General features: G+C 44.1%; 4 protein-coding genes and 2 non-coding genes across 8 annotated transcripts in view; 2 read left to right on the top strand and 4 right to left on the bottom strand.

Annotated features, from left to right (window-relative positions):
* Positions 1-7970, bottom strand: part of ZC2HC1C (zinc finger C2HC-type containing 1C) — a 10383-nt gene extending 2413 nt beyond the window's left edge. The window contains exon 1 of the mRNA XM_049770394.1: positions 6645-7970. Within this exon, the coding sequence (XP_049626351.1) occupies positions 6645-7970 (1326 nt within the window). The remainder of the gene's footprint in view (positions 1-6644) is intronic.
* Positions 7971-9892: 1922 nt separating this feature from the next.
* Positions 9893-19547, top strand: ACYP1 (acylphosphatase 1). 2 transcript variants are annotated; one of them, XM_049770512.1, is made up of 3 exons: positions 9893-10175; positions 14296-14387; positions 19136-19547. In XM_049770512.1, exons 1-3 carry the CDS (start codon positions 10016-10018, stop codon positions 19349-19351), a joined length of 468 nt encoding a protein of 155 aa, XP_049626469.1. In that variant the 5' UTR covers positions 9893-10015; the 3' UTR covers positions 19352-19547. The 2 variants fall into 2 exon arrangements, with proteins under 2 accessions (XP_049626469.1, XP_049626470.1); XM_049770513.1 differs by lacking the exon at positions 9893-10175 and adding an exon at positions 13367-13443.
* Positions 11121-11227, bottom strand: LOC126005775 (U6 spliceosomal RNA). Its single transcript, XR_007494810.1, has one exon. It is a non-coding gene; the product is annotated as a U6 spliceosomal RNA (small nuclear RNA).
* Positions 19548-24630: 5083 nt separating the features above from the next.
* MLH3 (mutL homolog 3) lies at positions 24631-57915 on the top strand. The gene is made up of 12 exons (XM_049770534.1): positions 24631-27956; positions 34578-34676; positions 35353-35438; positions 36081-36185; positions 37658-37730; positions 43066-43137; positions 45449-45557; positions 46552-46711; positions 53044-53067; positions 53171-53249; positions 56228-56379; positions 57338-57915. Exons 1-12 carry the CDS (start codon positions 24695-24697, stop codon positions 57452-57454), a joined length of 4338 nt encoding a protein of 1445 aa, XP_049626491.1. The 5' UTR covers positions 24631-24694; the 3' UTR covers positions 57455-57915.
* Positions 43703-43809, bottom strand: LOC126005709 (U6 spliceosomal RNA). Its single transcript, XR_007494748.1, has one exon. It is a non-coding gene; the product is annotated as a U6 spliceosomal RNA (small nuclear RNA).
* Positions 57916-70277: 12362 nt separating the features above from the next.
* The window catches only part of EIF2B2 (eukaryotic translation initiation factor 2B subunit beta), an 11427-nt gene continuing 11259 nt past the window's right edge, over positions 70278-70445 (bottom strand). For both annotated transcript variants that reach the window (XM_049770455.1, XM_049770456.1), the window contains one exon: positions 70278-70445. This exon is cut by the window's right edge and continues 736 nt beyond it. The gene's annotated coding sequence lies outside the window, so the exon portion shown is untranslated.

The following is a 70445-nucleotide window of genomic DNA, read 5'->3' as shown; positions in this document are numbered from 1 at the left end:
TCTGCACAAGGTCCCCTGAACACTGCCAAAGTGTGACAGCCCCCAACACCCCCAATCTTCCCCCCATAAAAAGATTAGTATTCTAAAAATGCCACAGTCTGACATGAGCAGAAAGCCTTTATTCACCTTGTGCCCTCACCAGTTAATGTCATGTAATTTTTTATTTTTATTTTTTATTTTTTTTATTTATTTATTTATTTGGTTTTTGGGTCACACCCGGCAGCGCTCAGGGACTACTCCTGGCTCTATGCTCAGAAATTGCTCCTGACAGGCTCAGGGGACTATATGGGATGCCAGGAGTCAAACCACTCACTGCCCATCCTGGTTCGGCTGCTTACAAGGCTAAACAACCTACCACTGTGCTATCTCTTCAGCCTCTCAGAAAAGGGATGTTTTTATGTGAAGGCAGGGACATTGGTTGTTGGTAAGGATGTCCCTTCTTTGCCTTTTTTTTTTTTTTGCCTTTTTTTTTTAAACAGCTGCTGAAATGGGGTGGGGGGTGGCACTATGGGATGCTGGGGATCTAATACTGCAGCCCTTGAGACAGACATCTATATCCTCGGCCCTTTTGGTGTTGTCTTGCAGTGGTCCTCAAACTATGGCCCGCAGGCCACATATTGTATTTGTATCTGTTTTGTTTCTTCATTGCAAAATAAGATATATGCAGTGTGCATAAGAATTCGTTCATAAGTTTTGTTTTTACTATAGTCAGACCCTCCAATGGTCTGAGGGACAGTGAACTGGCCCCCTGTTTAAAAAGTTTGAGGACCCCTGTAAGGGACAGAGGAAAGTAAACTAAACTTGCAGGTAGAAGATTTAGCTTCTTTTTTTTTTGCTTTGTTTTGTTTTGTTTTGTTTTTGGATCACACCCGGTAGTGCTTAGGGGTTACTCCTGGCTCCACGCTCAGAAATCGCTCCTGGCAGGCTCGGGGGACCATGTGGGATGCCCAGATTTGAACCACCATCCTTCTGCATGCAAGACAGACGCACTACCTTCATGCTATCTTTCCGGCCCCAAAAAAGATTAGTATTCTAAAATGTCAATCTAGGAAGCCTAACACCTGATCAATTGATGTTCAAAACATGAGAAGAAAATTAAAGAAACAATACTGGGGCTGGAGAGAAAGAACAGAGGTGCATGCTTTGAATGCAGTTATGACCACAAAACTGGTTGAGCCCAAGCACCACCAGGTGTGGCCATGAGCACAGAACCCCCAAAAATAGTAGAGCAAAGAAGCCTACAATTAAAGGTCACTATTGAAGTGGTAATTGAAATGGCCTACCAAGCATTATTCCAAAACAGTAATTAAAAACTTTTAGAATAGAGCAAGAATCCTGTAAGCTTTCAGAGAAAAGGGAAAATAACGGGGGTGAGAGAAACAAAGGTTTCAAATGATGGGGCAGGAACCACAAGGCACCAGATTTCCCAGCAATAATACAGGGTAGGTGTCCCAGGAAGGGAGTGAAAGAAGCCTTCAAGGTACCAACAGAACATGTATTTCCACCTTGAATTCCATATTCTGGCCAAAGCAACATTAAATAAAATAGAGACATTTTCATTCATTCCAACACCAAAATTATGCCTTTCCTTCATTATTGTAAGTAAACCTTAGCAAAACCAAGAGTACACCAAGATGAAAGATACTAGAAAGAGTCCATGGCAGGAGAGAATCAGAGAGAAATCTCAAGGTAACAGGGTCTACCTCATGAGGCCTAGAGAGCCGAAGTCCTGAGTAGGAAGAAAATGAATGGTGGGCAAGAGGTTTCCAGATTTAAAATACAACAATAAAAAAAATGCCAAACCGATATTATCTGAGAGATGTTTGAGCATTTACAAAAATATTAATAGGTATCTGACAGGTTAGTGAAAAACTTAAGAGACAGGTATTAGGAAACCAAGCAAATAAAAACTTGAGTTGATTACTAACTCCAGGTGTATGTGGCAGGGGCAGTTTGTGCAGTCACTGATGAACAAAACTTACCTGGTCATTATAATGCAAAAGTCAATTGCTGGTTTAACCCAAGATAGTTCAACACAGGGAAGGAGAGGAGGAGAAAAGGGGGTATAAAAGAGCTTAACCCAGTGTCTATAAGAGGAAATCAACAGAGGCCAGAGGGATAGTATAGCAGGTAAGGAATTTATTTGCCTCAGCCAACCTGGGTTTGATCCCTCATATAATTTCCCAAGCCAGGAGTGATTCCTGAGTGCAGAACCAGGAGGAACACCTGAACATTGCAAGATGTGGCTTAAAAACAAGAGGAAGTCAACAGATAATACACAAAACTGCTCAATCAGACAATCTACTATTGAAAATAAGGTCACCCAGATGAAAGGGGTCCCTCTATCAGAAGGAAAGGCTGCCTCTGGGGATGAAATCCAGAAAGGGTCAAGAATGAGACAGGCTTTTTCACTGATTACTACGTGACTTCTAAAATGTATTCCAATATTTGCTAAAATTCATTTTAATAAAAAGAAAAAAAGACACAAAGAACTACTCGGTTATCTGACATCCTTAATGATGAAAATAAGGAAGAGATGCTATCAAAGGAAATGGATGGCGCCATCAGGAAAATCTTACTCAGACAAGAAAGCAAGAGAATGAGTGTTAAGATATGGTATCTGGAACCTTAAAAAAATTTAAAGACAATTCCTTAACTATAGACACTTCACCAAAAACTTCATCAGAAAAATATTTTATATTGAAATTTCATTCCAATCACAAAAGCACAAAGTTGTGTCTATGCTCAAATGCTAAATGTCCAGTAGAGAGGCCAGAAGTAGGAGTTTGCCCCAGTGGTGTGAAATGAAGATTGAAGAGGACTAGGAAAGGATCACCTGCTGTGAGGCCAGAGGACAGAGGAATGGCTTTAGCCCAGGCTGCTTCAGAGTAAATGGAGAGAGGCTACTTCCCAGCCCTGATCCTCTTTCCCTTGACACTCTCAATGTAACACTTTCTCCCAAACATGTTTTGGGGAGGCAAGGGATTTTAATCTTGAAGCCCAGCTCTTTAACTTTACCATTACTGTATTTGAGAATTTCAGAAACACAAGATTTGGGGCCGGAGCAGTGGCACAAGCGGTAGGGCATTTGCCTTGCACTTGCTAACCTAGAACGGACCATGGTTTGATCCCCTGGCATTCCATATGGTCCCCCAAGCCAGGAGTGATTTCTGAGTGCATAGCCAGGAGTAACCCCTGAGTATCACCAGGTGTGGCCCAAAAAGCCAAAAAGCCAAAAAAAAAAAAAAAAAAAAAAAAAAAAGGTTCTTCAGATTCTTCTAGGTTTTGCCCAGAATCAAACTGCCCCAGAGGGTTAATGAGTTGGCTAGAAAAAAAAAAAAAAAAAAAAAAAAACAGAAAAGATCAGGAACTGGTGATGACATCATTACCTATAAGAACATAATGTTGAAAACTGGATTTCAAAGAAAGCATCTCTGGACTTTGGTTCCAAACAGAACAGTGTTTTTTCCTGAAAAAGGCTACTCAGAGCCATAACATAAATCTAGTTTTTAAAGGCTCCAGTAAATTCACAACATCAACAGTAAAGTGCTAACAGAAAAGGGGTGGGGTGTTAGCCAGCACAGAGAGGGCAAAAATAAAATGAAAACAGAATGACACTTGCTTTGCTAAGTATATAACTGGATTGTGCTTTGGAATCGCATGGTCTATGCAATGGTCCTCAAACTACGGCCCACGGGCCACATATTGTATTTATTCCCATTTTGTTTCTTCACTTCTAAATAAGATATATGCAGTGTGCATAGAAATTTGTTCATAATTTTTGTTTTTACTATAATCTGGCCCTCCAACAGTCTGAAGGACAGTGAACTGGCCCCCTGTTTAAAAAGTTTGAGGACCCCTGGTAGGTTTTCAAAGTTCACTTCCTGACCACTTTTTCACTACTATCCCCTTTCATATATTAATTTCTATGTTTCTTTAAATTCTTAATTACTGGGAATCACAGAGTTGTTGTTGTTGTCGTCGTGGTGTTTTACATGCACTAAAACTAATAAAATTAATTTGTAAGCATATGTCTCTTTGAATAGTAATCAGCATGCAAACCAAGAGGCCCGCCCTAGAGAAGGTTGTGGACTAATTTATGAGCAATCTTCTCCAGATCTAAATTGTCTAAATGTGTCTGTGTCATGCTCCTGAACTTGCAGTCCTTACTTTTTACAACCTAGTTTTACTGTAGCCAAAGACGTTTTGAAAAAACAAAAAAAGATCTTTGCCTTTAAGGAACTTATACTCTAAGTGTGTGTGTGTGTGTGTGTGTGTGTGTGTGTGTGTGTGTGTGTGTGTGTGTGTGTGTGTGTTGCAATCCAAATTTCATGGTAGTTCATGTATATTAAAACAAAGCCAGTCTTGGGGCCGGAGAGATAGCATGGAGGTAAGGCATTTGCCTTTCATGCAGGAGGTCATCGGTTCGAATCCCGGCGCCCCATATGGTCCCCCGTGCCTGCCAGGAGCAATTTCTGAGCCTGGAGCCAGGAATAACCCCTGAGCACTGCCGGGTGTGACCCAAAAAAACCACCAAAAAAAAAAAAAAAAAAAGCCAGTCTTAAGAAATAGGTCCCATTATAAAAATGGTCATATGCTAATCTGGGGATGTGGCCAAGTAATTACAAATTAAAAGAAAAAGAAATTCTCTCTCTCTCCTCTCTCTCCTCCCCTTCTCCTCTCTCTCTCCCCCTCTATATCCCTCCCCCCCCCTCTCTCTCTTGGTTTTTGGGCCACACCCGGTGATACTCAGGGATTACTCCTGGCTATGCACTCAGAAATCACTCCTGGCTTGGAGGACCATATGGGATGCCAGGGATAGAAACCAGGTCCATTCTGGGCAACCACATGCAAGGCAAACGCCCTACCACTGTGCTACCGCTCCAGTCCCAGGAATTCTCTTGGATGGTGATATGCTTCATGTTTTTCTTTTTTTTTATGTTTTTTTTTTTTTTGGCCCACACCCAGTGATGCTCAGGGGTTTCTCCTGGCTATGCGCTCAGAAGTCACTCCTGGCTTGGGGAAACATATGGGATTCGGGGGGATCTAACCGCGGTCTGTCCTAGGCTAGCACTGGCAGGCAGACACCTTACCTCTAGCACTACCATGCAGCCCCCCCCTTTTTTTTTTTTTGGTTTTTGGGTCACACCCGGCAGCTCTCAGGGGTTACTCCTGGCTTTGTGCTCAGAAATCACTCCTGGGACCATATGGGATGCCAGGATTTGAACCACCATCCTTCTGCATGAAAGGCAAACGCCCAACCTCAATGCTATCTCTCCAGCAGCTTCATGTTTTCTTTATGTTTTTCATGGCTTTTCTACGGTACACTCATTACATATATAGGCAAAAGGACATTTGGGGGGTTCTGAGTTGATGTTACCAGTGATGGAAGCCAGGACTTCACACATATGAACCATGCACTCTACCTACCAATGAGCCACAATACCAGCTTCAAAGATTTTTTTTTTTTGACCTACCTCAGTGGTACTGAGGACTTACTCCTGGATCTGTGCGCAGGGATCACTCCTGGCAATAATTAGGAACTGAACCAGGGTCAGCTTTAAGGAAGTGCCTAAACTTCTACACAATTTTTCTGGCCCACAGAATTATTTTTTGTTCAGCTCAATTTTGAAAATCATTCTAACTCAGACAATTAAAGTTGTGATCTCAGGCTAGGGAGATAGCACAAAGGGCCAATACTGCTTGGAAGACCCACAAAATAAAATAGTAATCTCAAGCAAGCTACTTCTGAGTCCCAATGTTTAAGCTATTAACTAAATCCTGGACTGAAGTGATAGCACAGTGGATAGGGCATTTGCCTTGCATGTGGCTGACCTGGGCTCAATCCCTGTCATCTTATATGGTCCCTTAAGCATTACCAGGAATAACACAAGCACCACCAGATATACCCCCTGAAAAAATCCAAAAACTAAATCCTCACAGAGTTGTGGTGAAGACCATAGGGAACATTCACAACACCACAGAGTGTAGTCACCAGTAAATATTCGTTCTAAAAAAATTGTACTTGGGGCCGGGCGGTGGCGCTGGAGGTAAGGTGCCTGCGCTAGCCTAGGACGGATCACGGTTCGATTCCCCCGCGTCCCATATGGTCCCCCAAGAAGCCAGGAGCAACTTCTGAGCGCATAGCCAGGAGTAACCCCTGAGCATCACAGGGTGTGGCCCAAAAACCAAAAAAAAAAAAAATTGTACTTAATTTTTGGGCCACACAGTAGTGCTCAGGACTGCCTCCTTGTTCTGTGCTTACTCCTGGTAGGTTTGGAAGACCATAGCTGATGCCAGGAATCAAACTCTGGTCACAGATATGCAAGACAAACCACCTTCCCTCTGTACTATCTTTCCAGTCCTCATTCTCAAATTTTGTATTTTTTTATTTTCTGGTTTTTGGGTCACACCTGGCGGTGCTCAGGGTTACTCCTGGCTCTGCACTCAGAAATCACTCCTGGCAGGCAGGGGACCGTATGAGATGCCGGGATTTGAGCCATTGTCTTACCTGGATTGGCTGCTTGCAAGGCCCTACTATCTCTCTGGCCCCCTCATTCTTAATTTCTTTTAGACGTCTTTCTAAAATTAAAAATGTGGCCCTTTCAACTTCCTCACAATCAAGTCTAAGCAGCACTTGTTACCTTGATGAAAGCTTCGGTTCCCTTCCAGTTCAAGTACTGCTCTAGTTCGGTGCCCTTGGCCCGTGCCCTGGAGGAGTCAAACACTTTCCTCTTGGAAGCCTGCATCCTGCTGCAGATGTTCGAGTGCCTCTCGAGCCGGGACAGGAGAAACCTGCGTCTACAGTGGCTGCATTCACCCAGCTCTGGTTCTTCAGTGCAGCAGCCCAAGCTGGAAAAGTCTGATGCCCTGGAAGGGCTGGAGTTGCAGCAGGACCCCTGCCTACCACCACCTGACGTTTCTGAAGACTGAGAGTACATGGCATCCATCAGTGGCCCTGAGACATGGTCCTGGATTTTGTAATTGCTTGCCACCAGTCTGTCCCTTTTATGCCTTTGGAGTTTATCATCAGAAAACTGGAATGCACTAGAATTTTCTTGAGACTGTTGCCAACTTTCATCTTCTCTCCTATATCTACTACTCATCTCTTCAGGCCCAGATACTGGAGTGAAGACAGGCCTACGTAGGGTGGTTCTGTTACTTTTAACCGTCCTCTTGGGGAGTGACATTCTCCACTTTTCTCTTTTCTCCTTTTCCTTGGCCTGCTCCCTTTCCTTCTGGATCCTTCTGAGTTCTTCCACTGTCTTCTTTAGCTTTTCCTTCAGAAGATTCTCTTTTTTTCGGATTTCCTCCTGTAAGCTTGCCCCTACAGCTTCCAATCTTTGCATCTGCATCCGATCAGCTCTCTGGCGGTATGCCGGGATGCTCTCAACGAGAATGGGGTCAAAGACAGGTGAAGTTACCTGGTCCCGTAAACTAACTTTGCTGTAGGAAAACCTTTTTGGTTCCAGAGATCTCAAAGAGTCGTTTTGATCCCTCAAATTGTACATCTCTCCTGTACCGTGAGATTTCCAATGGTACATGGGTTTCAGTGGATAGGCCCGGTCCACCCCAACTCGCTTCCTTGTAAAGGAGATGAAGTCCTGGTTATTGGCTTTGGGGTAAAAGGGATGATGAACTGAGGAGTAGAGTAAGTCCTTGGCTTGGCCTTGCAGATTGTTTCCTGAATCTTCCTGGCTGATTCCAGCAACATGGGGATGGGAGCAGTGCCGAATTCTCAAGCTGCCGTTGTCCCTTGTGAGATGTGTATAGACATTATCCCAGACAACTGCTCTGTTGCTCAAAAGTTTATGCCATGAACAGTCCTTCAGGTAGTCCACTGATGGCCTCTGGGAAGAACCACCATGTTCAAAGGGGTCCTGCTGGGTTGTGCAGAGCCGGGGGCCTTCCCTTTGTTTATTTGGGAGCATAATACCCAGACACAGAAGTTCCAGCTGGGGATCAGCCATTCAGGGACAGCCTAAGAGGGATTTCAAACATATTTGTGAGGAGTCTGAATTTCACCCCAAAGTGAATCCTGACTGCTCTTTCCCCATCCCCATTTCCCCTATCCTTTCTGTAATCATTGGGTAGGTGCCAGACACACCTGAAAGACACAGATGAGGAATGAATATGCCCAGATGTCCCCCCATAAGCCTGTCAATTCCATTGACCAATCCCTCCTGTCACACAGTCACAGCAAAAAATGGTTTTTTGCTTTTTTTGTTTTGTTTTGTTTTATTTTTATTTATTTATTTATTTTTTATTTTTGGGTCACACCCGGCGGTGCTCAGGGGTTACTCCTGGCTGTCTGCTCAGAAATAGCTCCTGGCAGGCACGGGGGACCATATGGGACACCGGGATTCGAACCAACCACCTTAGGTCCTGGATTGGCTGCTTGCAAGGCAAACGCCGCTGTGCTATCTCTCCGGGCCCGTTTTGTTTTTTTAGTTTTTGGGCCACACTTGGTGACACTCAGGGGTTACTCCTGGCTAGGCAGTCAGAAATCGCTCCTGGCTTGGGGGAACCATATAGGGAGCCTGGGATCGAACCAGGTCCATCCTGGATCAGCCTGGTAAAAGGCAAACAGCCCTATCACTGAACTCTTGCTCAGGCCCCTCAATGATTGGGTTTAAGGTCTCTGAATCTTACTGGTTCCACTTTCTGTAAACCAAGAAGTTTGCTCGGTCATAATATTTTTATTTAGAAAGCATCAGACACTCAGGCTGCCCCAACTTTATTTGGGGGCCTGAGTGGTGTTCAGGGTTCACTTTTGACTCTATACTCAGGGATCACTCCTGGAGGTGCTGGGGGACCACATGATGATGGCAGGGATCAAACCTAGGTGCAAGGTAAGTTGCTTGCCCGCTGAACTTATTATTGTTCAGGCCCTTCCAACCCAGCTTTAAGAAAGAAAGATGGAAAAAAAAAAAGTTAGAGGGGCCAGAGAGATAGCATAACAGTAGGGCGTTTTCCTTGCACAGGGCCAACCCAGGAGTAGGTGGTTCGATTCTCAGCTCCCATATGCTCTCCCATATGTCTGCCAGGGACAATTTCTTTTTTTGTTTCCTTTTTTCTTTTCTTTTCTTTTCCTTTTCTTTTTTCTTTTTCTTTTTTTTTTTTTTTTTTTTTTTTTTTTTTTTTGGTTTTTAGGCCACACCCGGCGGTGCTCAGGGGTTGCTCCTGGCTGTCTGCTCAGAAATAGCTCCTGGCAGGCATGGGAGACCATATAGGACGCCGGGATTTGAACCAACCACCTTAGGTCCTAGATCGGCTGCTTGCTAGGCAAACGCCGCTGTGCTATCTCTCCGGGCCCCAGGGTCTGAGCACAGAGCCAGGAGTACCCCTGAGCACCGCCGGGTGTGAACCTCCCAACCCACCCAAAAAAGTTAGAAATCTGCACAAAGAGCTCTCCCAGGGCTCCCCTCTTGCTGGTGCCAATGAGATCAGAAGCAGCTCAACACCCTCTGCAGGCCGTACCTCGCCCCTGGGGTCCCCCCAAGGGTGCAGCAGGCGGAAGGCAGGTCTTTAGATCCACAACTCAGAAGTCACCTTCAGTTTCAGGGTGCCGCCCCTAAGGGGGACCCCGTTTTGGGGACAAGTCCTGATTCTCATGTCCACTGGGCTGTAGAAAGCCAAAGGTCCTGACTCCATGCCTTCCCGCCCTTCCTGGACCTGAGGCTCTGCCCCCCCCCCCTATCTAGCCCTGGAGCAACCCCGGGACCCCGCTTCTGGAAACTGACACCCAAGCCCAACTGACCGCCGCGCAGGCGCACTCAGCCTCTGTTGCTCCCGTTGCCTGGAGACCGAAGAGCGTTCGTCCCGCCTTGTCCTAGCGCGCAGGCGCACTCGGCATGAGGCTGGCCTGAGCTGTCAATCTGTCTCTTTCAGGCTTGGCCTAGTGGCCCGCCAACCCTGCCATTGCGTCCAGCCCTGCCCTGGAGGATCAGGGTTGGGGAGTGTGGGGGAAAACAAGAGCGGCTTCTTTGGGGTTCGGTCAGATCATCTGAGAACGATGCTCGCAGACTCTGAAGGGTGCCCCTTTCTGGCAATGGACGGAGCCCCCAGATGTGATCACCACTCCTGCAACTCCTTTCCACTGTCTGCCCATTTTTCTGCAGTGTGCATGCTGATAGCCTTTCAGTGCACCCTCAGCCACTTTGCACAGGCCCCAGGTATTGCTTTGAACCGTTTGTTACCCGTGCTTTTTCGCACCAGTAGTTTGGAGCTTGCTGTCAAATTTTAACATCTCCACTGGGCTTTTTATTTGCAATGCCGTGTCTTACCATGGTTGTTTTGTAGCCAAACTAATTATTTTGACATGTTGTTTTACTCTCATGGGGGTAACTGGCTGTCTCTTCTTACGGCTCAGGGATGACTCAGCTTAATAAAATGGTAATCAAGTTAACTACCAGATAGAAAATAATCAAGATAACCTAATTTCGACACTAAGTGGCATTCTATAACTTGTTAACATCAGAAAAGAGTTTGCCTTCATGCTCCAGTTAGTTCATTCGTTTACACTGTTCGGAACAGCTTACCTTATTTTCCGGCGTATAAGACGACTTTTGAAACCAAAAAAGTCAACCGAAAATCGGGGGTCGTCTTATATGCCGAGTATATCCCGAAAAATGTTTCAATATGCCGCTAAACGAAAATTGTCTGAATGTTGCCATAAAACGAATTTTTCCAACTTGATCCTGCACCAATCATTGCCAGGCTTCTCGGACCGCCTCTCTAACTCAGCCAATCCAAGCAGGCTTTTGATGCATGCAAATTAGACAATGTTCTGGACCCGAATCTACACTGTCAAAATTGTCAGATTGGCCAGAGTCAGAGAGGAAGTCTATGACAGTAGAACCTTTGAACCTTTGCTTGTTGTGATTGGCTCACTGTGGTACATACACGTGCAGCACAGGAACAGTTTGTCTGAAATAGTGAATATAGGCCTAAACCTATGTTTTAACTGCAAAATTAGGGGGTCATCTTATACGCCCAGTCGTCTTATTCGCCGGCAAATACGGTACTTGTTTCTCATCACTTCTTAAAGATTTCATGCACATGGGGAATACCTTAGTCCTGAGTGTTAGTGCTTCAGTGTGGCTTGTTATTATTATTTTTTTAATATGGAACGCTTCATGAATTTGCGTGTCATCCTTGTGCAGGGGCCATGCTAATCTTCTCTGTACCGTTCCAATTTTAGTATATGTGCTGCCGAAGTGATCACCTTGTTATAGTTTTTATATGTTATGAAGCAGTTCTGTTTATTTGCAGTTCTTTTATCCTTTGTTTTTCTCTACTCCTTGACTTCTGTTTATCAGCTCCAAACATTCATTCATCTCTAGCTTCCATTCATTGTAGCCTGGAGTCTGCCTATCACAAATCTAGAAATGCCCCACTACACTGTCAGAATTTCTACAAGTGTCTCCTCAGCTCCCTCTGACTTCCTTCCTTCCTTCCTTCCTTCCGTCCGTCCGTCCGTCCGTCCGTCTTGCTTCTTCTTTTTTTTTCTTTTTTTTTTTTTTTAATTTTTGATCCACATCTGGTGACACTCAGGGGTTACTCCTGGTTATGAGCTCAGAAATCACTCCTAGCTTGGGGGACCATATGGGAAGTCGGGGATTGAACTGAGGTCTGTCCTGGATCAACCGTGAGCAAGGCAAACACTCTACTGCTGCGTTATCGCTCTGGCCCCATTTTAGTAATTTTTAAATGTCTTTTTCATTTTTTGTCCTTTTTATTGAGGGGAATGGGCCACACCCAGTGGTGCTCAAGGGTTACTCCTGACTCTGCACTCAAAAATTATTCCTGACAGACTAGCAGTACCATATGGGATGCCAGGGATCAAACCTGGGTTGGCCTCAGGCAAGGCAAACATCCTCCCCCTTGTGCTATCACTGCAGCCCCCAATTTTAGTAATTTTAAGTTATATCTACCCAATTATTTTTAATTTTCCAGATTTTATTCTTTTTTCTTTTTAAAATTTATTTTTGTATTAAAATTAATTTTACCCATGTGTTTTAAATATGCTTTACTTTTCCCTGCAAACTAAACCTTATTTATCTTCACATGCTACCTTGCAAGTTAAGGTACCATTCATTTTACTCTTTGTGTTTGTTTATTTGGGGACCATACCTGGTAGTGTTCCTTAGGAATACTCCCAGCCCTGTGGTCAAGAATCATTCCTTGAGCTATTGGGGATGGGGTCATGAAGGCTAAGGTTCAAACCCAGAGCAGAGCATGTACTCAGCTCTTTGAGTATCTCTTTTGCCCCCTTCAAGAGTTGTTTTGGTTTGTACTTGGTTTGTTCTATTTTATTTGTTTGATTTAATTATTTGTTTTGGGATTACACTCAGCTATACTCAGGACTTACTCCTGGTTTTGTGCTCAGAGATCACTCCTGTAAGTACTGTAAGGCAATGAATTCAGGTCAGCCACATGCTAGGCAAGTGCCATACCCACTGTTCTATCTCTCCAGCCCCTTGAGTCCATAAACATAAAATAAAAAATAAAACTTTATTTTTGCATCTACATTTCCATATCTACCCCCTCATTGTTCGAGCTACTTGATAACAAGACAAAAGCTGAAATTTTCAGCTGAATCATTTGACTTCCTTTATTTTTCACTCCCTTGAAATTCATTAACTCCATTTTCTTTCAGGTCTTCCCTTTCTCCCCCCTTTCTTCTCTTTCATTTCATCTTTACTAAACACCTCTTCCTCCAAATTTAGATTTTTCTCCAAAGCCTTGTGTGTATTTCCAGACTATTTTTCTTAATGGTTTCAACCAAAGGCTAGACTTAGTTCTCACCTGTTCGAATGACAGGCAAATTCATGATCACTTCCCTGCAGTACCCTCCACCCCTTTCCCTCTCCTACTCAAAATCAGTCCTCTTCCATGCCTCCCTCTTCATCACTCCATCTTCTAAACGCTCAGCATGTGCTTTTTGCAAGGTCTCTCCCCTTTGCCCCCTTTGCCCCCTTTGCATTCTGCTCCCTTAGGTAGTTCTCACTCCCCTTTATATATTTGGGGGTGAAGGGATAGGCCACACTAGATGGTACATAGATAGAAGTTACATCTGCCACTGCAAGCTTTCAGTAAATTTTTATTGAGTGAGTGAACCTTCTTCAAGTTCTTCTTGGAGAGAAAACAAGACAAAACACTGTGTCAAGTGAGTGTGGGAGAAAGCTGGCCTGGGAGGTCAGAAACCTAAATTCTGGGCACATCCTTCACGCTTCCTCTCGCCTGCGCTGGTCCTAAAACCCGCCCTGTGGGCGGGCACTGGGTCAAGATCTGCGTTTTTATTGGCCCGAAGAGTGATGGGCGTGCGGGACAGCGAACGAGAAGCTGGCGTTCAGAGCGCGGCGGTTACGCTCGAGGGTAAACAGTTGAGCTGGTAGTGTCAGCGGCGACCTGGGGGTGCTGGAGCTGGGCAGCTGCACGGTGAGCCTGGGAGGCCTGTCCCCAAGGTGTTGGGATTCAGGGGTTCACCTACAGATGTTAAGGGGTATTCTAGGGCCCGTGGCAATGCCTGGGCCAGGTCCGGTTGGAAGGGCAAGGCCTGGGGAAGGAGCTGAACCTCCATCCAGATGAGGGATGTGGGAGTAACTGATTTGTGCAAGCCAGTACCCCTCATTCAATTCCCACCCCCAATAAAACTTTATGGGCAGTGGTGACCTGAAGATCCCTCTGTTGGGTGACTTCCTGTCACCTCCCCCCCGTTGCTTTCTCCCAAGGAGATCTTCAGGGCCTAAAGATTTTTTAAAATAATTTTTATTGTGACCAAAGTAAATAATACATTTTTCACAGTAATGTTTAAGGTACATAATGACAATGAATCAGGACCATTCCCACAACCAGGATTGTCCTCCCTCCACCCCTGTTCCCAGCATGTGTTCTATATCTCCTTCCTTTGCCCCCCCTGAGTGCTAGTGTAACTATTCCCCTCTGTGAATAGCTTGTTGTAGGGCCTGAAGATTTTGCAAATGCAGGTGGGACCATTTTTGCTCCCAAAGGGCCCTGGGAAAGGTTATGTAGGTAGTGGTGGGATTCAGGGAGTGGGTGTTTGTGTTTGGTTGGTTTGGGCTTTGGAGGCAGGCCTAGGGAGATCATGGATTGCCCCTGGATCCTTGCTTAGGGGTCACTCCTAGTGGCAGTGCTGAAGATGATGGGGTTGGGGATCAAACCAGCGTTGGCCATGTGCAAAACAGGCGCCTTCCTCCCTGTCCTGTGTCTTTGACCTCAGGGAAAAGTTGATGAGCTCTTTTCCTTTTCTGCTTTCCTGGTCTCTGACAGGTGTGAGCATGGCCGAGGGGGACACCCTGATATCAGTGGATTATGAAGTGTTTGGGAAGGTGCAAGGGGTGTTTTTCCGCAAGTACACTCAGGTATGTGGCCTTCAGCTTTGGTGACACACGAGGACCACAAGCCTGAACAGAGTGAATGAATAGGAGAGGCTGGTGCTTTGATGGCAAGGTGGTACAGAAGTGTGTGTGACAGGTTGGAGTGATAGTACAGTGGGTAGGGTGCTTGCCTTGCATGAAGCCAACCCTGATTTGATTTCTGGCAACCCGTATAGTCCCCAGAGCATCACTAGAAGTAATTTCTTTTTTTTTTCTTTTTTTGGGGGGAGGGGGCCACTTCATGTGATGCTCAGGGGTTACTTCTGGCTATGCGCTCAGAAATTGCTCCTGGCGGGCCCGGAGAGATAGCACAGCGGCGTTTGCCTTGCAAGCAGCTGATCCAGGACCAGAGGTGGTTGGTTCGAATCCCCGTGTCCCATATGGTCCCCCGTGCCTGCCAGGAGCTATTTCTGAGCAGACAGCCAGGAGTAACCCCTGAGCACTGCCAGGTGTGGCCCAAAAACCAAAAACCAAAAAAAAAAAAAAAGAAATTGTTCCTGGCTTGGGGGATGATATGGGACGCCGAAGGATCAAGCCACTGTCCATCCTAGGTTATCATGTGCAAGGCAAATGCCATATTGCTTGCTCCACTGCTCTGGCCTCACGCCAGGAGTAATTTCTTTCTTTTTTTTCTTTATTTTGTTTTTTGGGCCACACCCGTTTGATGCTCAGGGGTTACTCCTGGCTAAGCACTCAGAAATCGCCCCTGGCTTGGGGGACCATATGGGCTGCTGGGGGATCGAACACGGTCCTTTCTTGGCTAGCGCTTGCAAGGCAGACACCTTACCTCTAGCACCACCTCGCCGGCCCCATCCAGGAGTAATTTCTGAGTGCAGACCCAGGAGTCACCCCTGAGCATCTCCCAATGTAACCAGAATGACAGACAGACAAACAAACAATAATAAATATTGGGGACCAGAGAGATAGCATGGAGGTAGGGCGTTTGCCTTATATCCAGAAGGACAATGGTGGGCCCGGAGAGATAGCACAGCAGCGTTTGCCTTGCAAGCAGCCGATCCAGGACCAAAGGTGGTTGGTTCGAATCCCGGTGTCCCATATGGTCCCCGTGCCTGCCAGGAGCTATTTCTGAGCAGACAGCCAGGAGTAACCCCTGAGCAACGCAAGGTGTGGCCCAAAAACCAAAAAAAAAAAAAAAACCAGAAGGACAGTGGTTCAAATCCCGGCATCCCATATGGTATCTAGTGTCTGCCAGGGGCGATTTTTGAACCCAGAGCCAGGAGTAACCCCTGAGCGATGCTGGGTGTGACCCAAAAACCAAATAAATAAATAAAATAAAATAAATATGTGTGAGGTTTATAGTAGGAAGGCCCACGTTCTTCACTGTCTTTACTAGGGGCCACCTACATACTCAGATCCATGAGTTTCTCTTGTCCAGAGGAGGAAGAGGCCAGCTTGGGTTCTCCCTGCCATGGTGTCATCAGGTTTCAAGAGATGGCACAAAGTTAACACCTAGCATAAGGTGCTTTCTCTTTAGTCTGACTTTTCCTTTTCAATTCTGTAACTTCTTTTTTGTTTTTGTTTTTTGGGCCACACCCAACTGTACTCAGGGGTTACTCCTGACTCTGCACTCAGAAATCACTCCTAGCAGGCTTGGGGGACCATATGGAATGCCAGAAATCAAACCTGGGTCTGTCTCAGGTCTGCCACGTGCAAGACAAACGCCCTGCCGCTGTGCTATCTCTCCGGCCCTTAGTTTTCTGTAACTTCTTCAGTCTAACGTCATGTTCCTCTCACCCCATTTAAATATTTTCTATTTATTTTGGCATTGTGCATATGCCCACACACTGAGAATCAAACCCAGAGCCTCATATACAAGCAAGTACTCTGCCATTGACTTCCCTCCCTGGTTGATTTTGGCTTTGATGAAAAAGGACCTTTTTTAGGTGAAACTTTCCTAATGAAAAAAACTTATTCATTCACGGATAAATAATGGAAACAAACACTGAACATGGTACATGTTATTCAAGAGTAATAGAGAATAAAGGAATGAACATGCTAATGACAGCCTTTTTTTGTTTGTTTGTTTTATTTTTGGGCCCACCTGGCAGCACTCAGGGGTTACTTGTGGCTCTGCACTCAGAAATTGCTCCTGGCAGGCTTGGGGGACCACTTGGATTGCTGGAGATTGAACCTGAGTCTGTCCTGGGTCAGCTGTGTGGGAAGCAAACTCCTATCATTGTGCGATTGCTCCAGCCTCATAATGTCAGCCTCTACCTTAATGTCACTAATCTTCCTTCAGCATGCTCCTACTAGTGTAATCTCAATTTTATCTATCTTCTGTGTCTTATCAAAGTATCTTCAACCCCAAAGACAATGAGTGAAGACATAGAATTTGCCAAATGTCACATTCCTGGAACTGCAGTATTTAAAAGTGAAGCCTTAATCTTTGAAATATGTTCAGTATGAGGGCTTCTTTCCAGTTATTTGGAAATTTTATAATCATTTCTATATGTGAAACAGAATTACCTGTTGACAAAGAAATGAAAAGAATCAGTGAGGGCCTGGAGCAATAGCACAGCAAGTAGGGCATTTATTTGCCTTGCACGTGGCTGATCCAGGACCAACCCAGGTTCCATCTCCAGTATCCCATATAGTCCCCTGAGCTTGCCAGGAGCATTTTTCTGAGAGGAGAGAAGGAGCCAGGAGTACCCCCTGAGTGCCACCAGGTGTGCCTAAAACGCCCAAACCAAAAAATCATTGAATGCATTGGGTGTGGTTTATCTAATGAACTTACTCATGTGTTGGAGCCCAAGCATGGAAAAAAAATTAAAATTTAATTCAGTATTTGGAGCAGGGATATAGCTCAATAGTAGAGCACTTGCTTTCCATGTGTGAGGCCCTGTTTGATACCCAACACAAAAATAAAACAAGAGAACGAGAGAGAGAGAGAGAGAGAGAGGGAGAGAGAGAAACAAACCAAGAATTAGATATCAGTTAGCTGGGTATGTTTTCTTTATTTTTTGTAAATAGTTTCAAATATTAATTGAAACTTGAGGAAAAAGAACCAGATAGTGATACAACTCATTTTTCTTACCTGTGTCTTCCCTTTGTGTGTGTGTGTGTGTGTGTGTGTGTGTGTGTGTGTGTGTGTGTGCGCGCGCGCTACACCCAGGGGCACACGGGGGTTACCCTGGCTCTGTGCTAAGAAATCACTCCTGGCAGTCTTGTGGGATCATATGGGATGCCAGGGATCAAACCCAGGTCAATCTTATGCAAGGCAAATGTCCTGCCTGCTGTAACTATCTCTCCTATCCTTGTGCCTCAATTTTAAGAGAGAATAAAAGAATACAGAAAAATATGAATAGATTGGGGCCGGGTAGATATCATGGAGGTAGGGCATTTGCCTAGCATGCAGACAGACAGTGGTTTGAATCCTGACATCCCATATGGTTCCCCGAGCCTACCAGGAGCGATTTCTGAGTGTAGAGCCTGGAGTAACCCCTGAGCATTGCTGGGAGTGACCCAAAACTCAAAAAAAATTTTTGAATAGGTAAATTCTCCAGGAATATGGCATCTACTTTAGTAGAATCATTATTATAATTATTTCAATACATGCTTTAATCATTTTATTTTGCTACAATATTTTATCCAGATACTTAATTAAAATACATCTCTGCTAAAATAAGATCAATTTAGGACGTTTTTTTTTTTTAACTGTATTGATTGATTGGTTTTTGGGCATCTCATATGGTCCTCCACGCCTGCAGGAGCTATTTCTGAGTGCAAGAGACAGGAGTAATCCCTGAACACCACTAAGTATGACCCCACCCACAACTCCCAAAAAGAAGTTGAATGAAAAACCTACAAGCAATCTCATGAAATTTTGGTGTTGTAGATTGTGATTGATCATTGCTGATTTTTTGTTCTCTAACAGGATGACAGAAAATGAGCTGCTTTTTTTTTTTTTTTTCTTGTAGGCCACATCCAGTGGTGCTCAGGGGGTTATTCCTGCTTCTGGCTCTACACTGTTCTACACTCAGGAATTACTCCTGGCAGGCTCAGAGAACCATCTGGGATGCCAAGGATTGAAACCGGGTTGGCTGTGTACAAAGCAAACGCCTTCCCCGCTGTGCTATCTCTCTGGCCCCAGAAATTGAGCTTTTAATGCAGAATAAAGGCCTTGGGTTAGACTGTTTCTCTGCAACGAGAAATTGTAGAAATTATTCTCAATTACAATAAGAACACAGAATGAGTTGCCCAGGAAATTGTGAAATAACTCAGCTGATCTTTAAAAATATAATGGACACTAATTCATCTGGATTTATTTAGGTGTGGTCCTGATTAAAGACAAAAAGAAGGATCAGATAACTTCATGCTTTTTCTAGTTAATATATCCACTAGATATCTTGATAAAGAGATTATGACTGAGATCCAGTTTTCTAACAACAGTCATCTTTTAGGGAATTATTTTGAAAGTGCCTGATTTGGTCTTCAGACCTTCAAAGTACTTAGTCTAGTTGACAACACTGAAAAGTTCTGATGGCTAAGCTTTGTAGGGTAGATGAAGGAAATAGAGTTAAGTGGCCAGTGTTCATGTTAAGATCAGCAACATGATTCTCCGGGCTGTCTTAACTGTTCTGGACAATATCAAATTAGTTTCAGTGGCTTGATTCTGGGCCAAGATTCTGGTAACAGATGTAATCTTACTCTTTTTTTTTTTTATTTTAATTCAACCTCACAGGATTGTTCTTTTTTTCTTTTCTTACCCTTAGGCTGAGAGTAAAAAGCTAGGATTGGTAGGCTGGGTCCAGAACACCGACCAGGGCACAGTGCAAGGACAATTACAAGGTCCCACCTCCAAAGTGCGTCATATGCAGCAGTGGCTTCAGAAGAAAGGAAGTCCCAAATCCCACATTGAGAGAGCAAATTTCGACAACGAGAAAGTCATCTCAGAGTTGGATTACTCAGATTTCCAAATTGTGAAATAATGACCTAAATCAAAAATTTCTAGGAGAAACTCAGTGGTTTGGTTTTGTTGTTGTTAATAGAATAAATATTCTGTGTTCAGAATTTGAATTTGTCAGTAAGTTATTTTAATATCATATTTGAATGTTACTGTATGCCCTGTCATATAAGATTACATCTATACACAATTCTTATCAATAAAGCCACATTGGGACACTCTGGGAGAGTTACTTTATTTTGGGGGGGAATATCATTTGGGGCAAAATCATAATAATTACAAATCATCTGTGGGAAGAGAATTTTGAGGCAATTTAAAGAGGTCTTAAAGAAAGAGTTACTTGGAAGCATTTGAATAGCTTCCATGAGGTCTTCTTTAGGTTTGAAAGCCTAATAAAAACAAATAGTATAAATTCAGTTTGTTAGTCAAAGAATGTTTCAGTCATTATTGTTTAGTCCCCTAGAATTTCTGCTCTAGTTCTTTTTTCTCTGAGCAAGAAATTCATGAAGAGCAATGGTGGGCTAAATTATGGGCCCCCAAATTGTATGTCCTATACCTCTATCCCAGAACTATATTTGGAGACAGGCCTTGGGGAAGTAATTAAGGATAAATGAACCCCTTTATGTACACAGAGAAACTAAGAGGAGACAGGAAAAGAAGATAGCCAGCAACTGGGGAGGGGGAACCCTCAGGAGGGAGTAATCAATCATGTTGACATCCTCATCTCAGACTCAGAACCTCCATGACAGTGACAAAATGCACAAGTTGTTTAAGCCATCCTATAGTATTAAGGCAGCCCTAGCAAACTAATATGAGCAATAATCAGGATTTTTGTTTCATCAACCCTCCCTCAAGGTCTCCTTAACTCGGGTTGATCAGCCATTCAGCTGTCTGAAATGCTTCCTAGTTTGTTTCATTGGCAAGGAAACTAAGCAAAACCCAGGCACAAAATTCCCTGGCTTTGCACTCTCCTCCACTGGGGGAGAAAAAAGAAAAAAAGCCTATTGCAATGGTCTGGAGGGGTATATGGAGGTTCTGGGGTGTTTTGTTTTGTTTTGTTTGTTTTTTTGGTTTTTGGGCCACACCCGTTTGAGGCTCAGGGGTTACTCCTGGCTATGTGCTCAGAAATCGCCTCTGGCTTGTGGGGAACCATATGGGACACCGGTGGTCCATTCTATGCTAGCGCTTGCAAGGCAGACAGACACCTTACCTCTAGCGCCACCTTCCCGGTCCCAGAGTCCCCATTTCTGATGCACATTCTGTAATACGCAAAGCTCTGGGATTTCTCTCAAAGTGCCTATAACAGACCTTCTAAGGGCCGGACTCTATCTAGGACTATTGCAATAAACACACAAAATGCCTAGAGTAGAGAAAATTAACTCCCCGAGGACAGTAAACCAGTGACAAATAAAAAAAGAGAGGAGGCTGGAAGGTCCAGCTCAGGACTTGAAGCTCAGCACAAAGAGTGATGAGTGCAGTTAGGGAGATAACTACATTGAGAACTATCCTAACAATGAGAATGAATGAGGGAAGTAGAAAGCCTGTCTAGAGTACAGGCAGGGTGGGTGGGGAGGAGGGAGATTTGGGACACTGGTGATGAGAATGTTGCACTGGTGAAGGGGGGTGTTCTTTACATGATTGAAACCCAACTATAATCATAGTTGTAATCAAGGTGTTTAAATAAAGATATTAATAAAATAATTAAAAATAAAATATATAATTAGATTAAGTGGTAGTGCCTGCCCAAGAATCTAGCAGAAAGCAAAAGTGCTAGAAAGAACGTTTCACATCCCCTTTTATAGGAACAGACTGGAGAATTTGAGATAACCAGAAAGAAGAGAACCATTAAGAAGGGGGAGGCCCTGGGAAGCACCTGGCGCGCATGCGTGCTGGAAAGTCACCGGCGCACCCCTCTGGGCTTCTGACGTCTCCGGAATGCGCATGCGCATGCGCGTGCAGTCGCGTGCACTCGCGTGCACGAGTCTCTTGGTCCTGCGCGCGTGCCTGGCACCAAAGCGGTTAGTATGGGCGGTTGATATAAACGGCCTTTGGGGTGACTTGGGGTGCAAAACCCGCGACAGAAGGAGATCCCTCCCGATCTCGTCCAACCCTGCCAGGCCCGAGGCGACTGCTCCGGGCCTGCTGTCATGGCTTTGGGTGGCCTAGGGGTGCCAGCCGGAGGGGTACTGGGAAGAGGGGTGCAACCCAAGTTGGTGAGGTTAGGTCTTTGCTGCACCCACTTCCCTGAGACTTGGGTGGCAGCCGGGGACCCGGCCCAAGGGATGCTGGAAAGCCTGGGCGTAGAATCAGAGACTCAGTGGGTAGGAAATTTAGCAAGGAGATTTCTTTAAAAAAAAAAAAAAACTATTTATTATTTATTTATTTATTTATTTATTTATTTATTTATTTATTTAGGTTTGGGGTGTTCAGGGGTTACTCCTTGCTCTGTACTCAGAAATCTTTCCTGGCAGGCTTGGCTTGGGTGTTGGGATGTCAGGGATCAAACCTGGGTCCATCCCAGGTTGGCTCAGTGCAAGGCAAATGCCCTACTGCTGTGCTGTTCCTCAGGCTCAACACAGAGACTTCTTTTTTTTCTAAATATTTATCTATTATTTAGATTTTGGGGACACACCCAGCAGCGCTCAGGGGTTACTCCTGGCTCTGTGCTCAACACAGAGACTTTTTTTTGGCTGTTTTTTTTTTTTTTTGGGGGGGGGGGGTGTCATACTCGGCAGTGCTCAGGGGTTACTCCTGGCTCCATGCTCAGAAATTGCTCCTGGCAGGCACAGGGGACCATATGGGATGCTGGGATTCAGACCGATGACCTTCTGCATGAAAGGCAAATGCCTTACCTCCATGCTATCTCTCCGGCCCCAACAGACTTTTTTTTTTTTTCTAATTATTAACTTATTTGGGTTTCTGGGTCACACCCAGCAGCACTCAGGGGTTACTCCTGGCTCTATACTCAGAAATCTTTCCTGGCAGGCTTGGCTGAGGTGTGTGTGTGTGGGGGAAACCTGTGGGATGCCAGGGATCAAACCTGGGTCCCTCCCGGGTTGACTCAGTGCAAGGCAAATGACCTACTGCTATGCTATTTCTCAGGCCCAACACAGAGACTTCTTTTTTATAAATATTTATCTACTTATTTAGGTTTTTGGGACACACCCAGCAGTGCTCAGGGGTTACTCCTGGCTTTGTGCTCAGAAATCTTTCCTGGCAGGCTTGGCTTGGGGAGGACCCTGTGGGATGCCAGGGATCGAATCCGGGTCTGTCCTGGTTGGCCCAGTGCAAGACAAACACCCTACTGCTGTGCTATTTCATAGACCCAACACAAAGACTTCTTAAACTTGCCCATCTGCTTTGCTGCCAACTGCCAATAGCCATTGTCATAGCAATTATCAGGCCACCAGGTAGAGAGAGTGTGAGGCCTGGAATCGCACTGTAATCTTCATTTTGTTTCCTTGCAAGAAAAACCGAATTTGGGGCTGGAGCGATCAGACAAGCTGATAGTGCTCTTGCTTTGCACATGGATGATCTGGGCTTGATCCTCAGCATCCCATATAGTCTCCTGAGCACTCCCAAGAGTAATTCTTGAATGCAGAACTAGGAATAACTATTGGGTGTTGTCACAATCCCCCCTAAAAAGGAAAAACCAAATTTACACATCCCATCTTTATTGCCAAGGTAGACATCTTTAAAGATCAAAGGAATATTTCTGCCCCCAATAAGGACCATATGAAAACTTTTAATACATAGGGGCCAGAACGGTGTGCAAGCAGTAGGGCATTTGTCTTGCACACGATAACCTAGACCGCAGTTTGATTCCCCCGGCATCCCATATGGTTCCCCAAGCCAGGAGAGGTTTCTGAGTGCATAGCCAGGAGTAACCCCTGAGTGCACCAGGTGTGGCCCAAAAACCAAAAAAAAAAAAAAAAAAATTTTAAGTACGTGACCAAGATATGAAATGAAATGATAGGTTTATAAAGAAAGGTTTACAATGAAAATGATTTTCTCTTTACTATTCCCACCAGCTGTTCCCTGAGGCTTAACCACTGCCACCACCATAATAATAATAATAATAAATAACCCCGGCACGCCCATCTCCTTGCTACAAATTTTTTTTAATTGCCTCCCGTTCCCTCATCTTCCTTGTCACAGTGTTTTAACACTTCATTATATACTGAAAGTCACAAGTTATTGTGTAATATACAAATGTTATGAAACCAGCTTGGGCATTTTTTGAAAAAAAAAAAATCCTAATGTTTCTTAGCTGGATTTAGGTTAGCATCTGTTTTGGGTGAAGTGATTAGAATTTTTGAACGATATCTTTATGGGTCAACTTCAAGCATGATTAAAGTTCACTTTAGGACGCTAGGGATTTAGAAAGGAGCAATGAACATTAGGAAGTTGCTTTGGATCTTAAAGCTATTGCACCAAGCACCAGAGCCGTGTGATCTGATGAGAAAGATCAGTTGAAGCATTTATTTTATAGTATGACTTAGGAAAAAGACTACAAGCCAAGAGACACTTCAGAAGGCTCGTATGCCTGCTGGATGCCTGGATTCTGTACCCAGCACCACATGGTTCCCTTCTCTGAGCCACACCCTCTCCCTACCTCCTAAACAAAACAAAGATTTTTTACTTTTTTTTTTTTTTTTTTTGGTATTTGGGTCACACCCAGCAGTGCTCAGGGGGTTACTCCTGGCTCTATGCTCAAAAATTGCTCCTGGCAGGCTCAAGGGATCATACGGGATGCTGGGATTAGAACCACTGACCTCCTCCATGCAAGGCAAATGCCTTACCTCCATGCTATCTCTCTGGCCCCTAAACCTTCTTTTTGTTTGTTTTTTTGGGCCACACCCAGCCGTGCTTGTGATTCACTCCTGTCTCTGTTCTCAGGACCATTTTGGGTTTTTTTGGTTTAGGTTTAGGTTTGGGGGCCACAACTGACAGTGCTCAGGGCTTACTCCTGGCTCTGTGCTCAGAAATCGCTCCTGGCAGGCTCTGGGGACCATATGGGATGCTGGGAATCAAACTCGGATTCATACTGGGTCAGTCCTGTGCAAGGCAAACATCCTGCCTCTGTGCTTTCTCTCTGGCCCCCAAGGGGACCATTTTAGGTGCCAAGGATGAAACCCAGTTCAACCACATGCAAGGCCAACTCCCTACTCCGTGTACTATCTCTTTAGCCCTCAAGTGCTATTTCTTCACAATGCTTGAGAGAATGATGATGTAACTCTGAAGCTTTGGTAATACATGCGCTTTTGATTTTTCCTCACATAGGTGATTATTCCCAGGTAGAGGAGGAAGCCAGCGCCTGGTATCCTCTTGGTATCCTCCTGGTATCCTCAACAGCTCTCTGCCTGCCATGATCAAGTGCTTGTCAGCTGAAGTGCAGTCTAAGCTGCGCTCTGGGTTGGCCATATGCTCCCTGGGCCAGTGTGTCGAAGAGCTTGTCCTCAACAGTGTTGATGCTGAAGCGAGATGTGTGGCTGTCCGGGTGAATCTCGAAACCTTCCAAGTTCAAGTGATAGACAATGGCATGGGCTTGGGGAGTGATGATCTAGACAAGGTGGGATATCGGTATTTCACCAGTAAATGCAACTCCATACAGGACTTGGAGAACCCAAGGTTTTTTGGTTTCCGAGGAGAGGCCTTGGCAAGCATAGCTGACATGGCCAGTGCTGTGGAAATTTCTTCCAGGAAAAATGAGACAATGAAGACTTTCATCAAACTATTTCAGAATGGAAAAGCCCTGAAAGTTAGTGAAGCTGACTTGACCAGACCAAGTGCTGGAACCACAGTAATCATATATAATCTCTTTTACCAGTTGCCTGTAAGGAGGAAGTGCATGGATCCCAGACTGGAGTTTGAGAAGGTCAGACAGAGGATAGAGGCGCTCTCATTGATGCAGCCTTCCATTTCTTTTTCTTTGAGAAACGACATTACCGGGTCCATGGTTCTTCAACTCCCCAAAACCAAAGATATATGTTCCCGCTTCTGTCAAATTTACGGACTGAGTAAGTCTCAAAATTTAAGAGAAATCAATTTTAAATATAATGAATTTGAGCTTAGTGGTTATATTAGCTCGGAAGCACATTACAATAAGAATATGCAGTTTTTGTTTGTGAATAAAAGGTTGGTTTTAAGGACAAAGTTGCACAAGCTCATTGGCTTTTTATTAAGAAAAGAAAGTGTCATATGCAAGCCAAAGAGTGGCTCTGCCAGTAGGCAAGTGAATTCAAGCCCTCGGCAGCGATCTAACCCAGAACTCCACGGGATATATATCATCAATCTGCAGTGCCAATTCTGTGAGTATGATGTGTGCTTGGAGCCAGCAAAAACTCTGATTGAGTTTCAGGACTGGGACAGTCTTTTGATTTGCATCCAAGAGGGCATAAAAATGTTTCTAAAGAAAGAAAAGTTATTTATGGAATTGTCAGGTGAGGACATTAAGGAGTTCAGTGAAGAGAATGATTTTAGCTTATTTAGTGCTACACTTCAGAAGCATGTACCTTCGAATGAAAAGAGTAATCAGATCAGTTTCCAAGAGGCATGTAATGATATATTGGATTCCTATGAAATGTTTAATCTGCAATCCAAAGCTGTGAAGAGAAAAGCCCCTCTAGAAAATACAGATGCACAAAATTGTAAGGATTCGGAAACCCAAAGAAAAAACACAAGTGATTCATTTTCCTATGCTTGTGAAACAGAGATCCCAAGCCAGAGTCAAATGACAGAGCCATCATCACCAAGTGAGGATAGGTCTTGCTCAGAAAATTGTATCGTCAGCCAAACAACAGCTGAAGCTTCAGAACCAGGAAAAAATGAGGAAAATGAAAACACTCACTTTGAGCCTAACTCTTCAGAAAACCCATGTAGAGCCAGCTCAAAAATGTGTGTGAGCCCTTGGCAGAGAACATACCACTTTGAGGACAGTGGAGAAGATCTAGAAATACAGAAAGTCAACACTACTATTCATGACACGACTGTCAACATCCTGAAAACCAACAGAATTCAGAATCAACTAGAGAGACATAAAAAGGCTACGGACTTGGCATGCCAGCCGCTGCCTTTTGAGACATTATTGAGAGAATGTGGTACTCAGAGAGAGACAGAGAAAAGTAAGAAAGAAGCTGGTAATTATGGAAGAATAAATGTTTTTAGCTGTGGACAAGTTAAATTATCTTCTACTGGCTTCATAACTCACGTGGTGCAAAATGAACAACATAAACCAATGGAAACACAACTTTTCTTTAAAAACTCTGTTCTGTCTGAACCTGTGAGTGAGAGATTTGCAAGTAGAACACGTCATTCGGTGGCGACTTCAAACATCCCAGATTTAACCAGCACTTTTAGTCATGAATTTGCTCAGCTGCCCAATACACAGCTTTTCCAAGCAAATACAAGCTTTGGGCAAGAGAAAAAGACGAAATCAACATACACAGATTTTGCAGTTTCTCAAACAGGTAGCAAAAATACAAACACAGATGGCTTATTTCCTGACACATCCTCTTTCCCTTTGTGTAGAAATGTTTCAAATGGTAGTAAGAAAACAAGTACATTAACAGGTTCCTTTAAAACCATTAACCGTAAAAAACTGAGCTTGAATGCACAACTGGGATCTTTAGAGAAGTTTAAAAGGCAATATGGGAAGGTTAGAAATCATCTAAGTACTCAAGTGGAGCAAAATGATTTTGAGATCACTACCAATGTCAATCAAATCAATTCTGATGCCCCCCAGAGAGACAAAAATTACATAGATGCGTCTTGCACTCATGAACTCACTACTGTGAAACAGGGTGATTCAACTAGTTGTCAACAAGTGAGTAAGATTCCTGATTCAGACGAGTTTCTCTCTTCCAGGGAAAAAGACTATTGGAAACAACAAATGCCTTACTTAGGAGAAAGTCTTACAACTCCGCAGGAATTACCTCAGGATAACGGAAAAACTGTAGATGCTGAAAAGTCACCCAAATCACTAGCCTCCAAATTATCCAAGATGAAAAGTTCTGAAAGAGAGAATCCCACAATAAAGATGAGTCATTCGGAGGAGTTTGCACAATTGGATTCCAGTAGGAAAGACGGCGATTTGTGCGATGGGGTAACCCTGAGTTCTCAGTTACTTACAAATGAACTTGAAAGAAATGAGAGTCACATTGTGGAAATGTCAGACTCTGTCACGCAGGGTAATTCCTTTTGTAAAGTTAGTGAGCCACATGCTGACAGCAATCCATTAGAGAACTCTGTGATACCAGAACTTCCTTCAGTATCAACCTCTAATAACAATGATGCATTTAATAGCGCAGCTTCAGGAATAGTTTCACAACAGATCCCAGGTCCCAATTCTTCCAAAAGAATGTTTGTGAGTCACGTGGAAGACCTCACAGCTGACCACATTGGAACATGCATTCAGATGGAGCAGTCTATAGCAAGGACTTATTCAGAAACTGAGGACTCAAACACACGTTCTCTGGAATGGCAGCAGCATTTTGATCTGGTCTTGGGAAGAATGGTTTACATCAACAAAATGACAGGACTTAGCACGTTCGTCGAACCTACTGAGGATGTGCAGGCTGCTTGTACACAAGACCTGACCACCATGGCAGTCGATGTCAGGCTAGAGAATGGTGAGTACATACTCTTCATGAGCAGGAAATGGGGATTAATGGCCCAGGAGAAAACTAATCATTACTCAAGGGGATGAAATCAGCAAATAGGACATTTTGAGTTCAGTGTTAAAACATGATTTATGACTATTTTCCAAGTGTAATGACTACTTTTGTTATGGAGCCACACCTGGCTGTGGCTTGGGGATTCCTCCTGGCTCTGCACTGAGGGCTCACTCCTGGCAGTGCTCAAGAGACCCTATGTGGTGCCAAGGATCAAACTGGCATCAGCCATGTCCAAGGCAAGTGCCTTAACTCCTGCGTTATCTCTCTGGCCCTGATAATATTGAAATCTAGAAATACAAGAAAAACGGAGCCGGAGAGATAGCATGGCGGTAAGGCATTTGCCTCGAGTGCAGAAGGTCCGTGGTTCAAATCCGGGCATCCCCCGAGCCTGCCAAGGTCGATTTCTGAGTGTAGAGCCAGGAGTAACTATTGAGCGCTGCCGGGTGTGACCCAAAAACAAAAACAACAAAAAAAGAAATACAAGAAAAACTTGATACAGTTCAATGGATGTGTTGTGTATATGGGACGACACTTTTTATTTTTCTTTGTATTGCCAGAGGTTGAACCCAAGGTCTCACACAAACAAGGTATGAGTCTCATTGCTAAATATATCCTAGACAACACAATTAAATGTGCAAGGCAAACACCCTACCTCCATGCCATCTCTCCGCCCCTCCCCCCTGCAGTTTCTTTTGGGATCAGCAGTTTTATCTTTTTCTTTCTTTCTTTCTTTCTTTCTTTCCTTTCTTTCTTTCTTTCTTCTCTTTCTTTCCTTTCTTTTCTTTTCTTCTTTCTTACTTTCTTTCTTTCTCTCTATCTCTCTCTCTTTTTTTCTTTCTTTCTTCTTCTCTTTCTTTCTTTCTTTCTTTCTTTCTTTCTTTCTTTCTTTCTTTCTTTCTTCTTCTTTCTTTCCTTTCTTTCTTTCTTTCTTTCTTTCCTTTTTCCTTTCTTCTTTTCTTTCTTTCTTTTCTTTTTTTCTTTTTTGAGTCACATCTGGCATCGCTCAGGGGTTTCTCCTGTCTCTACACTCAGAAATCACTCCTGGCAGGCTCGGGGGTACCATATGGGATGCCGGGATTCAAATCACCGCCCTTCTGCATGCAAGGCAAACTGCCTACCTCCATGCTATCTCTCTGGCCCCAACACAATTAAATTTTAATGCAGATGTTACTATTAAAATTTAAGGAAATCGGGGCCAGAGAGATAGCATAGCAGTAGGGTATTTGCCTTGCATGCAGTCAATTTGAATCTCGGCATCCCATATGATCTCCTATGCCTGCCAATAGCGATTTCTGAGCGCAGAGCCAGGAGGAACCCCTGAGCACCACTGGGTGTGAACCAAAAACAAAAAAAATAAATAATTTTTTTTTTTTGAGAAAATTCACTGTGCTTTCCAAACCCACCTTCCCCTGTCTCCCAAACACATAACTCTCCTGGAAATTTGTTTTCAAAGGCACCTGGATAGCTGGTATTTTTCTGGAAGTTACTTTCTGTGATTACCAGATTAAGGACCAGAATAATCACAGGCTTCCCAGTAAAAGTAATGGCTCAGTATAGCACCGTATTTAAGAACTTTTTAATTCCGGGGCCGGGCGGTGGCGCTGGAGGTAAGGTGCCTGCCTTGCCTGCGCTAGCCTAGGACGGACCGCGGTTCGATCCCCCGGTGCCCCATATGGTCCCCCAAGAAGCCAGGAGCAACTTCTGAGCGCATAGCCAGGAGTAACCCCTGAGCGTCACAGGGTGTGGCCCAAAAACCAAAAAAAAAAAAGAACTTTTTAATTCCCAGAAAGTTAGGACTTGAGCTGATGCAGTAGTACAGCAGGTAGGGCACTTGCCTTGCACTTAGCCAACCTCCAGCATCTCATATGGTTTCTCAAAACCAACCAGAGTGGTTCTTGAGCACAGAGCCAGAAGTAAGCCCTGAATACTACTAGGAGTGGCCCCAAAATAAAACACAAACAAATAATAAATAAAACGCAGTAAGTTAGGGCTTCACCATTTATGTTTTGGGATATAAAGTAAGTATGAATTTAATTAATTATTAAATAGTATTAAATAATTAAATAATGAATTTAATAATAATAATTATGGTGCTTTATAATACAAATGCTAACTCACTGACGCTGAACATGGTATGAATAGCTGTTATTCAGAAAGACAGTAATGTGACTTTTAAAATCCTATCACACAGCTGTATTTATTTAATTTTTGGGGCTACACTCAGGGCTTACTCCTGGCTCTGTGCTCAGGAATCTCACCTTGAAGTGCTCATATGTGTTGTTGGGAACCTAAAGGGGGTTGGCCATGTGCAATGCAAGAGCTTTACTCACAGTTGTATCTCTCTGGCCTCCTCATACAGTCACTTTAGAGGCTGAGGAGGACCCAGTGCTCAGGTCTCACTCAACATTAGAAGTGACATTGTTTTGGCAGTGTGTTGAGAGCCAGATGTTGGGAGATGATGAAGCTGATTTCCATCTGGCTATTATCTCAGTTTTATATCAGAGGATAAACATTGAAATGTGTGTTCAGAGTAAAAGTCCTGAAGGCTGTAAAGGAACTTTAAGTTGTATGAATGTAATTGTAAATTAACTTACGATGTCTCTTTGGGATGACTGCCTCCGGCAGGAAACTCTGCTTATTTAAGGTTAAATAAATCATTGGGCTTTTTGTTTGGTTTTAGTTGTGGGACCACTCCCAGTGGTGCTCAGGGGTTACTCCAGGCTCAGTTATGGGGTCGCTCCTGTGCTGTGAGATCCTGGGGTGCAGGGATTGAATGCAGACCCATTGCACGCAAGCATGCACCCAGCTCATTGAGTGATGAAAACAAAACAAACATTTGTTTTTATAAAGGTGGTTTGTTTTTTTTTCCTGGCCAAAAAAAAAAAAAAATCACTATTCTTTTCCTGATTTGTTTTTTGTTATTTCTTTGGGTCATTGATTTTGGTTTTGTCACAGGGGGTCACACATACCTGGTGGTCTTTAGGAGCTAACCTTGGCTCAGTGTCCAAGGGACCAACCAGTGCTAGGGTTTAAACCTAGGCTTTCTGCAAACAAAGCATGAGTTCTAGCCCATGAGTTATCTCTCTGTACATTTTTAAAGTATCACATGGAAGAAGAAAATCTGCTTCTTTCAATATTGTTTTTGAGATAACCATTTACTCTTAAAGGCACACATGGTTTGGGAGGAGTGGGGAACTGGATATCACTAAGGACACACCCAGCAATGTTTATGAGGCCAGGCAGTGCTAGGGATCAAAACTGGGGCTCCGGCTTGCAAAGCTTAAGCTCCAGCCCTTTGAGTTAACACTCTGGGCCCACGTGCAATTTGTCTATGTTGTTTACATCTAATGTATAGTGAATGCTTACAGAAGTAATACTAAAGCACTGGCAACTCATTTTTCTGAAAGGCAATGCTTTTTATGTTAAGACTCCCCCCCCCAAAAAAAACCCCAGATTGCATTAAATTGAGATTTTTTTGCTAAAACAAAGGAAAGAAATCTTATCTACCACACAACATAAACATCTATTCTTGTTTATCTTTTAAAACCTTTAAACCTACTTGTTTTTTGGAGTAGTAAGTCTTATTGGGAACTTTCAAGGGTCACATCAACCCAGAATTTCATAATGAAAAATACTTGGACATAGAAACAAGTTTCATGCAAAGATAGCTCAGTAACAGCAACCACCTGGCACATTCTCTTCCTGGAAGTGACTGGTGTGTAGAGAGACACTAGAATGTCTTGAAACCATACAAGTTCCACCAGATGAATTATCAGGAGGTGAATGTAACTGCACAAAATAGAGGAACTCTGAAGATAATTTTTTTATTAAATATATTTTTTATTTAAGTAACATGATCATATTTGAGTTACAGTCATAATCAGAACACCCCCCTTCACCAGTGCAACATTACCCCCTCTCCCTTCCCATCCCCTGCCTGTTTTTGAGACAGGCATTCTACTACAGTAATTTGTTTTTAAGTTCAGTAAGTTGTGTTTTTTTCCTTAAAGGATAAGAGTAAAAAAATATAGTAAAGGTATGATAGTGGCAATCGCCAATGTTTGCATAGGTCCAGAAAAATGGAGAAAATGGGAAAAAAAATCCTTGACCTGATTACAAAAAGGCCTCACCCCAGAAGTTTATTGGCATAAGACAGACTCTGGGTTCCAGGCATACCAGTCTATCCAACTCCAGTCATTCTCAAGGTCCCGGTGAAACTTTTGCACACTTTAGCTATAGTTGGTATCAGACTTTTATATTTAAAGACTCTGGATTCTGTGCATTTCTTTCGTTGATGTCAGGCTGATGTGGAGCATCCTCTAGTTTCAGCATATCATTAAATGCAGAGCTCTGAAGATAATTTTAAGGAGTACTAGCAGTTTTTTTCTTTAAGTTACCTTTGTGTTTGTCCTTTCTGTTAACTGGTGATATAGAAGCTTTCACCTCACACATGCAGATAACCATTCTAAATTCACCTCTCCAGTTTTTAATCCAACAGATTAAAAAATTTTTAATAATAAACTCATGACTGGAGAGATAGTACAGAGGATAGGGCACTTGCCTTGTATACAGCCAACAGTTTCTGATCCCCAGCAACCCATCTGATTCCCTGAGGCTGCCAGGAGTAATTTCTGAGTGCAGAGCTAGGAATAAACCCTGAGCACTAGCAAGTATACTCCTCAAAAACAAACAAACAGGGGCCCAGAGAGATAGCACAGCGGCGTTTGCCTTGCAATCAGCCGATCAGGGACCTAAGGTGGTTGGTTCGAATCCCAGTGTCCCATATGGTTCCCCGTGCCTGCCAGGAGCTATTTCTGAGCAGACAGCCAGGAGTAACCCCTGAGCGCTGCCGGGTGTGGCCCCCCCCCAAAACAAAACAAAACAAAACAAAAACAAGAAACAAACAAGGGGCAGAAGGTCATTCAAATCCCGTGCCCCATATGGTCCCCCATGCCTGCCAGGGGCTATTTCTGAGCAGATAGCCAAGAGTAACCCCCGAGCACCGCTGGGTGTGGCCTAAAAATTAAAACAAGCAAACAAACAAAACCCAGAAATATTTTGTTGCTCAAAACCTGTCAAAGTTAGCGTTTTATTTTTGGGTGTTCAGATTGACTCTGCTCACTCCAGGCAGTGGTTGGGGTATTTGGTATTTGGTACCAGGGATCTAAAGAGGTCAGCCCACATGCAAGGCTAGTGCCCTGCCCACTGTGCTATTTCTCCAGTCCCCTAGTTTCTTATTTATAGATTAGCCCATAATCCATAATAATCCATCATCTTGGATTAGCCCATGCTGCAATGAACTGATTTTGCTCTTTGGAGTTTAGAAAGTCTATCGTTTCTCTCAGGGAAAATAGTTACCTGAACTTGTTATAACATGGCAAGATAGGGCCAAAACAATAGTACAGCAGCTAGGTTGCTTGCTTTGCACGTGGCCCATCGGAATCCCTGTCATCCCACGTGGACCCCAATCCCAGCAGGAATGATTCCTGAGAGCAGTTAGAAGAGCAGAGCCAGGAATGACCCCTCGCATCAATCACCAGGTGTGGCCCAAAAAACAAAAGTCAAAGCACCTCAACTTTAAATTGGACTACAAAACAATAGCCATTAAAGCAGCATGGTATTAGAATACCGACAGATACTCAGATCAGTGGAATAGACTTGACATTCAGAGAATGACCCTCAGACATACGATCAATTAATCGTTAAAGGGGAAAAAACACAAAGTGGAGCAATGAAAGCCTTGACTAGGATTAGCCCTTAGGGAAAATGAAGTCATGAAATTTGCCTATACGTGGATGGTCACGGAGACTACTATGCTGAGTGAAATGAGTCAGAGGGAGGAAGATAGACACAGAATAGTCTGATCTGTGGAATTAAAGAAAAATAGAAGACCCTATAGTAATAGTGCCTGGAGGCAATAGAGATGAGGGCTGGAAAGACCTGCCCAGGATATGAAGCTTACGAAAAAAAAAAAAAAAAAGAAATGTCAAAGCAACAACCACAGTGACATGTATCCTAATAGAGACCTACATTAGGTCTATTATATATTATATGCAAGTTAGGAGTCTGTAAAGGTCACACCAAGTAGTGAAGTAGTGAAGGATGACGAGTCAGTGCCACTCGCTCTAAGACAGGGCTTTTCAACCTTGACACTCTGGACATTTTGAATTAGATAATTATCTGTGGTCAAGTCCATGCTAGCCATTGTAGGAAATTCAGTAGCATTTTAGCAGACTGTCTTCTAGGTGCCAGGGGCAATCCTCACCCAAATTGTGACAACCCAAAATATTTTACACCATTGTCCCAGTGGCTTGCAGGCAAAGATATCCCCTACTGAGGATATTTCAGGTCCTCCTCCAGTCTGATGCAGACACATGGCGTGACAAAGCGTCTGTGCTGAGACCTAAATCACAGTCATTTCACTCAAGACTTGCAGCTAACTCCAGTAGCTGATAGCCATAGTTGGCCGTGTCTTTGTTCCGCCTGTGCAGGAGGAAGAGATTTAATGTCACTTAACCTTTTAATTGTTTATTTACGCTTGAATTCCAATGTTCAGTTTTTCTGTTTTATCTTTAGGATCTCAGTACAGGTGTCATCCTTTTAGAAGTGACCTCGTTCTTCCTTTTCTTCCAAGATCTCGGGAAGAGAGGTCTGTGATGAGACAGACTAACAGAGGTAGGACAGCCTAACTAGCAACTGCCGGGACACCTAGGACATTGCGTCCCACCTCCCTGTAGAGAAACAAACAAAGGGGGGGGGCTGTATGATTAAGCTTGATCAGTGCCAGCTGTGCCTTCCTGGAACCAGAATTCCCCATGGTCTGCTTTAACAGCAGAACTAAGTAATTCAGTGCATGCATTTAGATCAGAAATTACTTTTCCAGACTTGAGGTCAATACTGGGTGATTATGCACAGTCTGTGGTGTCTTATGATTGGGAAAATGTTTATTTTTTTTAAGTTTCTAGCTGTGCTCCATATTGCAAATTGTTATAGCTAAGCAAAACTGAAAAAAAAAAAAAAAAGACATTGATTGTTTCTGTCCATGTTTCTAGAAATAGATAAGGTATATTTTCACCTAAAGGAAATCAGGCTACTTAATGTGAACTCACTTCTTCAGGACTTGTATTCTGAAGGATCTTTTGTAACTCGTTTGGAGAAGTTATAATGCCAGGAAATGCAGTCATCAACTTGAGTTGGAAAAGATCAAAACAATCTAGAGATGGAGCAAACAGGGAACATTTATAGTATATGGGAACTGTGCTTTTGAGACCACACCACGTTGAATATGAGAGACCCTTCTCCTTTCCCTGAGGCTCTTGGTGCCAACTTGACCTGTTCCATTTTGCCCTAGATGCCCTAGGGGATGCGGCTGGTAGTGACTCGCTTCAGTCTTTGTTCTCAGAATGGAGCAATCCTGTATTTGCCCGTTATCCGGAGGTGGGTTTGCAGCAATTTCCTTTTACCTGTCATTTTAAAGTGCGAATTTTATGTAAGCAGGGAATGGGCATGAATGACTGTACTAATTTATCGTGATGAAAGGAAAGTGAGCATGTTTCCAAGTAATGTATGTGAAAGCTCATATTTAATGCCAAGAGAAGGAATCAGAATTTACAGCCCGAGGGGGGAACACAGACATTTTGGATGAAATGTGTGTGTGCATAATCAGGTGTGAAGGGTGAATATTTGCCCCTCTTAGAAACCAGACTTGCCTTGCATGCAGCTCTGGTGGTGTGTTCAGGGAGGCCTGGAGGAACAGCTCCTTTACCAGATCTGGTGGATGTTCTCAGAGTTATTACACATCGTGCTAGGTATGTTCTGTTGAGATGTCATTCAGAATCTGATCTGCATTGACAGATAGTTATTCTGAAACCCATTGACTTTTTATCAGTAGCTTTATTTGTAAACAAGTCATATGACCAGTAAATCACTAAGCCCTTTGAATATCTTTATGTTCCATGAATTCAACTTAACTTCTAAATGGGTTCAACAGAAATGAATTTTTAAAGGTACTTTGAGATATTTTGTAAGACAGTTCTATGGACATTAGACTTCAATGATGCTTATGCTGGATCTTTCTAGGTTGCTGTTGATGTGAGCAGTGGCCAGGCTGAGAGTTTAGCAGTTAAAATCCACAACATTCTGTATCCCTATCGTTTCACCAAAGACATGATCCATTCAATGCAGGTAAAAGATTGACTTTGAGATCTCATAAAATAGAAATTTAAGACCTAAGCTAGATTAACTCTTGTGAAACTGGATTTGTTTCATGATTACAGACCAATGGCACATGTCTTATTTTTGTTTTGTGTAGAATACCCAGCGATGCTCAGAAATATGCTCAGGAATAAGCGGTGCTTATTCCTTACTTGGCAGTACTCAGGATATGGGGTCCCAGGGATTGAATGAACCCAGGTGAAGCACATTCAAGATAAGCACCTTATTGCTATATTCTTTCTTTGGGCCCACGGTTTTCTTTTGATCTCTTTGAAAATTTTGTCATCAGCGGCCCAAGGAATAGTATAGTCTGTAGATTATTTGCCTTGCATCAGTTTGGTCTCTAGCATCTCACAGGAGTAATCCGTGAGCGCTATCAGCAGTAATTCATCATTGCAAAGCCAGGAGTAACCCCGGATCATTGTTGGGTGTGGCCCAAAAACAACAAACAAAACAAAGCAAAAGTTTTGTCCCCAGAAGAAAAACACAAAGGAGCAATTATATTTAAAAAATAAAGTCTTTGGTGGGACGGGAGCAATAGCATGTTTGCCTTGCACTGGGGTTAGATCCTTGGCATCCCATATGGTCCTGCCAGGAGTAATTTCTGAGATCAAAGCCAGGAGTAACCCCTGAGCACTGCTGGGTATAGTCCAGAAACCAAAAAGAAGGAAAAAATTAAAGAAAATATCCTTGGTCTGAGCAGTTTTGAGTTTTGTTAGGGATGAAACCCTGATTCAGGCTCATAATTTCAAGGATTATTAAGGTATTTCTGCAGAGGATTATAAAATGATTTGTAAATAATTATATCTATTATATATATTTTAGGTTTTGGGGCTACCCCTGGTTCTGTGTTCAAGGGTCATACCTCGTAGGGCTCAGGGGAGCATGTATGGTGCCAGGAATTAAACTAGGGTTGGCCACATACAAGGCAAGCACCTTATTCCTGTACAATCTCTTAGTCCTGATTTTTTTATTTTGATAATTTCTAATCTACAGCTAGCTCTGTAGATACAGAAACTTTTTCCATAGTGTGCAACAAAATTCTGTCCATTGCTAGGGAGGGCCCACATCTAGCAGTGCCCAAGTGGTATGCGCAGCAGTGCCAGGGTTCAAACCCAGGCCTCCCGTATGCAAACCATTTGCTCAGACTATTGAGCAGGCTCCCTAGTCCAACTAGTGCCCCTTTGAAATGACCTTCTGTTAAGTGACACATGGATGTGGCTCAGAAGGCCCTCTCCTCTCTCTCTTTCCCTCTTCATACTCTTCCCCTTCTTTGGTTCTTCCCAACCACATCCCATCAGCAGCTTTTCCGGCCCCAGAGGGAGTGTTCTAATGTAAACCTCAGAGTTTTGTTACAATGAAGAGAAAAAAGTGCATTTTTTTTCCCTCTGAAGATAAGCCTCTGGTATTTCTTATTTAGCGTTATACGTTTATTTGAATAGGTTCTTCAGCAAGTGGATAACAAGTTTATTGCCTGTTTAATGAGCACTAAGACTGAAGAGAATGCTGGAGAAGGTAAGAATGGAGCTGAACCTTAGTTAAGAATCAGCTGCCTTCTGATAACGCACCCCCCCCCCCTTTTGGTTTTTGGACCACATTCAGTGGCACTCAGATTACTTCCAGCTCTACGCTCAGAAATTACTCTGGACAGGCTCCAGGGCTCATATTCCCCATATTCCCATATTAACCCGGGGATTGAACCCAGGTCAGTCCCATGCAAAGCAGACGCCCTACCTGCTGTGCTATCACTCCAGCCCCTAATAACCCCTTTCAATGAATTTATTTTGGGGCTTTGTAGCCACACCCATTGGTTGCTCAGGAACGACTCCTGGCTTCTTGCTCTGTGGTGCTCTGGGAATCACCTGTAGTGCTGGGGGTGGACCGAGGGACCACTGAATGCAAGACAAGTGCCTTAACCCCTGTGTTATCACTCTAGCCTCTTTTTTTTGGGGGGGGGGGTCACACCCAGCAGTGCTCATGGGTTACTCCTGGCTCTATGCTCAAAAATCGCTCCTGGCAGGCTCAGGAGACCATATGGGATGCCGGGATTTGAACCACCGACCTTTTGCATGAAAGGCAAACATCTTACCTCCATGCTATCCCTCCGGCCCCTCGCTCCAGCCTCTTAAGGAGCTTTATACTTAAGTTGTAATGATTTTGATGTTGTTTTTATTTTTGCTTGCTTGCTTTTGAGCCACACCCAACTGTGTTCAGGGCTTCCTTCTGGCTTGCCACTCGGAGATGAGTCCTGGGGATTCTCTTGGGGACCATATGGGGTGCTAAGGATCTAATGTAGATTGGACACACATAATGATTTCTGGGGAGATAAGGGAAATTTAATCTAAATTAATACTATAGGGCTGGAAGTAGGGTGTTTGCTTTGCACTCAGCCAGCCTGGATTGGATTCCCCAGCATTGCATATGGTTCCTCAAACCTGCCATGAGTAATTTTTGAGCCAAGAGTAACCCCTGAGTGCTGCTTGATGTGGCCCAAAAACTTTAAAACAATCAAAAATTCCCCCCAAATAAAAACAAACTAGTACTACAAAGAAATAGTTTGAAAGTACATTTAGTCTTATATAAATGCCCTCCTTATGTCAGATACACATTGCACTCAACAGTGGTTAACTTGAGGGTACAAATAAGCAGTTGGTAAAGGGGAAATTTTATCTTTTACCCTTTAAAGTAGTTGAGATGGGGCAGAAGAGATAGTACAAGGGTGAAGGCACTCACCTTGCATGTGGCCGACCCTGGTTCTCTCCCTGAAACTACGTGGTCCCCTGAGCACTGCTTTATATCAACTAGACTCCCACCTCACCCCATCACACATACACAAAAGGTTGAATTTGACATAACTTTTGGTTTTATTTTTGGTTTGGGGGACACACTAGTGGTACTTCAGACTTACTTCTGGCTCAGCACTTAGAGAATCACTCCTGGTGGTATTCAGGGGATACCGACCCACAAAAGAGACTGTAGGAACAGCTAGAGAAGGAGGAAGAAGACAGATATGTGTTATAGAACCAAAACTTTTATTTTTGTAGGGTTTTTTTTTGGGGGGGGGTTGGCCCACACCTGATGACGCTCAGGGATTACTCCTGGCAATGTGCTCAGAAATTGCTCCTGACTTGGGGACCATTTGACGCCAGGGGATCAAACCATGTCCCATCTAAGGCTAGCTTGGGCAAGGCAGATGCCTACTGCTTGGCGCCACCGCTCCAGCCCCAAACCAAAATTTGACACCAGATGCCACAAAGAGGTTACCTCAGATGAGGATCAAAAAATACCTGTTTGATTCAATGATGGTGGAGGGCAGTGACTTTAGCAAATGAGAGTTGTCTCAGAGAGGATGCAGGCTAGGATCTGCAAGAAGCTACCAGGACAAACCTGAAATCTATGACGGAGTGGGAGGGACTAGTGGAGGACCAGGGGACTCTAGCACCTTACAGAAGAGCTTGTGGTCTCAGGCTGGAAGTGTGGGTGAGGGCCCTGGAGCCCAGCCCCAGGTAAAGGGTTGGCTCCTGAAGGGTAGAAATAATATGACTTTTTGGGGTTGGGGGGATGGGGTGGGAGTGATAGTAACACTTGCCTTGAATGCAGCTGATCTGAGTTTGACCCCCAGCATCTCATATGGTCTCCTAAGAACCTACCAGGAGTAATCCTGAGCACCACTGAGTGTGGCCCAAAAATTCACACTTACACCCTAAACCAAATACCTTTGTTTTTTAGTCTTTGAACCATATTCAGTATATAATATATACTTCACCTACATTCACCCCATTCTGCTACAATGTATAATTATTCTGTTATGATACTCCAAATAAAAATTCATTTATTCTGTAAATACTTGCTGTACAACAGGCAATTCTGTTACTTCTGTTGGAAATATAATAGACAAAAACTCTAGCACTTATGAAACTGCTTTTCTGTTGTGAGGATGTAAGAATCTTCCAGCCTGTGTCAGTTCCCCATCTGTAATTCTGCTTTATCAGGAGCGAGTGACAACATGGACATGGTGCCCACAAGCAGCCATTTCTCAGTTGAGGTTGGCATCACTCCGTTCCCCATAGACCAACACTGATGCCCCTCTTTCCCCTTTTATAGATGGCCCCATCTTCATTGCCCTCCCGCCTCCAGATTACTTAAAAACTCTACTGGGGTTGGTGTTCCTATTGGTGAACACACAGTAGAAAATGTTTCTTTTCTTCCTGATGTCTTAAGTTTCAAGCCGTGGATTTGATGGTATCATAGAACATTTTCTCTTATTTAGTCACTGTGAAATTTCAAGCTACTCATGGCTTTGTTTCAACACCAATTTCTTCACTAGTGTCCACTTCCCTCCACCAATGTGCCCCCCCACCCCAGTTTGCTTCCCACCGTAGAATATATTTTTAATCTTTCTCTGAGGGAAGTGATTTTGGACCACACTTGGTATTGCTTAAGAATCACCTGGTGGGGCCCGGAGAGATAGCACAGCGGTGTTTGCCTTGCAAGCAGCCGATCCAGGACCAAAGGTGGTTGGTTTGAATCCTGGTGTCCCATATGGTCCCCGTGCCTTCCAGGAGCTATTTCTGAGCAGACATCCAGGAGTAACCCCTGAGCATCACCGGGTGTGGCCCCCCCCAAAAAAAAAGAATCACCTGGTGTGGGGGTGGGGGACCCAGAGAGATAGCATAGAGGTAAGGCATTTGCCTTTCATGCAGAAGGTCATTGGTTTGAATCCCGGCATCCCATATGGTCCCCCGTGCCTGCCAGGAGCAATTTTTGAGCGATGCAACCCCTGAACGCTGCTGGATGTGACCCAAAAACCAAAAAAAAAAAAAGGAATCACCTTGGGGGTTGTGCGGGGTCGGGGGGGCAGAGGGAGGGTCTATTTGTGATGCCAGGAATCAAACTGGGATAAGATCCAAAGCAAGGCCAAAGTAACCCCTATACTCTTCTCTGCCACCTATCCCATTTTTAATTTTTAGGAAATTGGCATTACCTATTTTTTACATAGGGGTACTCCCAGTGGTTCTGGGAACTTGGGCTACTCCCAGATCTACAACTTAAATCACATTCTCCATCCCTAGGCATTATTTTGGTCAAATTCAAGAGAATTTTTCTTTCAGCTCAATCAATACCCATGCACATAAATGCTTTGGCCTAAAGTAACAAAGACATAGATGTACTAATATAATTGAGACTCATTCGTCCATTCGATGAAAAGGGTTTGGAGCCAAGGGTAGGGTTACAGCAGGTAGAGCACTACCTACTTTGATGTGGGTTTGACCTGGGTTTGACCCTCTGCGTAAGGTCCCCTTGGCACCATCAGAAGTGATCCCTGGACACAGAACAAGAGTTAGCTCTGAACATGGGGAAAACAAAGGAAAGGCTTTGCCTGGTTTATCACCAGGACATTTACCCCCCTCTTTTGTACTTGAGATTTTAAAGAAGAGTTGAAGTCCATGGGGCCCATGAGCTATGTAGGCCTGTGAGATCCTGTGGTCTGTTTTGATAGATGATGGGACAGACCCGGCTGCTTCTTTGTTCACTGCCTATGGCCCATTCGCCTGTACTGTGTGGCATATGAGTTATGGGTTGTTTTTTTTTTTTACAGGAGTTGAGGGTTGGATGTGAGGACTATATCCAGCAGTGCTCAGGAGCTACTCACGTCTCTGTGTTCAGAAATAACTACCAATAGTGTTTCAGGGACTAATGGTGTCAGGAATAGAATCAGGGTGCAAGACAAGTACCTTAACCTTGGTACTATCTCTAGCTCATCAGCCCACAGTATTAAGAAGCTAGCTTTGAGGGCTGGAGAGATAGCACAGTGGTAGGGCATGTCTTGCAAGCAGCTGATTCAGAACGGACAGTGGTTTGAATCCCGGCAAATCATATGGTCCCGATCCTGTCAGAAGTGATTTCTGAATGCAGAGCCAGGAATAACCCCTGAGTGCTACCAGGTGTGACCCAAAAACAAAAACAAAAAAAAAAAAGAAGCTAGCATTGAGGCCAGAAAAAGGTATGGGGTTAAGGATTTGCCTTGCATGTGACTGGCCTATTAATCTCCAGTACTACATATGGACCCGTTAGCACCAAAACAAAAGGAAAATAAATTGCTAGTATTCAAAGTGTATTAGACTTATATTTTGCAAAGGTTATAGCTTACAAATCACAATTGACTTGTTATAAGAATGTAGGTTTTTTTTTTTTTTTTTGGGTCACACCCGGCGGCGCTCAGGTTACTCCTGGTCTATGCTCAGAAATAGCTCCTGGTAGGCTTGGGACCATATGATTTGCCGGGATTCAAACCACTGTCCATTCTGAATCAGCTGTTTGACCCAGGTTCAATTCCTGGCATATCCCATGTGGTCCTCTGATCCTGCCAGGAGTAATTTCTGAGCACAGATCCAGGAGTAACTCCTGATAGCTGTAAGGTGTGGCTCAAAAACACAAAACAAAAATAAAACAAAAAACTACATTCCTGGGACCAGAGGGATAGCATGGAGGCAAGGCATTTGCCTTGCATTCAGGAGAACAGTGATTCGAATCTCGACATCCTGTATGGTCTCCCAAGACTGCCAGAGCGATCTTTGAGCATGGAGCCAGGAATGACCCTTGAGCACTGCCGGGTGTGATCCAAAAACCAAAGGGGAAAAAAAAAAGAAAAGAAAAGAAAAGAGTATTTTTAATCAAATGTAGTTTCCCCCAAAGATTTCAGTATTTTCAGGAAATAAAAAACATAGTTGTTACTTCTCAATATGTTTCTCTTATTCTTGTGTTGTTAAATAGTTTAACCTTTCCTATACCAACACTGTATGAGCATTCTAATTCTGATCTGATGCAGTAACCCTCATGATCCTTATAGGTGGGAACTTGCTGGTCCTGGTGGATCAGCATGCAGCACATGAGCGCATCCGTCTGGAGCAACTCATTAATGGTAAGGATCTGTCTGGGGTCAGAAAACATCTGAGGGGCCGGGCGGTGGCGCTGGAGGTAAGGTGCCTGCCTTACCTGCGCTAGCCTAGGAGACGGACCGCGGTTCGATCCCCCGGCGTCCCATATGGTCCCCCAAGCCAGGAGCGACTTCTGAGCGCATAGCCAGGAGTAACCCCTGAGCGTCACCGGGTGTGGCCCAAAAACCAAAAAAAAAAAAAAGAAAAGAAAAGAAAACATCTGAGACTCCCCAGCAAAATCAGGGTGTATGGGTTTCTCTAACTGTGCCTGTGGAGGAACCAAAGATAAATTGATTGCATACTTGAAACTTTAAGCTAAAGGCCTTTAATTTTAAGCCCCTTTTCCCCACCCCTGCTTTTTGTCCTCTTCCAGCTGTCACTAGAATGTCTGGGCTTGCACACTTGGTTTCAGTGCTCATAGGAGGTACAGGAATTACAAGTGTTGGAATTCAACTTGGTGATGTGGGGTGGGCCTGGGGATTCAACTCAAGGCCTCATGCATGCAAAGCAGACATCTGACCACTAAGTAAAGAGATACTTTTTTTTTTTTTTAATATGGAACGCTTCATGAATTTGCATGTCATCCTTGCGCAGGGGCCATGCTAATCTTCTCTGTATCGTTCCAGTTTTAGTATATGTGCTGCCGAAGCGAGCACGTAAAGAGATACTTTTATGACCAAAAGGATGTATTTCAGTTCACTGATTCACACATGTAGGCCTTCATGGTCAAAGGCATGCCTGTGAGTTTATCACCAGTCATGCAGAATGAGAGTTTCGTAAGGGTTTCTTATGCTATCCAGCACAAAGATAGGCCTCTCCATGCAACTCTGTAGACCTTCTCACAGCACATCAGGCAGGGACCATTAGCAGTTTTAGATGAATAAGTATAATTGGGTAAGTTCAGGTTTGAAGGTTTCTAAGGGAATACAATAACAGTCTCCTTTCTATCCTTGTTCTTCATTCCACCTAGTTTCTGTTCCCAGAATCTATCAACATTAATTTGATAATGGTCTTCTAAAGTCAGTACTGGGGTTGAAGAGACCAATGTACTGGAGCTCAGCTTTGCATGCAGGAGGCTCAGGTTCTGTTCTGAGCATGGCATGATCCTTCAAGCATCACCAGGAGTTATCCCCAGGAGAGATCACAAAGCACCATTGGGTTTGGCCCAGGGACCAAAAAACTAGTAATAGTCTATGGTTTTAAATCTTTGATCACCATATTTTGGCCATTGTGAGACAGTATGTACCCTGAGAGGTAAGATAATCAGGAAAAGCTTTACCTTCTTATTCAAGTCAGAGAATAGCTAAGTAGCTCTTTTGTAGACTAGCATGGCAGTGGCATTATTTCCGTGTCTGCTTTTCTTGATGAAGACCACATTGTTGAAAAGACATAGGAAAAATGGTGGTAGAAGAAGGGACTGGCTCTGCCCCCCCCCAAAAAAAAAACACCTGAGGGAATCAGGATCCTTCAGAGCCAGAGAACTGGGTAGCAAATCCATTGTTACCTTGGTAACCCATATTCTTCACTTCATTTACTAGAACCATGTTAATTGATTAGCTACAGGAACATTGCCTTCTCCATTTGTTTGTTTATTGTTTGGTTTTGGTTTTTGGGCCATACCAAAAAAGGCACCAGCGCTTGCACTCAGGGATTACTCCTGACTGTGCTCAGAAATCACTCTCTTTTTTGTGTTTGTTTTTGCTTTTGGGTCACACCTGGCAGTGCTTAGGGGTTACTCCTGGCTCTGCGCTCAGAAATCACTTCTAACAGGCTTGGGTGACCATATGGGATGCCAGGATTTGAACCACTGTCCTTCTGCATGCAAGGCAAATGCCCTACCTCTATGTTATCTCTACAGCCCCTGAAATCACTCTTGGCAGGCTTTGAAACCATATGGGATGCCAGGGATTGAGCCAGGGTTTGTCCCAGGTCAGCTGCATGCAAGGCAAATGCCCTACTGCTGTGCTATCTCTCCATTTCTGACTTCTCCATTTGAATGTAAAGTTTAGGGCTAGTATTTCTATCACTAGAAATCTGCTAAAATGAATACATAGACAGTCTACAATTCTTTGAACATAATAGAGCTCAGTGGTAAAGCACTTGCCTTGCATGTGAATGGCAGGCCCCAGATTCCATGGCCAGTGTGTGTAAACACATAGGCACACATATAATACACATCCTAGCATAGAACACAATAGCAATAATTAACACAGCTGGCCTTGCCAGGCTTTGCTTTTATCTGAGTCTAGGAGATGGCACATACCACACTGAATCCATTCATTCTTCTTTCCATAGATTCTTATGAGAAACAACCGCGAAGCTCTAATCGGAAAAAGTTACTGTCTTCCACTATAAGTCCCCCCCTGGAAATAACAGTGACAGAGGAACAAAGGAGACTCTTACAGTTAGTATCACCATGTGCTGGGAGGGTGAAAATGTAAATTCTCATGTGAACTTTGTAAGGCTTCAACATAACATTGCGCTGCCTTCCTGAAGCGGCCTGGTGCCCACGGGAGCGTCCATGACTTGCTCAAGGTCCTGCTGACTCCTGACCGGCGTCAGCCACTCAGCTGCAGCTCTCCTGACTCCCCAGTGCCGTTCTTTCCACTATAGCACATCTGTTGAATATAGGATAGAGTTTCCCTGATAATTTTTTCCAGCAGTTGGCTTAGAACACTTACCATTTCTTGGAACAGTCAATGTTTATGCTGTGCTGTTTCTGAAAGCAACATTACTGCAGTAATTGCTTCCATTCTGCTTTGCCTTGGTGCATTCTAGATTCGTCGTTTTCATTACCATAATATTGGGAAGAGAGCAGAGCACGGTGCCGCCAGGAAGGGGCAAATCTTACAGCAAGTCACAGAGAGCATTTCCCCATTTCTGAGCCACACAAAAATGAGTGGACATGAAAAGGAGAATTGTCTTAGAATTTTATTTCGGGTTTGAAAATAGGCTACTGCCAATAAGTCCTTTTCCCCGGGGACATAATTTATATTAGAGGCAGATCCATTTATTTACATCCATTAATCAGGACTTCGCAGTTCCTGGGGCTGTTAATTACCTCCCTGCTTTCGTGTTGATTCAAAACAGTCTCAGTCTCTCACTGTGCCAAACTCCTTTAAGTGCCAGTAACCAGAAGTGAGTGATTCCTTGGTGAAGAATAAAAACTTCAGAAAAAGAATTTGATTCTCTCAATGGAAAAGAGAGAGAGAGAGAAAAAAAAAAAGAGGGTTACCCTATTTCAAAAGGGAAATCTGATCATAGAAAATCCTAAACACTAGCCTTATAAATGTGAGAAAAACAGTACAATTTTTAAAGCTTGTGTCAGCTTTTTAAGAAACTATCAAATCTTTAGAACTAGCACTGAAATGTTTTTACAATTGAGATTCTCTCTCTAGGTGCTACCATGAAAATCTGGAAGATCTGGGTCTTGAAATTCTATTTCCAGACACAAGTGATTCCCTGGTCCTGGTAGGCAAAGTACCCCTGTGTTTTGTTGAGAGAGAGGCCAGTGAACTTCGAAGAGGAAGGTCCACTGTGACCAAGAGTATCGTGGAGGTAAGACACGGTCTGGAAAGTGCTGAGTCACAGCTTGTCTTGAACTTCTCCACACTCTCCTCTTTTAGTCAGTAAGAAATAGCTGGCATCAGGGCTGGAGTGATAGTACAGTGGTAGGGCATTTGCCTTTAACGCAGCCAACCCAGGACAGACCCTGGTTTGATCCCTGGCTTTTCATATGGTCCCTGAGCCTGCCAAGAGTGGTTTCTGAGCACCAGAGAGCCAAGAGTAACCCTGAGCAAGTCCGGGTGTGCCCCCCCCAAAAAAAGAAGAAATATCTGGTATCAGAATGATAGTACAGGGCCAGAGAGATAGCACAGTCATAGGATGTTTGCCTTGCATGCAGCCGATGCAGGGCAGACAGTGATTTGAATCCCAACATCCCATATTGTCCCCAGAGCCTGCCAGAAGTGATTTCTGAGTGCAGAGCCAGAAGTAACCCCTGTGTGCCACCGGGTGTGGCCCAAATACAAAAAAAAAAAAAAAGAATAATAATACAATGGGCAGGGCACTTGCCTTGCAGGCAGCTGACTCAAATTCCCAGGAGCCCATGTGGTCCCCTGAGTATCTCTAGGAGTGATCCCTGAGTGCAGAGCCAAGAATACTGCCAAATGTGATCCCCCTCTCCCCTAAAATACCAACTGAGTGCTAAAGATTCATCAGAGATGAATAAGGTAGAAAGAACATTTGGCTATAATACAATAAAATATTACCCAGTAGAGGTTCAGAAACAGAGTGGTTACTGTGTCTGATGGGATAGGTCAAGAAAGCCCTCGGAATAGCCTGAATAGCTAGCTATTAGTTTCTTCTGTTTCTAGGATAGTCTGATGAAATTGTAGGAACCTAGCAAGTATAGAAGGAGGCAGAGTTTGGGGCAGAGAATGAGGAGCAGATACTGAACAGAGCCTAGGTTTTAGGAACTTCCAGCAACTATACCATTCATCTGACTCCAGTTTCAATCAATACAGAATTTGTTTACATGGCTAAGGTAAGCCATGTAGTCAGGTCACATCCCAAAGGAGCTTAGCATATTTTACATGAAAGAGTGCCAGAGGGAGGAAAACGTTGGTGCAACCAGCACAGGACAGCACATCTGTGCTCTTGCAGTGCAGCTGCAATAGCCAAGATCTGGAAACAACTCAGGGGCCCAACAGTAGATGAGTGGCGAAAGCTATGGTGTACATTCACAAAGGAATACTACTCGGCTTTGAGAAAAGATGAAACTCTGCCTTTTGCTGCCACTTGAACTGAACAGCAGTAAGGTCGTACAAAGTGAGTGATTCAGAAGGATAAATACGGCATGATCTCACTGGCTATGTGCATTATAAAGAAACAAAGTAAGGAAATGGGCAAAAGCCAATAAAAACAAGCCCTGAGATTCTCTGCCCCAGAACTGAGTTGGCCAGGCCAGGGTGGGGAGAGTCAGGCGATCTAGGCAGGGACCTAGGTCAGTGAGGAGAGATAATGGGGCTCTCGTGGTGGGTGGGGGCAGTAACAGTGGATGCCAACAACATAAATGTTGATATAATAATACCTCCATAAAAATCAAATTTAAAAAATGGCAACACAGAAGATGGAAGGAGGAGTATTAGAGAATGAAGGGTTGCTAATATTTTATATAGTTTAGGAAGAGAATAACAAAACAAATTATTACCTTTAAACTTTGTTCATTAAATAAAGGAAAGGGGCCGGTGAGGTGGTGCTAGAGGTAAGGTGTCTGCCTTGCAAGCACTAGCCAAGGAAGGACCGTAGTTCGATCCCATGGTGTCCCATATGGTCCCCCCAAGCCAAGGGCAATTTCTGAGCACTTAGCCAGGATTAACCCCTGAGCACCAAACGGGTGTGGCCCAAAACAAAAAATAAAAAATAAAGGAAAAAATGAATAAACTTTTTTTATTAGGGAGGCAAAAATTCAGCTTCTAAAGGGGCAAAGACATAAAACAGAAAAAATAAAAAATAAAACTAAAAGGGAAAATAGAAAAGGGGCCCAAAGAAAGAGTTCAATGGAACATGAGAACATGATCCAATTGGGAGCATGATTTACCTTTGGGAGGTCCAGGCTCAATCCCTAGAACCCTGTGGTCCCCCACAAGCACTGCTCAACAGTGAGCCTTGAGTACTGGGCTTGGAGTCACTCCTGTGCACAGTCTAGACTCCTCACCGTAAGAAAAGAATATAGAGGGCCGGAGAGATAGCATGGAGGTAAGGCGTTTGCCTTTCATGCAGAAGGTCATCGGTTCGAATCCCGGCATCCCATATGGTCCCCCGTGCCTGCCAGGAGCAATTTCTGAGCATGGAGCCAGGAGTAACCCCTGAGCACTGCCGGGTGACCCAAAAACCACAAAAAAAAAAAAGAAAAGAAAGAAAGAAAGAAAGAAAGAAAGAAAGAAAGAAAGAAAGAAAGAAAGAAAGAAAGAAAGAAAGAAAGAAAGAAAGAAAGAAAGAAAGAAAGAAAGAAAGAAAGAAAGAAAGAAAGAAAGAAAGGAGGGAGGGAGGGAGGGAGGGAGGAAAGAAAGGAAAGAAAGAAAGAAAGAAAGAAAGAAAGAAAGAAAGAAAGAAAGAAAGAAAGAAAGAAAGAAAGAAAGAAAGAAAGAAAGAAAGAAAGAGGAAGAAAGAAAGAAAAGAATATAGAAAAGTCAATAAAAACAAAAAAATTGTAAGAATTTATGAAATACATAAGAAAGATCTCTTTAGTGCCTCTAATTCTATGTTCCTAGTTGTGGTTTTCCAGGCTTTTATGAATACATGTCTGTAGAATAAGCATGTAATATGTGGTCCTAAGATGTGTCTCTCTTCATTTCCAGAATTTTTATTGGCTCATTCTCCAGTCACTTCCCCATTTTTTTTGGTCTTCAAGTCACTCCTTGTTTCAGCATCTATTTTACTGTCTTCAGCCTTTATGGTTTCTTACTCCTTCATTACCTCTGACCCTTTCTCTTAGGAGTACAAGCAAATTCACATCAGCCCAGAATAACATTTTTATATAAGTTGGAATACTTCTAATATTATCTAAAAATAAAAACAGAATGGATGGGGCCAGAAAGATAAGATGGAGGTAGGGCATTTGCCTTGCTTGCAGAAGGATGGTGGTTCGAATCCCAGTGTCCCATATGGTCCCCCAAACCTGCCAGGAGTGATTTCTGAATGTAGAGCCAGTAGTAACCACTGAGCACTGCCGGGTGTGACCCCCCCCCAAAAAAAACCCCAAAAATCAGAATGAATTTATTGGAGAAATTGCGGGATCCATCTATATGGAAAGAGTTGAAGGAGGGATCCTAATTGTGAGGGCAGGCTAGTGTACTGGTTCAAATAAAAGAGGATGATTAATAATAAGCTATTAAATGCTAAGTTAAGGGGCCGGGTAGGTGGCGCTGGAGGTAAGGTGTCTGCCTTTCAAGCGCTAGCCAAAGAAGGACCACGGTTCGATCCCCCGGCGTCCCATATGGTCCCCCCAAGCCAGGGGCGATTTCTGAGCACATAGCCAGGAGTAACCCCTGAGCATCAAACGGGTGTGGCCCAAAAACCAAAAAAAAAAAAAAAAAAAAAAAAAATGCTAAGTTAATAGCAGTGTGACTGAAGAGGAGGATGTATTCAAAGCATAAACTGGGAGGTAGAAAAAAGGACATGGAAAGAAAGAAGAGGGATAAAGGAGAAGAGGTAAGTGATTAATCTGAGAGTTCTAGCTTGAGTGTGATTGAGAGGATGATGGAAAAGGAGGAGGAAGAGGAAGAGGAATACTCTTAGCCAAGAGTTAGATGATAAAGTCCAGATTTATACATACTAAATGCGCCTTCACATTCAGTGAACAGGCAGACTCACAGGTCTCGGCTCAGGGAATAAGTCTGAGGCTCTTACGTAGCTATCTGAGAGTTAAAGAGTGTATATTTATTTTGATAATATCAAAAGCTGGATGGAGAAGGGTATATAGAGACTGTCCAGAGGTACTATGGAGAATCAAACGGGGAGAGTGGAGCAGCGCCTATGGAGCACCGTCACTCGCTGTGTGTGTTTTGGCAGAGATCCTGAAATTGACTGCCAAAGTAAAGGATGACTGAAAATATTTGGTTAGAGGAGGAGGGGAAAAGTAATATTGCCTGAGCCCAGGGAGGGTTGAAGCCACGGGGCCTGGTTAGCAGTGGCCATTGGGTAAAGCCTGCAAGGCTGTGTCTGGCCCGCGCTGTGGAACCGTCCCCTGCAGTGTGGTGGCCGGGGCAGCAGCTGCCACCACCAGTCAGGAGAAAGTACCCAGTGAAGAAGGGAACGGAGGAGAGGGCACTTTCAGGAACTAGGACTCACACAGAAGACAGAGACAGGGCAGTGGCTATAGGTTGAGGGTGTGCTGGGAAGGGAGGACAGCATGTAGGGTGAGGAAAAACCTGTTCTTGTGATCAGATGGGAGTGGTGAGCAGGTTTGTAGTTCTGTGTGAGAAGATTGAAGGAAGCTCAGGTGCCAGCCTCTGGCCTGGTTCGGCTGGGCCCGTTGGTCAGACAAACCTTTGCATTTCTCTCAGCCACTCTCCCCTCCCAGCAGAACTTATTTTTCTCCAAAGTTTCTCTGCCAAATGGTCTTAAGTCGAAAAGATAGGATCTGTTAGACTCCATTGTAATTCAATCCCTAAGTATTTAACCAGAAAATTATAATAAAAACTTTTCCTAAAGGGACTTCAAAGACTACTGGTAAGTTTACTTCAAATTGAAACAAAGCTTATGGTTTCAGAAAATCTTGATTATGTGAAGTCAGGCTGATGAAGGGAGATTTTTGTTGATTCTGTAAAAAGCTGGAACCGTGTTGGTGTCCTGAAGAGAAGGAAGGTAGCCTCTTGGAATCAGGCCGTTGAAAGATCACTGACAGGCCTTTGTGCTCCCTTCTCACCACCAGCCCGAGCCTTTTTTGAGTATTATATGATAATTATGAATACTAACATATAAAAGCAATGAGATTAAGATTCATCTTTCTCTCACCAGGCTTACAAACTGATAATTTATGTCTTGGGTATGATGAGGACACAAGGGGTTTGATCCATATCTACACTAAACTTTGTTAGTGGCTCAGGTATTATGAAACATCTTTCTGTTTAATATTGTTTGGGGAAGTATGTGACTTTTAAAGAATTTGTAGTTTCCCCCCACCCCAACCAGCTCTTAGTAACTCTCCTCATTGATAAGCACAATAGACAGACCACAGAGTGTATGGGAGGGAGAAGAGAGACTGTTCAGAGTTTTGTTGACAACAGAAATTTTCTACCATGATGTAATTTAGGGAAGCTAATTTATTCCTTTAAAGGAATAAGGAAATCTTGTGTTTTCTTAGGAGTCCCTTTTTTTTAATTTTGGGAGTCACACCCAGCAGTGCTCAGAGAGTATTTCTGGCAGGCTTCGGAATCATGATGGGGTCCAGGGAATCAAATCCAGGTTAGCAAGGCAAGTGCCCCACCACTATGTTAACACTCTGGCCCCTCTTAGAAATCATTAAGTATCATATCTCAGAACCATTTGTTTTTCCCTCCAAATGTTAAATAAAATAGTATTAAATCAGGTGGTAGCATAAGATAGTTTCTTTAAATTTTCTTGAAGTCCTTTTGTAACTATTAATATATGCAGGGTATTACTACTGAAAAGGCTAACTCCAGGGACAAAGCTATGCTAGCAAGGAGAAACTTAGCAAAAATGTCTATGAAAATAAGCTTTCTTATTGTCAAGGGGAAATGAAGGTCTGCAGGAGCCAAAGAGACAGCTTGCTTATGTTTATGATATTTAAGCAAGTGTTATGCTGAGTGCACAGTTGTGTTGGTGGACACTGTATATTTATTCTGTTTGTGTGTAACATTACACTTGTTCTGGCTAAGCTTTTACATGCAAACAATGACTTGGTGCGAAGCCTCCTGGATACTTAGAATCTCTTGAATTATCAAGGCTGTTCTTCTCACCAGTTGATAAACTACCTCTGGAGAAAGTTTCAGGAACTAAATATATTTCTCCATGCAGTTAAGTTTCATTTGATTTTCTTTGAGTCAAATATCTTCTATTAAAAGATCTCATAGTCATAGTGCCAGTTCTTTGTACTTAAGTTACAAGTTGGTGGAAATCTTCCTCCACAGACTTATTTTACTTTATGTTTAAATTGTTGTGGAGGTCAATACCCCACAGTGCCGGGGTGGAGTAGAGGAGAGGGTGCTCTGCCACTCAAGCCACATTCCAGGAGAGGGGAAATATCTTAAATACCTTAAGGGGAAATATCTTAGAAAATATTGTAAAGGTCTGTAAATATTAAAAGGAAAGTATAATGTAGTGGGGAATATATTAATGCCTTTCTCCTCTTCCCTCCTTTGTAGGAGTTACTTCGAGAACAAGTAGAGGTAAATTTTCTCTTCCTATGGAATTTCACACAGAAACAGAAAGACCCCCCCCCCTTTGTTCCGGTCCCTTTTCCACTAATAAGAATGTGTCTCTCTGCATTAGCTCCTTCAGACCACTGGCAGCATCCAGGGGACTTTGCCTCTGACCGTCCAGAAGGTGCTGGCATCCCAAGCCTGCCATGGTAAGATTCTCCAAGGCTAGAGAGATGGCTCAAAGAGTGGCCATACTGAAGCCCAGGTTGGATTCCTGATACTGCATAGTCCTCCATGTACTAACCAGTTTTTTGGGGGGGACTCCCCCACCAAAAAAAAAAAAAAAGGACTCCCCCACCAAAAAAAAAAAAAGGAAGAAAAGTAAAAGAAAAAACACCCAGCACAGCTACTCTCGATTATACTCTGCTAGGGGCACAGTGTTTTTGGAAAAAGAAACAGAAAGACATTTGCAACTTGTCTCATAGAGTCTAAGACAAGAAATGGCTGATAGTGGTGAAGCCATAGTGGGGAAAAGGGCACACTAAAAATTTTACTTTTAGAAAGCAAACTATTGGACCCTTTTGTAGGTAGACATGTGGTTAGAAGAGTATCTCGTAGAAGAGGTGCACTTGAAATTCTTTTTCCATTATCATTCAGGTATTCACTGCTTAATACTATTGTAAGCCTGATGGCTTAATACCTGGTAGATATGTGCTCAGGAATCACTTCTGGTGGGTTTGGGGGGGACCATTTGGGCTGCTGGGAATCAATCCTGGAGTTGGCTGCATGCAAGTCAAGTGCCCCACCCACAGTATTATTGCTCTGGCCCCAGGAGATATATTTTGAGTCACGTTCAGAAAGAGTTAGAAGGGAAAAGGCTATGATGGGTGGGGAGATATTGTCTGGGCAGAAATCCAAAAATAGAAGCAAATTAATTAGATGAGGAATGGCAAAGAATACCAAGAAATTAGACGGGCAAAGAAAAATAGAAGCCAAAAGAAAAGAGATAGAGAAGCTAAAGGTCACAACAAAACTATTAGCTTTTGTACAGAAGGCAAGGCCCTAGAATAAGAGCCTTTCTTTAGTATTTGTCCATGATAAAAATATAGACAATGGAACTGGAAATACTTCAGGGAAAACCTTAACAGGTGTCACTGACCACTGTGGGGCTTCCACCCACTCACACCCTCCATTTTCTTTTTCTCCTTCAACTGTCGCCTCACTTCCATGTTTTCCAGTTCAGGAAACACAGTTCCTCAGGAGTCTTTCTCCTGCAAATATCTCAAATGCCTTTGCTTCTTTGTCTTCTCTCTACTGCTCACATGTACAGTGGTACCCAGTCTCATCTTGGCTTTCAGATGCTCCCAACTGTGTCTGCTGCCATCTGTCTCTACTGATACCCATTCATCTCCATTACTCTTGACAAGTTTTTAGACTCCACTTCCCCACACTTATTCTGGCTCTTTCTCAGCCATTCTTCCCTCTTCACCCTGGAGATCCTGGTTGAAATATCCCTCTAAGCATGTCATTCTTTTGTTTGTTTTGTTTTGTTTTAAACTTGATTGATTGATTAATATTTGGGCCACTCATGGCTCTGTACTCAAAAATCACCCCTGGCAGGCTAGGGGACCATATGGGATGCTGGGAATTGAACTGGGTCCCTCCTGGGTTGGCCGCATGCAAGGCAAAATGCCCTACCACTATGCTATCTCTCCATCCCCCTGTTTGTTTTGTTTTTTTTGGGGGGGGCATACATAGTGGTTCTTAGGGCTCATTCTGGCTGTAGTCAGGGTCCTATTACGTGGTGCTGGGGATTAAACCTCGGTCGGGCAAGCCCATGTGAGGTGAATGCCATACTATTTACTCCAGCCTCCAAGGATGTAAAGGTTTTTGTTTTTTTGTTTTTCTGAGTTGGGGAGGGTCCACCCAGTGGCACTCAGGTGTTACTCGTGGCTCTGTGCTCAGAAAATTACTCCCAAGCTTGGGGTAACCATATGGGATTCTGGGGATCCAACCCACATCAGCCACATACAAGGCGAATGCTCTATCCACTGTGCTATTGCTCCATCCCCAAGGATGTCATTTCTGTATCTAAAATGGAAGACTACCCCTCTCAGGATAAAAGCAATTGTGTTTCTTTGCCCTGGTGTCATACAGTTTTATGCTCTGGCATGAGGCTACAGTTCTGGTTTCATTTCCCATTACTCCACCCTGCCTTATGTTGTACCTGCTTCCTTAGTCTTGCTCCTGTGTGCTGAACTTCAGCCCGTCCTTTCCCACAAACTGAAAGGACTTCTTGCTCCTTCTCAGTCACTCATTACTTCCTAATTGAAGTCCTCAGGTTAAATACCAGGTTTTCAGGAAAGTCTTCTCTGATCTCCAAAACTGGATTTGGGTCTCATATGTTCTCTCATATCCTGTATTTGATGGGACCATTTGGGGAGAAGGGGCACATCCATCGATGCTCAGGGGATACTCCTGGTTCTGCACTCAGGAATCATTCCTGGTGGGGCCCCAGGGCACCATACAGGATGCCAGTGATTGAACCCCGATTGGCCTTATGCAAGGCCAGGTGCCTTATCTATTATCTCTCTAGTCCCAGATTGGACTTGGTTTTAAATGACTGTAGTTATTTAATTTTTGTCACCTCATAGACTGTGAACCTATTAGATCCCAAGCTCTAGCTCTCTTATTCATGGCCAAACATAGCTACAATCTTAGGTACTAGGCATTGAATAAACTATTTTTTGATGGGATGAATTACCCTACACATAGAGGAGACTGTGACTATGTGAAAGTTTGGATTCAGAAGATAATTATGGAGCTAGTGAAAAGTTAAAAATAAGGGGACACTGCAGAAAGCAGAGAACTTGATGATGGACTGGCTGTGGACAAAGATGACCTCAGTTTTGTACTCTTAGGAGTGGGGAGTAAGCCTCTGAGGAGAGCTCTGCAAGCACAAGCCTGCCCTGTGGAGTACGACCTCCTACAGGGATGTGGCGGCTTCTCCGGGGGAGGAGCTGAGACTGATCAGTCCTCGAGCTCTCCCGGTGCCCATTTCAAGCAAGATTAAAGCCACATGAAAGCAGCCCAAGAAACTTTCCCCCAACATTTGGCTCTGCCCCAGAGTCAGCACTGGTTTCCCACCATACATACCATAACCATCTTGTTTCTGGCTTTCGTTTAGGGGCCATTAAATTTAACGACGGCCTGAGCCGAGAGGAGAGCTATCGCCTTATGGAAGCTCTGTCCTGGTGCCAGCTGCCTTTCCAGTGTGCCCATGGGAGACCCTCCATGTTGCCACTAGCGGACATGAACCATTTGGAGCAGGAAAAGCAGGTATGCTGGAGAAGAAGAGGCCAGCGCCATCTCTCCTTCCACATCCTAGTGTGTAATCTACTTTAGTTCTTTCCAGAGAATGAGGGATTTGAAATTGGAACTGGAAATTGGGTTTGCACTGGAACTTGTATAGAAGCTGTACCATTTCATCCTGCTTCATTCAAAATGAACAGAATTATTAAGATCATACAGACCTTTGTATTTTTTAATATTAGCACATGTAAGATTGACGTATCCTGAACATCTGTTGCCTGTTGGCTGGTAAAGTTTGATAAGATGCAGAAGTTCTCTCTGGGGCTATCAAAACTTTGGTAGAAACACAAGTTCACTGCTGGGAGATATGGCTTAAACATTCTGTTGTTTGTTGGCCCTTGCTAGAGTGGCGTCTGTGGCCAAGGACCTCTGTACTTTCTAGACCCTGGGGACTGACAGATAGGGAGTCCGGGGCAGGAGGTTCCTACTTTGTGCTTTGGCCCTAATGACTCAGCAGTCCAGGAGCAATGATGCGGAGAACGCAATAAAGGCAAAGAATGGCTTCAGTGAGAGAAGACTTTCTCTCCTTGTTATAACCTTAAGTGAAACAGAACACAAGAACATAGCAGGCATGTCCAAATTTGCTTTCCAAACTGTTCTCTCATCCTTTTCCTGCCAAGGGCCATCCAGTCTTCTCTTGCCACTGCCTTCTCGGGAATGAATAATGTATTTTACTCCACAGGGGATTTTTTTTTACACCATTCAAAACTTTTTGTTTTACATGATAAAAGGAAAAAAAATGAAACAATTTTTGTCCTCAGTCCTGAAGAGATGGCTCTCTGGCATTTAGTCCCACTTATCCTGAGGATATCTGGACAATTTTCTGAACCCAGAAATTCAAAATTGAGACATTTAAGTTGCCATAATAGGAAGAACTTACATGCTATTTGGCTTTTCCTAATTGGAGTTACTCTTTCTCCCTTAGATGAAACCCAATCTGGCGAAACTTCGTAAAATGGCGCAAGCCTGGCATCTCTTTGGAAAAGCAGAAGGATGTGCTTCAGGCTTTAAGGCCCATCTGCCTTCTTGCGAACCACCATGAGGACAAAGTCGTTGGTCTTGCAACTGGAGAAATCATAGCAGATAGGGTGCTTGCCTTGTGCACAACTGCTGTCCTGGATTCAATCCACAGGACCACATAGTCTCCTGGGCCCCTCCAGGAGTGATTCTTGAGCTCAGAGCTTCGATTAAGCCCTGAACGCTGCCAGGTGTAGCCCATAAAACAGAAACCAAAATCCTTCATCTTTAAGGAGCTCTGGGGACGCTTACTGCACGCCTCTGAGCATGCACAGCAGTGCTGGGCCTCAGCCGGGCACCACATCAGCCCGTCTCCCTTGGGCAGACGTCTGGCTGAACAACATGAAGGACTTCAAGCCGAGGAACGGTTCATTCCTTGGAGTCCGTGCTCACAGGACGTTGCCCTTTCATGATCTATTTTAAATTCCATTATTAGGGATAAAATTTCATGATTAATTGTTCAATGATCAGGTTGGTTTACCGTTTTTTTTTAAGGGGTACTTTGCTTGCCTTATTTGGTCTCCTGGTCAGCATTTATGAATCTAACCTGACACTGGACCTCAGGGACCCAGCACGTCCACTGTCTGAGACCGCTCACGGATCACCCAGTGATCGCCCAGTGCTGCACCATCTGCCACCTTGTTCCCTCCAGTCTTCTGCCTTCCCTTTGATACCATTTTGCCTTCAGAAATTCAGGCTGAAGGTTTTCTCTAGCCCAGTAAACCTTTCCCAGGGTGCTGGCTACATTGTTTAGGGAGAAAGCTATTGATAAAGCACGGTACAGAAAAAGAACAGAGAAAATGTAATATCCTGTTGCCAATGAATTTACCTGTCTCCTTTCAGATGGATGGGGAGTGAGTTAATGCAGGGTTTGGGGTGCCTGCCATGCACATGTAAAGACCCAAGTTTCATGACCAGCACTATGTGGCACCCCCAAGCACTAACTCCCCCAGCGTCACTGGGCTCAGGTTGTGAAACATCCAGCCCAAGTGACCTCTGAAACTGATGTTCATATTCCAAAAAAGTTAAGTAGTAATAAAAGCTCATTTTATAAAAATATTTTTTGTACTTTATGAGTGCTCCCTAAAGCATAAAAAATGACTTTTATATCAAAAAAAATGCTGCAGTTTTCTTTCAGGTTAACCAGAAACATTTTTTACAACCTTTTCCAGAAGAGAATACTTTTAGTCGCATGCAACTTTTTTTTTTTTTTAAGTCGCATGCAACTTAAGTCTTCTTTGTGGGGAGGGACTCCTCGGTGGCACTCAGGGATTACTCTTGGCTCTATGCTCAGAAGTTACTCCTGGCAGGCTCAGGGGACCATATGGGACGCTGAAGATCGAACTTGGGTCGGCTGCATGCAAGGCAAACTCCCTATCCACTGTGCTATCACTTCAGTCCCTGTCTTGTTTTTTGGATTAGAGAGATAGTTTAGTGAGTATGGTGCTTGCCTGGCATGTGGCTGACCCAATTTTGAACCTCAGGACAGCCCATATGATTCTTCAATGAATAATAAATCCCGAGCACTGAGCCAGGAGTAAGCCCTGAAAACCATGGGTGTGGTCCCCAAACAAATGAACAATAATGATAATAAAAATCATGTCTTGGTTTTACTGCCTTAAACCTATTAGTCTCAGCATTACATTTGGCTCCAAGACCAATGCTCCTATGGGCCTATTATGCTGCTCTAATCTGAATTTTGTCACCATCCTAGATGGCATGATTTTTGGCTCTTAAGACTCTTTATCAGGAAGCAGTGAGATAAGATTGTACAGTGGGCAAGTACCTTGTACAGAGCTAACCTGAGTTCAATCCCAGAGATGACATTTGGTTCCCTAATACCAAGAAAAATCCCTGATCATAGAGCCAGGAATAAACTCTGAGCTCTGCTGGGTGTGGTCCAAAAAAAAAAAAAAATCCAGAAGCCAAAAAACGTCAATAGGGGGCCAGGAAGAAAGTACAGGAGTTGAAGGTACATGTCTTACTTCTGTTCAACCCTGGCTCAGTCTCCAGCACCACATATCTCCACAAACATCACTGGGTGTAGCTTTGGAAGCCCCCAAATACCCAAGCACAGCAGGGACAGTTGGCTGTATGGTCCAGGCCAGGTCATAAGAGGGCCTGAGTGGCACAGCAGCCTCTGGCCTAGCACTGAATCACCAGCCTATTGGGTGAGTACCACCAGGAATGAGCAGTTTGGAAAGCACCCCCCCCTCCCCTTTCCGCCAAACACTTAACAGACTTTAGTCCTACAGAAGAAACAAAAGCAACACACCAGCTGAGAAGTAAGATGCTACACTGGGAAGTAACTCAGATTTGCAATGTGGATATCGCCTACTTTGTATTTCCTGACAAAACTGCTCAAACTGGCCTATAAATGGAATGATCTTCAATTGTTATTTGGGTCACACTCAGCAGTGCTCAGTGCTCCTGGTCCTGTGCTCAGGGATCACTCCTGGTAGTGCTCAAGGGAACATATGTGGTGCCCGGGATTTGAATCCAGGTGAGATCCATGCAACACAAGTGCTCCCTCCCTCACACCCCTGTGCTCACTCTTTAGCCACCTGATTTTTTAAATACAGGAAGCCAATGCATGCTCCTGAAAGGAAAATTCTTTGCCAGCAGCCATGTGGTCAGTCTTCCAGGGGCAATGAAGTCATGCCTTCGTTTGCTGCAGTGCTTGCAAGGCTTGGAAAAGCCTATGCCAGTTTCCAAGGGGATCCCGTACAGTTATGTAATTAGAAAAATGAAGAATAGACACCACCATCTATATAGGGGGTTTTTCTCCACCGCATGTAAATTGTTTCACTCTAGGTGCCAGTACTTGGAGAGAGGGAGATTTTCAGCAGAGCATCAAGATTCTTGAGGGAGAAGCTCTCCACGAACACCTTTTTTTTTTGGTCGAGGGCACACCTGGTGACACTCGGGTTACTCCTGGCTTTGAGCTCAGAAATCGCTCCTGGCTTGGGGGATCATATGGGGTGCCAGGGGATTGAACCACGGTCCATCCTTGCGCGGGCAAGGCTAGATGCCTTACCACTTGCGCCATTGCTTCGGCCCGCCAGGAACGCTTTTAAAAATCTTTTTTAGAGTCCTGAGTGATAGCACAGCCGGTAGGAGTTTGCCGTGCAGCAGATCCAGATTCAATTCCCCGCATCTAAAATAGTCCCCCAAACCTGCCAGGAGTAATTTCTGAGTGCAGAGCCAGGAATAACCTCTGAGAACCATCAGGTATGGACCAAAAATTGAAAAAACAATTTTAGGGGGCTTGAGAGTAGTCCAGTGGGTAGGGTATTTGCCAGGCATACAGCCAGATTCAATCCCTGGAACCCCAAATGGTCTCTGGAACTCACACGGAGTGATCCCTGAGCATTGAGCCAAAAATAACCTGAGTACCATGAGGGTATATCCCCCCGAAAAGAAAAGGTTTTTCAAGGGTTAAGGTGCCTGCCCTGCATGTGACCATATTTGATCCTTGACACTACACTTGGTCCCCCAAGCACCACTAGAATGAACAAAAGTATTGTAGGACCTGGAGAGACAGCACAGTGATAGGGTGTTTGCCTTGCACACGGCCGATTCAGGACAGATGGTGGTTCAAATCCTGGCATCCCATATGGTATGCCTGCCAGGAGCAATTCCTGAGCACAGAGTCAGGTGTAACTCCTGAGCGACACCGGGTGTGACCCAAAAAACCAAAAACACCAACAAAAAGTGTTTTAATATCATGGCAGACAAATGCAGTACAGTTTCAAGGTATTTTTTTTTGTTTGTTTTTGGGTCACACCCGGCAGAGCTCAGGGGTTACTCCTGGCTCTACGCTCAGATATCACTCCTGGCATGCTCGGGGGACCATATGGGATGCCGGGATTCGAACCACCGTCCTTCTGTATGCAAGGCAAACGCCTTACTGCTGTGCTATTTCTCCAGCGCCCACAATTTCAAGTTTTACTATAAGTCTAAAACACTGTTATCTTAAATAACAGAGGATTAGGAAAAGTGCCCCAGAAATGAATAGGCCAGTCTTCCTGGCTAGACTGATTCAAGCAATAAAAAATAATCATTGGGGCTGGGAAGGTGGCGCTAGAGGTAAGGTGTCTGCCTTGCAAGCGCTAGCGTAGGACGGACCGCAGTTCAATCCCCCGGTGTCCCATATGGTCCCCCCAAGCCAGGGGCGATTTCTGAGCGCATAGCCAGGAGCAACCCCTGAGTGACAAACGGGTGTGGCCCCAAAACAAAAAAAAACATTAATCTTTATTTTATTAATTTTCATTATATTAATTATTTTATTATTAAATTGATTTATTTAATTAAAGTTATGCCATTTTAATAATGTCCTAATTTAGCAGCATATATCAGCACAGAGCCAACCTACTAGTCAAAAATATCTACCTTTTTATTGCCGTTACTGTTTGTTTTACCTTGGTGAGTTTTATCTTTATTAAGAGTACCAGCAACAGCATTTAACACATGCCCCCCAGGAAGTATTGGTTTGTCTTGTTTCTAACTTGGTACCATAATGCAAAATACCATAATATTCTAATACATGATAGTCATTACTAACTCTTTACGTAGTTTATGATTGCAAACTTTTGTGTTCCTTGAATTGCTTATTAAGTTGTGGGAAACTGGGAGCCTGAGAGATAGCACAGTGGGTAGGGTGCTTGCCTTGCATGCAGCCAACATGGGTTTGATACCCAGCAGGTCTTTGGAGCCTGCCAGGAGTGATTCCTGAGTGTAGCACCAGGAGTAACTCCCAAGCACCACCAAGTATGATACCAAAACCAAAGACAACAATAACACACACACCTCCAAATCCCAAAGGGGTGGGAAACTAAAGCTAATAAACACTTGCATAATTTGTCTAGGATCACACAACTATTCAGTGTAAAGCTAAGCAGGAGCCAAGTTTTTCTGGTTCCAGTAACAACAGCAGTGCCCTAAGGACATGGATTTGGAGTATTAGAATCTTAAACAGTGAGATTCATAAAAAAGAAGAAAACAATAATAAAGAACATTTGGTGAGAGCTTACCATCTACTGAGTACCTTGTACACATTATTTCTAATTGATTTGGATGGAGGTGATGGGTCAGGCCATGCCCAAACATGCTCAGGGGCTATTCTTGGCTATGCTCAGGAGTGACCCTTGGCAGTGCTGAGGTACCATAGGTGGTGCCGAGGACTCAAACCAGGCTTGTGGTTACTGCAGCTACATGCCAAGGCCAAGTGCCTCCCCTCCTGTGCTCATTCTCTGGCCCATCCCTTTTTTCTGTTTGTTTTGGGGCCACACCAAGTGGCGCTCAGGGTTTACTCCTATGCTCAGAAATCACTTCTGGCAGGCTCAGGAGACCATATGGGATGCTGGGGATCAACCCCAGGTCCATCCCAGGTTAGCTGCGTGCAAGGTAACTGCCTTTCCGCTGTGCAATCGCTCCAGCCCCCTCTGGGCCTATTCTGCCTAATACTTACAAGGAGTCTTCTGAGGAAGCTGGCACCCCACTTTTCCAGGGACTTACTGTACTGAGGCTAAGCTATGCTAACCAGTGCCCTAGACATTGCTCGTGTCCCCCAGCCCCACACACATTCACGTTGGTCTATGTAATTTAGTTGGAACTTAACATTTTATAGACTTAGTGGATGAACTTTATTGGATTCTGGTGGCTTAGAGGTTTTGTGAACTTCAGAATAAAGCTTGAGATAGAAGCCAGCTAGATAGCATAAAGTTAAGGCGTTTGCCTTTCATGCAGAAGGACTTTGGTTCGAATTGAATTCCGGCATCCCATCTGGTCCCCAGGGACTGCCATGGGTGATTTCTGAGCATAGAGCCCTGCAGGAGTAACCCCTGAGCGCTGCCGGGTGTGACCCAAAAATCAAAAGAAAAAAAAAAAAAAAACCTTGGGATAAAGTGAAATGATGGCATTCTAGAGAGTTCCCTTTGTGGTGATCAAAATTTCACGGAGAGAGAAAGTTGCATATAGCTGATTTCCAGAAGCGTAGCTTTAGTCCAGGAAAGAGGCAAACAGCACTAAGGCCACTTCCTAGGGCCCTTGTGTTCCAGTAAGAGGAACCCTTGTGTTCGGGTAAGAGGAGGTGATAGTCCTACTGTCAGAATTAAGACTATCAATGACACTAGGAGTTAGTGTCAGAAAAGCTTAAAAAAGCTTACAGGCAAGAAGAGAAGTGAGAAGGGAAGGGAGGAATCTTTGGCCAAGTTCAAACCCTCTCTAGATTCTGCAATGCCGCAAGCACTGAATGCAACAAGGGGTCCAACCGTCAGTTCAAAGCAAGGCAAAGAATGGGTCAGACAGAAACACAAGAACAGCTGGTACTGTGCTTATGGGACAATGATAAAGATAAGGACTAAACTGGATAGAGCAGGAGGGGCCCAGGGTCAATCTGTCAATCTTCTGTGTCGGGGACTGAGGAAGTCATGCCAGTGAGAGCAGACATGGAGCACCTGTTCCTAGAGAGCAGGGGATCTCCCTCTCTTCAGCAGGGAGTGTGTCATCAAAACCCTAAAACCCTCTGCAAAGCAGGCCAACAGCTGCTGGTATGGTGGTTACTGTAGAGCAGGCAGCATCCCTGCTTTCCCAGTGGAAATTCTCATCTACAGAGATGGCAAAAGCAGAGAGGAAAAGAAGGAAGTCAGGAAACCCAAAACCAAGAGGATCAAAAACCAAAACCCAAACAAAACCTCCCTCTCTTCTGGCCTTCCAGCCATTGTTTATTGCCTAAGAAGTTGTGAGGGGTGTAAAGAAAAAGAGGTTAATCCCATGGTTTATGATTTTCAAACCCTTAGATCATTTTCACCCCATGCCTGTTTGTCATAGAGCATTGTCTTACCCAGAAACACCTGCAAAGGCTTGGGCACCCTGATCACAGTTCATGGGCGATGAGTGACTTGTGTCTGAAATCCACCGAGCCCAGCAAGCCAGCGTGATTCACGCGGCAGTCAGAAGCAGCTCCAGTCGTCCTGAGTTCACCCTTCAAATTTGCTCTTGTTTACTTCAAAAGCAAAGAGAATCCACTGATGCTCACACACACCCACATAAAAGATGGGCTGGTGTGAATGGGTGTTATTAGTTCCTCATTCATGATTCCAACTATTTCAACACTTTGGGGATGGGGGCGGTGCTGGGCACCGAACCAGGGCCTCACACTTAAAAGGCAAACTGTTAAAATTGAGTTTTCATCACCTGTTTTTTAAAATTACTTTATTTAAACACCTTTACAGTGTTGTCCAAATAAAGTTGCTTTCCCCCCTCACAGAGTTTTCATTATTGAGTTTCAGTCATAGAGAGCACAACACCTTCATCAGTGCACATTTCCTACCACCAATGTCTAGTTTCCCTCCTGCCTTTCTCCCACCTTCTCCCCTGTCTGCCTCTGTGGCATTTTTTTTCTCTCTGTCTCTCTTTGTCTCTGTCTCCCCCACTCTTTTAGACACTGTGGTTTACAATATTGTTACTGAGGGTACCACGCACACTTTATTTTCTTTAATATTTAAAAATATTTAAATGAATTTTAAATAATAACCAATAAATTAATAATTAACATTAATTTTATATGTTTAAACTATTCAAATTAATAAATATTTAATAATGATCCTAAAATAAATATTTCTTTATTTCTACTTTATTTCCTTCCAGCACCCAGTTCTTGTCCAGAGTGATCATTTCCAACTATCATTGATATATAGTGGACCCTTCTCTACCCTAACTGTGTTCCCCAGCTAGTTGTGGCAAGCATCCTATCATGGACTAGTCTTCCTAGCCCTCATTTCTCTTGTCTTTGTGTACTATTACAATGCTATTTTTTTTTTTTTTTTGGTTTTGGGCCACACCCGGCGGTGCTCAGGGGTTACTCCTGGCTGTCTGCTCAGAAATAGCTCCTGGCAGGCACGGGGGACCATATGGGACACCGGGATTCGAACCAACCACCTTTGGTCCTGAATTGGCTGCTTGCAAGGCAAACACCACTGTGCTATCTCACCGGGCCCCAATGCTATCTTATTTATTTATTTATTTTTGTTTTTGGGTCCCACCCGGCAGCGCTCAGGGGTGGTTACTCCTGACTCTGCACTCAGAAATTGCTCCTGGCAGGCATTGGGGACCATATGGGATGCCGGGTTTTGAACCACCATTGGTCCTGGGTTGGCTGCGTGCAAGGCAAACACCCTACCATTGTATTATCTCTCCGGCCCCACTACCTTATTTTTTATACCCACAAATAAATGTGATCATTCTATGTCTGTCCCTCTCACTCTGACTCATTTCACTCAGCATGACTCTATATCTATCCATGTATAAGCGAATTTCATGACTTCATTTTTTTCTAACAACTAGTTAGTATTCTATTATGTAGATGTACCACGGTGTCTTTATCCACTCATCTATTCTAGGGCACTTGGGTCATTTCCAGATTCTGGCTACTGGGAATAGAGTTGTGATGAACATAGGAATGCAGAGGGATTTGTTTTTGTTTTTGTTTTTGGGTCATACCCGGCAGCTTTAGGGGTGGCTCTACACTCAGAAATCACTCCTGGCAGGCTAGGTGGACCATATGGGATGCCAGGATTTGAATCACCGTCCTTTGTCCATCTGCATGCAAGGCAAATGCCCTACCTCCATGCTATCTCTCTGGCCTCCGCAGAGGGATTTTCTATGTTGTGTTTTCGTGTCTCTATGGTATATTCCTAGGGATGGTATTGCTGGGTCATCTGGGAGCTCAAGTTCTAGTTTTTTGAGGAATATACATATTATCTTCCAGAAAGACTGGACCAGTCGACATTCCCACAAGCAGTGAATGCCGGCACTGCATCCATTCCAGCACTGGTTGGTCTTGTTCTTTTTGACATGTTCCAGTCCCTGTTTTTTATTTTATTATTAGTATTTTTTTGATTTTTGGGTTACACTTGGCAGTGCTCAGGGTTTACTCCTGGCTTTACGCTCAGAAATCACTCCTAGCAGGTTCAGGGGACCCTATGGGATGCCGGGATTCGAACCACCTTCCTTCTGCATGCAAGGCAAATGCCTTACTTCCATGCTATCTCTCCAGCCTCATGTGTGCCAATCTCTGTGGTGTGAGATGTTATCTTACTGTTTTGTATCTCCCTGATGATTAACAGTGGAAGTGTTTTTCCATGTGCCTTTTGGTCATCTGTATTTTTTCTTAGAGGAAATGTCTTTTCGTCTCTTCCCATTTTTGGGTGGGGTTAGATGATTTTTCTTATTAAGCTCTACCAGCTCCTCATTTCTTTTAAAATAAACTGCACTCATAGATAAATATGACTTTCAGGAATCTCATGAAGTTTTTGTTTTATTTTAGTTTTGGTGACACACCCGATGGTGCTCAGGGCTTACTCCTGGCTTTGTACTCAGCTCACCCATACAGGATGCCAGGGATTTAACTTGGGTCAGCTGTGCATAAGACAAAGCCCAACTTGCTGTATTATCACTCCAGTCCTCACATCAAGAGTCTTTTTTTTTGGGGGGGGGAGTATTACTCCTGTCTTCGCACTCAGGAATTACTCCTGGCTATGCTTCAGGGACTGTATGGGATGCCAGGATTAAACCCAGGTCAGCCAAGTGCAAAGCAAGCACCTTCCTTATTCACTGTACTATCACTCCAGCCACATCAAGTTGAGATTTTTGGTATTTTATTTTATTTTATTGTGGGTGGGGGGAGGCTGCTCAGGAGATACTCCTGGTTTTGCACTCAGAAATTACTTCTGATGGTGCCAGGGAGCCATATGGAGTTCCAGAAGCCGAAGCTGAGTTGGCTGTGTGCAAGGCAAATACTCTACCCACTGTTCTGGCCCCGCATATTGAGTTTTTAAGTAGCTGCCTTCATCATCATCTCTGGACAGATCTTGATTCTAGACATAACATGTTAGAAAAACACTCCTGAAAAGGCCTCTGCTCTGCAGCTCTGGATTGAAAATGAGCATGAAGCCATCACCATTTCCTGTACAGTGAGGCTCAGTCTGCCTTCTGCTGTACACGTGTTGGGAACACCAAATGTCTCTTCATTCATGCACAGCCACTGCACAGTTCCCTGGAGCAGCTGTTCAGTGGATGAAAGGAAAATCCAGTCAGCCGGATAGAACACGCTTGCAAACACATTCCCAACATCTCCATGGTGGCCACAAGGTACGTGTCTGCAGGGGGAGCTTTTACAAGGCTCCTTTACAGATTACAGCCCCACCTGCCTGTATACTGGCTTTTCCCCTCCGTGGTACCAGACACAAGGAGCTCAGCAATGGAGCCGAGTGGCTGGCAGGCCCCTTAGCCCAGCCTGATACCACCCACTGCTCTGAGAAAAGGTTTTGGAACACATCTGTGAAACTCAGGATCTCATGGGTACCGGCCTTCACTCTTCAAGGTATCACCTTACACTTGTTTTTCTTGGTTGAGTCTTTTTCAGAGATTTCTCTTCTGGGGCTAAATCAGGAATTTCTGTTCCTTATTCAAGTTCCAAGAATTGTGCCTTTCCTGCCCTCCGCCCAAATTGGAAGATAGAAACCGTGGGAAAGTGTCTTCACAAGCTGTTGAGTAAGTTCTCCAACTTACTCGTTTCTTTAGCGTATGCAGGAAGCTTTACACATCCATAGAATCCTTTTATCCCTGAATTCTCTTCTGGCTGCCAGTTTGGTTTTGAAATTTCTGGATTCTGCACCAAGCTGATATGATAGGTGGTTAAATTGAGGGTGGGATGCCTCTGTTTCTTTCTTCCTGTTCAGATTCTACTTTCCCTTTCTTTGTGTGTGTGTGTGTGTGTGTGTGTGTGTGTGTGTGTGTGTGTGTGTGTTTGGGCCACACCTGGCAGTGCTCAGAGGTTATTCCTGGCTCTGTGCTCAGAAATCGCTCTTGGCAGGCTCGGGGGACCACATGGGGTGCCAGAGATCGAACCTAGGCCTCTTCTGGGTGAGCTGCGTGCAAGGCAAATGCCCTACACTATGCTATCACTCTGGCCCCCTTTTACTTTCCCTTTCAAGGACAGGAAAATGGGGAAAAGAGACATATGCATTGCTTTTTGTGTATTTTGTTTTTGGGGGCCACACCGGCAGCACTCAGGGGTTACTCCTCGTTGTGCACTCAGAAATCGCTCCTGGCTTGGAGGACCATATGGGATGCTGGGGATCGAACCTGCATCCAGTGGTGGGTCAGCCGTGTGCAAGTCGCCCTACCACTGTGCTACCACTCCAGCCCCGCATATGCATAGCATTGATGAGTTGGAGCAATAGTTCAGTTGGTAGGACACTTGTCTTGCACATAACCAATTCAGGTCGATCCCTAGTACCCCATATGGTCCTGAGTCTACCAGGAGTGATCCCTAAGTGCAGAGCCAGGAGAAAGCTCTGAGCACTGCCAAGTACGGCCCCCAAACAATAAATTTGTGGGACTGTTGCTAATGAGTCGAAAGCATATACTATATGCCATTCTTCTATTTAGAGCACAGTAAAGAGGACCAGGGACAGAGTCTGCCCTTGTAACCTTCGTCCGTCTCAGTTATGCCTGGGAAGGCTCCGGGACTAATTTTAGACATGGAGCCTTAGATGCTCAAAGGACACATCTCAGAAAGCTTTTCTGGAACCAGCAGCAGATTTCAGTTCCTTGACTCACTGCCGTAGAGTCCAGATCACACACTACACACCAGCATACAGGGCTGTTAGCAGTGGGGCTTTCAGAAGAGACAATTGCTAACTGGTAGCTCTAAGCCTTGACACTTGAGCAAGTGGAATCCTTGAGAAGCTGACATAGAGGCCCAAGTAAACCAGGTTCTTCTGAATCAGAGAAGTTTTAGATGCCTCTTTTGGGATGACCCTCTACAATGGGGCTTCTATTCTGTGGTAAAGTTCAGTGCATCTGCAATAGGTAGTGATGGGCAGAGGCCTTTCCCTTACTGTTGCCCTGTGGCCAGCATGTGTCTTAGCCCAAGGGCCAGAAGCAATCCTTCAGGGGGTGCTTGTTAAACATGCAGATTCCTAGTGCCCTCCAGCCATACCCTCCGGCAGCAACTGTGGAGCTTTAGGGTTCCCTCTGTACCCCACTCGCCTTGGAGCTCTGTTGGGGACATGTAGCTCCCACAGGCCATCTGGCTCACCAGCAGTCACTAAGGAAGACCTTACAGGAAACAGAAGCAATATCAAAACATGTCAAATAAAAAGCAGCCATCCCTGGGGCCTGCCAGCTGGGTGGCATTCTCCCACCAGGAACGTGCACCGCACTGCAGCAAGTCTGATTTACTGCATGAAGTGGCACCCTTACCAACCTTGCCCATGATCATGTCACTGGGGCCGCTTCAGCAGGTAACAGGAGTTCCACGGAGCAGGAAGGAAGTGCAGAAAACAGGAAGTTTGTCCCCATACACAAACTAATGGAATCCATCCAACTGCTGCTATTTGGGAACACAGACCCAGAATTGCCAGATCTTCTGAGTCAGGTTTCAAGAAAAACAAGCAATCTGAATTTGTTTAATGTACAATCTCCAGATCTTTAAATATTGGTAACAAATTCAAAGGAGATGATGGGTGAGCCAGTCAGCCAGCCTAGCACTGCCCTCCCACCAGCCATCTGGAACCAGAGTTGCTGGAACCCTTGTCCCCAGGCCAGCTGAGTCTCAGCCTTTCTCCTGGCGTGGGACTCTCAGGCCACGACCTCACAGTCCAGTAGTCTTCTATCTTTGCCTGCCATATCAGGACCTAAGCATGAATTCCAGAAACACAATCCCATTTACCACCAGTTTACTAGCAGTGCAAGAAAGGGTCCTTTTTCTGGGGGGCACAACAGACGATCAGGTGCCACCCCAGAGATTGGTGCAATAGATCTGAGATGGAACCCAAGACTGGATATGTAATTTTTAAATGTTATTGATTTTTAATTTAGTCACCATGAAATTACAAAGTCCTTCTGTATACGTACTTTAGAAGTCCAGTGCACTCTCAGTTTTGCAAATGGAGCCACCATAAGATTGTATATCTTTTTCAAACTTCCCAGATGATTCTGTTGATGAG

Source organism: Suncus etruscus, chromosome 3 (assembly GCF_024139225.1).
Source record: "Suncus etruscus isolate mSunEtr1 chromosome 3, mSunEtr1.pri.cur, whole genome shotgun sequence".
Classification (NCBI taxonomy): Eukaryota; Metazoa; Chordata; class Mammalia; order Eulipotyphla; family Soricidae; genus Suncus; species Suncus etruscus.
The sequence above is the reverse complement of the archived record's forward strand: the minus strand, read 5'-3'. Positions and strand labels throughout refer to the sequence as shown.

Bases quoted from the DNA above. Each gene is read 5' to 3' on its own strand.
- ACYP1 (XM_049770512.1), top strand. From the start codon at position 10,016: ATGCTCGCAGACTCTGAAGGGTGCCCCTTTCTGGCAATGGACGGAGCC. The intron at 10,176-14,295 runs GTATTGCTTTGA...GGTCTCTGACAG, and splicing joins CCACTTTGCACAGGCCCCAG to GTGTGAGCATGGCCGAGGGG. The intron at 14,388-19,135 runs GTATGTGGCCTT...TCTTACCCTTAG, and splicing joins TTTTCCGCAAGTACACTCAG to GCTGAGAGTAAAAAGCTAGG.
- MLH3 (XM_049770534.1), top strand. From the start codon at position 24,695: ATGATCAAGTGCTTGTCAGCTGAAGTGCAGTCTAAGCTGCGCTCTGGG. The intron at 45,558-46,551 runs GTTAGTATCACC...TTCTCTCTCTAG, and splicing joins GAACAAAGGAGACTCTTACA to GTGCTACCATGAAAATCTGG. The intron at 53,068-53,170 runs GTAAATTTTCTC...TCTCTGCATTAG, and splicing joins TACTTCGAGAACAAGTAGAG to CTCCTTCAGACCACTGGCAG.